This window comes from Ammospiza caudacuta, chromosome 7 (assembly GCF_027887145.1).
Source record: "Ammospiza caudacuta isolate bAmmCau1 chromosome 7, bAmmCau1.pri, whole genome shotgun sequence".
Lineage (NCBI taxonomy): Eukaryota > Metazoa > Chordata > Aves > Passeriformes > Passerellidae > Ammospiza > Ammospiza caudacuta.
The window spans coordinates 29,582,538-29,654,626 of NC_080599.1; the positions used below are offsets into that span (position 1 = coordinate 29,582,538).

Below are 72,089 nucleotides of genomic sequence, written 5' to 3' on the forward strand. Positions count from 1 at the left end.
AGGACATTACGTATTTTGCTACTCGTTAAAGGAATACAATTATCAGGGAATGAAAGGAAAAGAAACATACTGGCACAGTTCAAAATTTGCCTGAACTATCACTTATTAAGAGCCACCAAACTGTTTTACACTTACTCTGTTTTCCTTTCACCCAAGCCCAGAAATAGTTTTGGCACACAGTGTCCATGCCTATTGTGCCCAATGAACAAAACCTCCCTAATGAAGACAAGGCTGTTTAGATGCCTCAGCTGTAACCTTATTTGCATTATAAAATGCTTCTTCTATTCTTCTGTGGAGGGAAGACAAGTATGTAATATAAGCAATGTAGTGCAATAAATGTGAGAATTAAGTATTTGCAGACTACTAGGAAAATACAGCATAGTGATGGCAGTTCTGAAAGAAGAAAGTTTACAGTGATTTTCTACAGCTGAAAAAAATATAAAAACTCCCCTGCTGTGAGAAAAAAGTAATCAACTGCACTAACGTGCATGTCGATACAAGTCACATAGAAGTAGAGGTGTTAGACAAATACGTGAACCAAATCTTACAAGCTCTGGGAACCCAGCACATGGGCTCTAATGCTGAACCTAATTTGCAGCATCCTGTTCAAGGAAGATGAGAAATAACAGGACAAAATCCAGATCATCACATCATCTGAAATCTGGAAAATCTGGCCTCTTCTTGAAAGAGTTTGGTTTCTTTGCTCTGTGGGAGAATAAAAACTTGTGGAGTCAAAGGGTGATAGGTGATTATGAGACTGCAGTGAAGAAGATAGAAGTAAACTCTGCTCCATGTTCATTGTGGGAAGGACAAGTAACAACCTTAAACTGCAATAGGAGAGTCAGGTTATAGAAAATATTCTCAACTAAGTAGATCAGTTTCTTTAACTCCCAATCCTTATCCATCCTCACGTGATTTGAATAAACTAAATATGCGTTCAACTCTTACATGTTTTGAAGTGAATGAGTTAATTAAAAAAAATATTAGGCATGAAAAAGGTACATAGTTCACTAAAGACAGCAGCAAAAAATTGCAGAACATATATATTTCTTTTTTTTTTTTTTGGCAATAGTACATCAAAGTGATTCTGTTGTGCTTGGAACAAACATTCTTTTTTTTTCTAAAATTAGAACCACATGTGTGTTCTGAAACATATAAAAGGCAATTACTATACTGTTTAATAGGTTTCTCATGGGTTATGCTACCTTTTCATACACCTCCTTTTCCTCATACTAAAAAAATTTAAAATAGCAGAGACATGAGACAGCAAGTGTTAAGCTGAAAATTTATGGTTTTGAAGGCTGATAACCCTGTGCTAGTGGAATGGTTTTTCCTTTTATGGTTCATCTTACATAAAATCCAATTTTATTCAGTTTTCTTAAGTGCCCAAAAAGCAATATCCTGGTAAAAACATTGTTGAAAGCAGTAATTGAGTGAAACAGCTATGAATCCTAGCCCTGCATTCATCTAGAAAATACAGGGCATTACAGAATAATTGTCTTCACTTTGCAGTTACTCCAAAAGCAATATTTCACAGATAAATGCAAAAAACGGGGGAAAAAACACCTTTATTTTTCACCATTACTTGGACAAGAGCTCAAACAATGCTCTGTAAGCTTATAACAATTTTGCCCCCAGTTTTATACATTTGCTATCAGACAGCTTCAAATCAAATCAGGCTGAAGGTTTGTACCTGGGCTATCAGCTCTAAAGTGATGGGATTTTTGTTACAAAAAGTTTTCAATTACTTATCTTTCTGAATTTATAAGGAGAAAAGCTCCTCCATCTTGGGAGCAGATTTAAATGTGCAGTACCAACAGTACTTTGATTTAATTTTTTTTTTATAGATACGTATTTTATTTTGAATATATAAGAATTTTTGGATAATAAATTGACTAACACTAAGATGGGAGGTTCCAAAAAGCCAGTAAAAAATGACAGCTAAATATCAACATTAACAATTTATCAAAGAATATGCCACAGCTAAATATTTGATAAAGCACTCAAAGAGATCAGCAATATGCTGAAACATTGTGACTGTGTAATGTAAACCAATAAGTGAAGCAATGCTTTCCATTTACATCTATTTTATTACAATTGGGTTGAATTGAAATAGATTGAACTGATTGTATTTCTGTGTTTAATCCACTGCTGCTATTCATAAAGCAGACATATGGGTACAATCAAGGCAGAGTTGGATTCTGACCCATCCTTTCTTCCTTCCTAAGCCACAGTGCTGTGGCAGCTGCTGAGGCAGTGGCCAGTTCTGAATGGGGTGAGTGGAGACAACATCCAGGGGTGCCCCTGGGTCTGCATTCAGAGCAAGTGCAGATTCCAGAGTTCAGGCACCCCTGCAAGCCTCTGCAGCACTGGGGTTGCAGTTTTAAGCTTGCCCCTGCACCCCAGTTATGATGTTCTTACACCACCTTCAGGTTGTGCCGCTCTGTACTGGTACTGAACTGGTGAGTGCTGGTTCTGGGTTATGTACAGGGATTACAACGAGCACATTGGAATGCTAAAAAAGCACAAGAGAATGATGCTTGCAGATGTTCTAAAAGCATACCAAACACATCTTAGGTTCACATTTAGGTCTTCTGGATATCTTGACAATTACTGCTGAGAACTAGGCTTAATCAGATTTCAGATTAACATATGCTTCTGTCTGCTTCTGTATGACAAAGCCTCCCAGATAACAAGTGGTTATAATTGAAATTCAGATATTTAAATTCTTGTGGGGATTTTGCTCCCTCTGCCACCACTCTTTGTCTGCAAAAAAGACAATGTTCATTAGCACTTCCATGCTTTTGTAAAGCTTAGACTCTGTCTGTCTGAAATTATCTGAGTTTACAGAGTTTTACTGGACAGGCTTCTTAATTTTGAGAATGTAAACACTGCATCTCCAACATTTCTTCAGGAAACATCACCTCTCATTAATTTCAATATAGTATGCTGTACACTGATTATACTTGTTTATATATTCTGGCAAAGACAGGGCCAAAGTTTTTTATTTAGAAGAGATATCCTTCTGAAAAAAAGGATGTTGGAATTTCTATAGCTATATACTATTTATCCGGTTTATATATATAGTATGCAGACTATTTCTTTACTGAGATGCAACTATATTACTGTGTGTTAGAAATAATTAGTGCTGCAATGATATTACAGCAACACACACATACTTGACACCAATGGATTTGTTTTCACTGTTTTTGGGTATCTCTCTACATGATGACAGCTTTATTGTTCAACTGAATCCAGACTAAGAATCAGTTCTAGTAGCAAGTACACAATTCATTTATTCCTAATGAGGTGTTTAATCAAAATATATTTGATATCTTACCTGTGGAAAATAGTACTGAATATAATGTAAGCATAGAATTGATGAGCCAGGAAATATCCTTGCTCTTCTCCTGAAATGTTTAGGAAGCAATCATTTCAGACCATGAAAAGACTTCTCTAACTTGCAATCCCAACCCTAGAACCTTAAAATAACATTTAAATAAATGACAAATCAAATTATACCACAAATAAACTGAAGTACCAGTCAGGTTGTATTACACACCCAAACGATTCTGAGTCCAAAAATTGGAGGTTGTTGTAAGAACTTCTGAACTGCAGAAGCAACACAAAGTCCAAGACATTAGAGCTGTGTTTGTCATCTTAGAAATATATTTTCTGAGTTAGCATTATACTGACCCAATATTCTGCACACTTATCTCCAGGGTCAAAGAGGCCTCCTTAGCAGAGAAAGGGTATCTGCTGCTCAGGTAGCAATGCCTCCCTCTGCAATGAAGTGGCCCGAGAGGAGAGCACGAAGCTGTACCAGACCTGTGAGCACAGCAGCTGTGGCTGGGCAGGATGAGAAGCCTTAGAGCCATCTGGGCTGCATTTCTATATCCCCTTGCAGGCAGGGTGAGAATTGGCAGATAACCAGTGAGAGGGCACAATGCTGCTGTCTGGCTCCTCTCTGTTGTAATTTTGGACAAGCTGAAAGGAGCAAAGAATGAAGAAAACACAAAACTTCCACTGCAGTCTACAGAGTTTATTTCAGTTCACCCTCACTGCACAAGCATGAAAGGAAAGGAGTAGCTTGCTATGGGATTTTTACAAAGGCAGATCTCCGACAAGAAACTGAGAATAAGAAGGATGAGAAACTCCTAATTCTGCACTTATTCATGTGGACAACACCATATCTACACATTTGCTAAAAGAAGTTTCAGACCCACACAAGGGATAGGGGCTCTTTTTAGGGCCTTTTAGGTTCTTCCCAGCACAGCAGCTAGAGATGTGAGCAGGTGTAAGAGCCAGGTTCTGTGTTCTCCAGACCCTGGCTGCTGCAGCTGCCTTTGACTTCAGCAACATTTGGCTGTTAATAATAATTCCCAATCAAATGTTGCAAAATGGCACTAAAGTATGATTTTAAATGCTCTACAATACACCCCCAGATTTCTTAATTAATGGTCCTTTATAACACAACTTGTACAGCTGGTCAAATAATATTAATGAGTTTACTTATTAAATGGTGAAAATATTATAATATTATTTATAAATTATATTATATTATTATTTATAAAATATTATAAAAGTAGATGGTACATTATACCATGTTATAGCATATGTCAAAGAAAAGTTGATTCGGTTCCTCAGCATAACATACTGTGTATATTGTTTCCATTCTACCATTATTGTTTCCATTATAAAAAGCTGCCTGAGAGAGACTGGCCAGCCCAAGTCCCATTCTAGACAGAGGCAGATGAGAGTATATCTCATCTCTTCAACACTCAACTTCCACCAAGCTCTGCAGCTTTTTCTTTCTCTGGATACCCTGCACAAGTGGAGGGAATGAAGACACCCAAGACTAATTGCCTGTTCAATAGTTAATTTTCCATGGATACTGCAGGCACAGAAATGGATGGAAAGGCAGGGGCAACTCGACATGACTAACAGCAGCCTAATGTTGATAAAAATACTTGTTTACAAGCAAATTAAAGTAGTTGAAAAACACTTTCACACAACATCAGTAAAAACATGTAAATAATGGGTTTCTAATGTGGTGTTGGACGTTCTTCAGAATGATACAAAGATTACAAAATTTTTAAATGTGCTAAAAATATGATGCTGGGGAAAAGATAAACCACTTGCCATTAAAATTCTGTAGGTGTTTTCAGCTACAATGTTTCACAAACAGATTAAAATAGGGATAGCAGATATGATCAGATATGTTGTCCATTGGCTTTTTATCCTTTCACTACTTTTCTTTGCTGAAACACAAAATCCAGCAGTCCATGTATTTTATGGTATCATCTGTTCAAAATTAATGGGGCTATAACCATGACTCAGCCAGCTCTCCTCGGTTACTAAATCTTATCCAAGTATCTCTACTGCTGAAGTCACAGGCACAACTAAAGCCGTGCTTTACCACAAATACATCTAAGGTATAAGATGATTTATAGGTTAGAAAATCCTTAGCAACCCCATCTACTCCAATATGGATGTCCAAAATAAAATAAATTCTGATATGCTGAGTTCATTTAAAGACATTCCAAAAACCCACTGGATATTGAAAACCAAAGTCTTTCCTTGATGTTATAGACACCATCAAAAAGCAAAAATGAACTTCCATTTGCACAGCAAAGGAAAACAATTTTGGGGACAGTCTCATTCCCTGTGATGCTTGCAAGTGTGCACACAATCTGCAGAATGGAGGTCAGAGTTTCATCACCTCTCTGAGGTGTTTGAAGGTACAAGCACAGAACCTGAACTGCAAACACAAAAACTGGGTTGGTCCCATCTGTCTCTTACAGTAAGGGTGACCATGGTAATAAATCAATTTTCCAACTCTTCAACATACCCCATACATGCAGAGACCTTGAAGTATTTGAGTTGGAAAAAAGGAAGTAAAAGAACAATGTTTGAGGGTAACTCTTTTTTTCTTTGACAAGGAATTTTAGATTTTCTGGAATAGATTCATCATTATCAAGCCAAAAGACTCAAATTATTGTATTTTTAAAAAGGTTTTTCCCAGAGTTTGGGAAAAGAGGATTTTTTTGACCTAACAAAAAGCCTTGCAGGGACATACTGAACATACTAATTCTCTGATGTAAATTAGAATAGCTTCAAAGCTATTCTAAATTCCACTTTTTCTGCAAGAGCCAGGGAAATTATGCCTGCCAAAGGCTGCTGCAATCCAGTATACTCCAAGATGGAAGAACAGTGCAGACAGTTAACATACCTTTGTTATGCATAGGGATTTATTTTACCAATAAGTAACCTTACCTGTCCAATTAGATCAGCTGCTAGATTCTCATTTTTAACACACCAAATGGGTATAATTTAGCAGTCCTGCAGATTTGGCTTTGAAAACCAGCATGATAAAGGGCTATATGGTGAGTGCTTTCTTACACTGACCTATAGAACACATTTGTTTAAAAATGGCAGATCACAGTGAAAAGGCACCACTTCAGCCCAGACCCAGCTGCTGCAATTTCGGTATGAAATCTCCGACTGGGATTTGTGATTATGTGCAATGGCCCACAGTTTGTTTCTGATTCTTCAAGAGACACTGCAATAAGCCAGAAGAAATGTTTCAAAAACATTCCCAGGTAGAAAAGCACCTGCACAGAGATTACCACTATTTGGTTATACAGGTTTGGATCACTTCCACCATTTCTGGTATTCTATAGCAACTCCAGAAATTAGGGCTTCTCTTGGTAATCCTTTGTAGAGGATTGGATAATATTTTCTGAAGACAACAGCCTATGCTAGGTTACCTCTGGTCTACCAGTACAGAAGTAGTAACTGAATAATTAATAGAGCACAGCCTCTGCTGGGCTGAATTCCCACAGCAGGGATTTGATTTCAAAACTATGAAGAAGGATCTGGGAGCTTCATCTTTGTCACACAGCCCAGTATAGCCTGAAGGAAGCTCACGGGGGTGAGCGTCCAAGAGAGATGAAATGTGAGCCCTATTAGACCTATTGTTCTTTCTTAACTCAGGTGGGAAATATCCTTTTCCACACCCAGTCCAGTTCCCTTCATCATGCCTACCAGAGAATTGCAGTATTTTTAACCATGGTCAATAGAAAAAAAGCTGGAGTTCATAAAAACATGCCAAGCTTGAGTACTTCTACAGAAAATTAGTTTTCTTTTCAAAATGCAATTTTTGAAGTGTCCAAACAGCACTTTTTGTAAAATATGCCCAAGTGTTGCCTGCCACATCTCAGGTGCCTAATTCTAAATGAAAATAAAAAATACCAAGCACAAAGCAGCAGGCTGAATCCTGAGACTAATCTACCCCAGAAATCAGAAAACTCAACCTAAAGGCTTGTGAATATTCATTCTGGACCAGGTTCTGATGATCTTACACGTGCTGAGCAGTATCTCACTCCTCATATTACTGTACTGAAATTGATGTATTTGTACAGTTTATATCCCCATGTACCTATTACTTCACCGTGGCCATATGCTGCTGCTAAGAAATTATGAAGATAATTTTGGCTGGGCTTTTTGCCATTAAAAAACACAGTTTATCATATTGTTGTGTTCTGACAGCAGACTTTGATAAGAAGCCTAACTGCTGTGGGAAGGCTGTCCAGATGTATTTCCTTTTGGCAAATTAAAGCCTTCAACGTTATTGTTTTTGGCAGTTTGCTGAATCTCTAAGCATTAGATGTCCCAAACCCCGGACGGTGATTTTCAAACTACAGTCAGTGGCAAAACACAGACTGCTGTCCACCTTCAGCCAAGGTTTTCCTTAGGAAGGAAGAGGGAAAGCCCAGTGACTCTTTGCCTTCAGAATGATGGCAGGAGCTCAGCTCAGTGGTCTGCTGCACATATCAAGAAACGTCATCTGCTGTTGCCATCACATCCTCCCTTCCCCCCACTGTGCAGGACTGCATTATCTCTTACATGTTGTGTGACTTTTATTTCTCCTGGTGATTATCCCCTGGTATTTCTAGCTTCTTTTTGCAATAGCAATGAAGAAATAATGTAGTTGCCTTGAGGAAGACAGCATGGCAATCAGAGAGAGCAAGATGCTCAAGCACCCCATAACTTCCTCATTTTTATTTGCATTGTGCTCTTACCTCATGTTATGTACAGCTCCCCATGATGCAAAGCAATGGAGAAAGCACACACATAATTACTTCTAATGGATTATATTTACATTATTTCTGTCTCTAATCAATTAGGAAAGGTTTTGTGAAGGTCACCTTGTTTATGCAGTGACACAGGACAAGCTGTCACCCCCATTAATGCAGAGTGGAACCACAGCTAATGAAATGTGCAGTTCCTGGGTGAAGGGCTCACCCAGCAAGCTCTTATATTTCAATGCACAATGTGTTTCTGCCAACAGCACCAACTGATACCTCATCAAGGATCAACTCAGGCCTCTAGGGAAGAGATTTGGCACAGAGAACAAAAATCACAAGTGTCTCTTCAAAAAGGCTTAATTTTAAAAATTATCTCTAAAAGTTCTGATGGAAATTCCCACATGATGGCATTTCATTTTTCATATGATAACCATTAAGAAGTATCCAGATATAATCTAGAAAATTTGGCCGAAGATGTGGGTAAACAGAATTTAGGAAAGAGGCGTTACTTTAACAAGCTGACCTTCAATCCTTAATGAAAAGCTCAGAAACTAAAAATTGAAAATACATATCTTTACTTTCAAGAACAATCACTTGAAAAAATTTCCTCTAAATTGTTTTTAAAACATATTTCTTAGTAGCTTTACACTGAAAAAATGGTTCATTTTCCCTGAAGTCTTTAAAATAACAGCTTAAGCTGCTCTGCAACAAGTACCAAGTCAGTCAATTCTTCGAATTTAACACTCCTTATAAAAATAAATTAAAAATAAATTTTCCAAAAAGAAGAAATTTAAAACAATGAACAAAAAATTCATATTAAAATGTCAGTGGAATTTTTTGCTTCCAGATAGATCAACTGATAATGCATACAACTGTGTGCTAATAAGAATTATAGCAGAGGACATTATTTTATGTTGAATAATGTCCGTGACAATTCTAACATCTACAGGGACATAATTTAAAGAGATGTTATTCAAAACAGTATATTGATACACTGCTGATACAGAAATTTCAATCCACAGAACTCAGGGAACTTGCAAACCCAAGGCTTGTTCCCATGGTAACTGCAATTACACAGCCTCACTTATGCATTATTGCCTTTTCTTATGAGCTGCCAGAGCAGAGTCTGACTGCTGGAACACTACCAGGACACTTTTACTGCATTTGTAACTCTAATCTACAGGTGCCACTAAACTCCAAACTCTTAGAGTTATTTTTGCACTCTGAGTTACATTTGAACTGGAAAGTCAGGAATATCAGCACAAATCCAGACTGAAACAGCAAAACCACAGCACTTCAAATATCACTGAAATACACAACCCAGAGCAGCACATAAAGCTTGTCATGTATATTTTTTTATGACAGTAAGCTGTTGTTACCCCATGATGTCACCCCAAGCCTCCCTTGATTGTTTTGTTAATTCCTATTATTTCAAGAGTTCCTATTTTGGAAACATTAAATTTCTCAGAATCAATCTACACAAGGAAAACAGTATACTTCTGTTGGTAAAGGAAATTCTTAATAACATGATAAACCAAACACTAAATAAATAAAAATATTTGACTTTAAGTTCTCAAAAACCTCTGCCCTCTGCATTACAGGTAATGACAGAAACCTCAGCAAAATATGTTGGAATTATCTTTTCTTCTTCCTTAAATTTATTCTGAAAGAGTATATTTCCCTTTGAATTAAGAATGAGTGAAATAAGTCTTCACACAATTCAACCATTTTCCTTTCAGTTTGGTTAAACAATGTAAAATTGAGCCAATAGTTCAGTTCAGGACAAAGAGCAGTTGCAGCTGCTGAGATCTTCTTCAACCGGAGCATAAAAACACACAAATATGAGAAAATTAAGAAAATATATTAGGAGCCACCTAACATTCTGATAAATAGCATTTAAGCATAGCTGTTATGCCAGAATTTATTTTGGCTTACTGAGTTAAGAAACAAAGCACACTCCTATAACATGAGCTTTCAAGGCATGTGCAGGTAACACAGCTCCCACTGGAACAGAACACATCACAAATCTGAAAGTCTCTGAAAATCTGGGTTTATTGATATCTATAAGGAAAAATAATTGCAATGAATTATCTACGAGGGTGCTGTGTACCTGAGCTCAGTGTGTGCAGAGCTCTCAGGCAGGCTGCTCAGAGCTCTGGGTAACTCAGGTGCTGCAGCCTGCTCTGTGCCCAGCACTGTTCTCAGTGCCCTGCAGCTCTGAGAGCCTCACCCCTGCACTGGGCACTCAGCACAGTCCCAGGGCATCCCTCACACCTCTCAAAGGCTTTTCCAAACCTCAGCTAACCTCCAGCGAGGTCAAACACTCCCTAAAACAAGCAGGTAGGATATAGTCACAGGTAGGCTTAGTTTTTCAGGGGGGAAAAGGGGAGAGAGGGGTTGGGGGTTTGCTTTTTTGTTGTTGTTACTGGTTTGGTTTAAGGTGAGATTTTGGGGGTTTTGTCTGGTTGGTTGGAGTTTGAGGGCTTTTTGGTCAATTCCTTTTATTTAATAGTGATCTTTTCAATGAAAAGAGTGAAAAAATATCAAGTAAGCTGTATGAAATAGTCTGCTGTCTTGTAGTTTCCCAGCTACTTGCTGATCACAGAACTACCCACTCTCCCTTTCTCAATTCCTTTCGTTGTGCATATGTCAAATGCTGGCATGCAGGCTGCCCAAAGGGAATAGAATATCATCTCCAGAAAGCTGTTAACATAAGGCTGTGCATGTACCATGCCATTATTATGACAGTTTGCTCTAAAGCAGAAGAGACAAGCAGAACAGGGGGAAACTGCACAGCTTCTCTTTCTACCTCACGTCTCCTGTTCATTCATTCCTTAATGTTAACCTTACTGGGGTCTCACATGCAGGCAACTGCAAAGCACAGAGCACTTCACAAACTCAGTTGGCTGTAGCTGGGTTTGCCCATTTTCATTACTGACAATTAAGAGCAATCTTCTTCAAAGGCCCCTGAATTATTAACTTCAATCAAATACACCTCAGAAGCATCTTGTGTGACAAGAATTTCTCAGCTCTTCCCTCCTCTGAGCAGTGGGATCATTTGGGTATGACCTGCAGGGATTTGCCATGCTGCAACAAGCAGCAACCTACTGCAAGAACCCATTCACTTGATATTGCTTCAAGTGGCCAGTCTGGATCAAACTCAATTAGCAAACTTGCTTCAGATACTTTTGCTCCTCAATTCTTCTGCCTCATTATATTCCCATCTCATAGAAGTAGCCTGGAAATACTTAAAAACACATGACTTGCATAAATATCTCAAATAAAATATTAATGAATTACTGTTTCCATTAGCTTCTTTAGTATTTTCCCCAGAGTGAACACTGCAGCCTTGAAATATTCAAGAACTGTTTCTGCTCTCATATTGCCAGTTCCTATCAGAGCTATCCTCTACTCCTTTCCCAACACTACAGCAATCTCATTAGCCTCTGGTATTCCCTGCCCTCTTTCTTTAATAGGCCCCAAAGAGATTGTTTTTAATTTCCATTCTACCTCTTGCATAATTAACCCAGAGAACCCCTGTCTTCCATTCTGTGAGTTAATGAAATCAAAAATGGTAAAGAACAGTATTTCTCACCTACCAATACTCAGAATTGCCTCCTACATTTCTGTACTTGATAGTGTTTTTACAACTCAGTTGACACATAAATTTGACCTGGTTGAGTCACTGAGGCGTTCCTCTCCACCATTTGGCAATTTGCTAAAAAATAGCATTTTGTATCTTATTTATAAATAACATCAAAGCAAGGATTTGCCTGGTTTTGGCCAGAGTGCCTAGTCAGAAGAGCAGGGTTAGTGTCAGGGATAGGGAGCCAGAAACCCCTTGCACCCCCATCAGGATACCTGTGTTAGGGACCAGAGGACGAGTGCTTTCCCCACAGGAATCCAGGCAGCTCACAGGGGGGCTGGCCCTTGGCAGGTCCCCACCCCTCAGGTAGCATTTATTTTGGGATAACCCTTTTTTTCTCTTTTGTGCCCTTGACACAAATGTTTCTGCTGTGTTCAGAAGGAAAGTCAAGGACAATAGCTAGATCTGAATATATTTTGCTTGATTTCCAGCTAGCTCACACATATCAAACCAGTTCCAAAAAAAGATATTTTAAACATAGAAAAGGTGCTGAGTTTAAAACATCATACCATATAATTGGGGTTTGAGTTTTTTGTTAATTTAGTCCTAATGTAGAGATCAAATATCAAAAAGAAAATAAGTACAGACAGGTGCCAAAAGGATCTCTTCAAAGAGAATACACCCAGACTGGTATATTACTCACTTTCTTGATGCATATGTGCCCCCTAAAATGAAGGGAAGAAACCAAATACATTTCAGCAGAGTTTGTTCACTGTTTAACTTGCTCTGAACTAACTTTCATCCAAATGAAATAGTGCATGCAAGTAAAGCCATTTACTTCTTAGCCTCGTTTTAGTCTTTTAATTACCTTGCACTTTTGGAAGATAATTTGGACAGTAACAGGAATGGATTTGAAACACTGATGGATTTCTCTATGCCTTCCTGAGTGCAAAAAGTGTATTATTGTAACCTTGACATTATCTTACTGAAAAAATGGTTTTGCACTCAAAATTAAACACTATGTCTCGTGGAAAACAAAACTAAAAAATTAAAATAATTAGGTATGGATTTGCTCCTTCTCCCTTTGGAGATTGAAAAGAACCTGAGGCAGCTTGTTTTTACAGCATGTTTGCAGTCAGGGGGCAATGAAGTGCAAATGGGAGCCAATCGAACCTGGTGATTTGTTTACTCAGGAAGGCAACAGCCAGAGAAAAATGGAGGATTTTAGTAATCAGTCAGGCACATTAGATAAGGGACAAATTGGTATGTGATCTAGCTTTATTAATAAGGAGACTTCCTTCGTGGGATTAGAGATTGGCTAATTATCTTCCCTGAAGATCAAGGAATTTACTTCACCTTATCTGAGTTTGTTGATCCAAGATATCCTTATCTGTTTTTTCCTAAGCCCTCAGGCAATACAGACATCACAAGTTTTTACTTCAATATTCACAAACCATTCCGGTATACCCAGTAGTCTCTATTGTCTCCAAAAGAAAAGCTTTATAAATAGGAAGTGGTTTAAAGATTTCATGCTCTGTATCTGGTGAAATTTTAATTTGTGTTATCAGGCATGTATCAAGGACTTCTAAATATGTGGTGCAGCTCAAGCATCCCCTACCCACTGGCAAGGGACAGGGAAAATATTCTTCATTAAAATGCCTGCATGCAGAATGCCTAATCCAAAATCTGCTGCAATAATTAGAAACCTTCCTGATACCATCATTGACTTTTCCAATCAGACTCTTTCTTGTGGAAAAACTCGAACTCCTTTCATGAACAGCTGAGTAGATTTTAATGTTCAGTGAGTTCAACCAGAATTGGTTCTACAAGATGTTATTATAGACCTTTGGTTAAAGTGACAAACTTTCTTGATATGCAATCAGAAAACATCAGAACTCACAACACACAGTCCTGAAAAGCAGAGAAATCTGTAGCAATTACAGAGGACACATTCTGAAGAAAATAATTGTTTCTTAGCCCTGTAAAACAATATTCTTTATATTGATTTATCTGAGTAACAGTGACTCTTCATAACTGGACTAATTAGAGGATGAGGGCCAGCTCTAGCTGGAGCCTATCCTCTAAACATCAAATATGAAGCTGCTCAACTTCTTATTTCTGTATGATGAAATATATAAATTTCTTATATAAATTTCTTATTTCTGTATGATTATACAAGAGAAATAAACCTGATACTACGTGAAGCACATTAGGGAAAGCTATTGCTATGAAAATTTGGGTATTCCTAACATTCAGCTGATCCATCTCCCCATCAGCCCAAGTGTTCTGTTTCAAAAATCCCACAAAATTCAACTGAAAATCACAGTGGGGAAGAACAGTAGAAATTTATATTTTCAAGCTTTGAGAAGTTTGGAGGCAGGAAGCAAGTCTGATATTTTTGTTAACTAAAAAATGCTACACCATTCTCTTGTTCTCTAACAGGTGATTACAGGTAATTAATCTGCCTTTACTGCTGTTGGCTCCTCAGGACTGATGCCTTTCTGGCACCTTGGTTTTTCCTGAAGAGGCACCTGACAAATGCTACAGAGGCACAGCCTGAGCACCTTTCTTGCCACTGCTGCAGTTGTCAGCTTGGAGGGGATAATTTAAGCAATTTTGCGTCTATAGAAAAGAAACCACAGAAATAATATAATTCTGCAAGTCAGGGCATGAGCTGCTTACCTCATGCTAATGGAAATCAGATACTATGGGGAAGAAGCTGAAGGGAATAGTTGTTAAGCCACTATCTTTACAATTTGATTTGTACAGTCTGTCATACAGCACACACAGAGCAGGGTTTTATGACATTTATGGTTAAACTAATTACAGCAACAAGTTTTTTAAAACTGCCTCAAGCTTCTATGCTTCATGATACAATAATCTCATTGTCTTCTCCATTTTGTCATTGCAATCTTGTTAAAAATCTCTGACAGAAAGAAGTTCTATCTCTTTCTGCTGATAAGCTGGTATCATACTTAAACCAAACTCATATCTTTTAATCTAAAGCTATTCTGATGCCAGCAGCCTAATTTGAAGTTTACATCAAATAACTTCCCAGGCAGCCTGGGGTTCTCACCAGCTACATTCATGTTCTCTCTGTGAGTAAATGGAAAAGGGGCAGAAGCAACAATGACAATGAATTAAACTATGGCAGCATATTTTTGAAAGTTAATTTTGAACATGCCCTGAAAGAATTTGCACCAGAATCTGGCCTTTTATGAGGTAAACTCCCATTCCACAGATGTTGCTGGTATCAAACATTTTTAGGAAGTCTAAGAACACTGCATCCTTGTCTGCAGGTCAAAAACTTCTTTGAAAACAATTAAAAATATAAATGAATTAATGTCTTTATGGGTAATTTGTAAGCTTACAAGAGGAAAAATAAACAGAATACATTGTTTCCCCCATGAAACACAACTGTCTCTAGTTGTAGTCAAATAATTCATGACCAGCAATAAAAATAAAAAGGAAATTATCATTTTAATATCAATCCAAGTGTAACCTCTTCTTCCTGCAAAAAAAAAGTTAAGACAAAGTATTGCTATTCAACAAAAGAGAAAATATCAAAAGACAGAAAAACAAGTTTAATAAGACACCTAGGTACCAGAATTTCTAGAGTTTACTGTTTAATGTATTCAGCAATTCCTTCTGCAGATGTGTAAATAGCTTTTCTCCTCATTAGGACAAATTAAATTTTGTTTTCATACTTATGAAAACACAGAACCAACTTCAAAGAAAAACAAGGACTATGTAAAGGAACTTATTCTTTTAAGTTTGTGAAATGCATAAGACTTCAGATTTCTAGAAAACTAATTAGAAGAGAATAACTTTTGGCAAATAAATGATAGGATGTGAAATTTATGAAACATGAAGGAAACCCAACTTGCAAATGTTTGTTCTGCTTCAATTGAATTATTCATTGCAAATCACATTCTTGTGACTTTAGTCCCATCTCTTATCACAAATTCTCTAGGAAATGACCATCATTTTATTCAAACACTCATTACCTGCAAGCATTTGCTGAATATTTTATGTCAACAATTTTGAGTCCTTGGGATGTTTGTAAAATCTTTGCCTCAGTGCCATACTACTCTTTTATATGTCTGGAATGTTTGGCCAACTTAATTAAAAAACAATGTTTCTAGTGCTCTTATTGAATGACTAAAATGGTTTAAACAAGAGAAAAACAAACTATGCACGCTGAATAGCAAATAATGAAGCACCATAAAAAAAAAATCAAGCAAATATTGAAGGCATAGGTATAAGAGTGGAACACTGATAGAATTAATCACTGAATCACTGCCTTACTTGAGAGTAATTTGCTTTTTTTATGTCTGTCCACTTTCTCTACAAATTGTCTCAAAGCTGTGTTTTAAAGGCATTCTTAACTGTAAGTCTAATTCTACATGGAAATAGCATTTATGGTGACTGTTTCTCCAATTCCATGACAGCTGTACTAATAGGCATTTTTTCCAAATGAGGAATAGATGCAAAATTAAAGTAAAATCCAGGACAAACATTTCAAGCTTACCCAAGACTTCACACCAACCTGTGCATTAACACATGGTCACATTTCTCTGAAGTTTTGCTGAGCAGCAATTCCCTATGAACTCAACATTTTGCTTGATCTTCTTAAATATAGGGGGTTCTCTCTAATATTACATAAAGCCATTTGGAAGCCTCATTCACAAGCTCCCTAAAACCAGGCACAATGTCAAACTAGCAGAATAAACACTTAAATCAGAAACACATTCCTGGCCTTATACTGTAACATTCCATTATGAATCTCATAAACAACCATTTACATTTTCCAGAACTATTTACATGCTGTAATTTCATTTTGCTTTGAATTAGGGCTGGAAGTTTTTAAAACACACACTTTAATATAAATCAGTTTCGTCTGACATTGAGGCATTACACCTCAATAACACTGAAAAAAACTACTGAATTTCATATATTGGATATATCTACAATATCAAACCTGTGGAAGGTGTAATGAGTAGTATATTAATGAAAGTTCTGGAATAGAAAACAAAGCAAAAAAGGGATCAAGACGGACAAAAAAAAATTAAATATTTCAGTGGCATCAAAATTAAACCACTTTCAGAATATATTTTGACTTTTTTACATAATCCTATATTTAGTTTGAGTTTAGTAAAACTGCATTTTCAGATGATTCTGCTTGAACCAGCACAGAATGCAAAACTTTGAACCAAATATTATTGAAACCTCCCTACTGCCTTCTGTCAGACACCAATTCTGAGGAAATGCTGTCTGTACTGTAGCCCATTGCAGCTGGAGAATATTACTGTTTTTGCAAGGCTGGAAAAGGAACATCTGGAACTGAATTCTGGGAATATTTCCAATCCAAATACATTATTGCATTCAGGCAGTACATTGATGAGGTATTCTACAAAGAGATCGCAGACAGTAATTAGTGTTGCTTGGAAATAACCAGTTGCACCAGTTTAGTGGAACTTCTGCTGACACTCACTTTCCAAATGAAATCCATGTCCCAAATTTAGAGAATCCAAATAATTTTAAACTAATATCTTATTGGAGACCAATAAAAGATCAACACAAGGGCACTTCTGATCATTAAAAAAATTCCTGTGTACCAGAGCTCAAAATTAAAAGGATCTGCTAGGGCAACATGAAACAACCACAATGGAAAGACATCAGTGGGATATAATGGCAAGGAAGAAAAAAATTCTATCTCTTCTGTAATTGATCAAAGCTAAGGTAAGATATTTGCATAATTAAAAATCTGTTGACATATGAGTTAAAGAACAGAAATTTTAAAAACTGTCACACAAGTGAGCAATATAAATATGGAGAAGATGCAGAAGGAAATAAACATGAACATTGTACAGATTGTAGAGAATAACCCAGCCACGGGGAAGAAAAAAAAAGAAGAAACCTCTTTATTGTGATGAAAAACCATAACAAAAACCTACTTTTATACCAGAAAAATCACCACCACACACTGAGAGTTCTAACTGAAATAATCAGCGTACATTCAAATAGGTGTGCAAGAAACTGCAATGAATCAGACGTTCCTTCTGTTTCCAGAACAGGCTGAACATGCCATTTCATTGCTCTTGAATGTTGTATTCTCTACAAACAAAAGGGGCTGCTTTTCCCTCTCTTCACAATGCACCACCCCTGCAGTTCCTGGAGCTACACAATCACACACAGTACAAGTGATGGATGGATGGATACAGATCAATACAGGTTGGCTGCACAACTCATATGCTGCGTTCAGTGTTGTGTTGTTTATCTGAGCAGAGTTTGATCACAGGATCTTTTAAACAAGAAGAAAAAGAAGTTCTAAAGAACAAAAAAATTGACATTTTCAATAGTGTCTGTATTTTTTTCGTCAGACATTTATTACAGGACCCTGTATATTCAGAGAAAAAGTAACCAGTAAAAAAAGCCATACAAAACTGTTGAAGAAATAAGGATATTATTAAAAACAAGACAATGGATTTTCCTTACTATACTTTTTATTTTTTGCAGGATCCTGTAATAAATGGCAATAAAAAGAATGGGACTTTTACATGAACACAGAAGGAAACAGGATTGGGAAGGAGAGTTAAGACCACTATAAATATTATCCACTATAGCATCCTATGAGCCACTTCATCCTGTGTCTGACTGTACATAATCATTTTATTTTCCAAGGTTTGTGCTGCCATTTTAATCTAACAATTATTTCTTATAGGTTACTATCAGACAGATTGCACCTCCAGTGCTTAAGGGCATTTGATGCCAATTGACTCCACTTTTCTGAAAAAGCAAATCATGCTCTCCTACTTCTGCTTTGCGTCAGTGTCTGGCTTCATGTATCACACGTTTCAAATTACTGTTCTTACTGCAATCTACTGGAGTTAATCACAATATGCATCAGGGTTTATTCCTAACCTTTGGGTAAAAGTATCCATTTTCCCCTTCAGCATAACCTACTGTGCTCATCACACTGGTCCAAACCCTCACTGGGCAGTGTAAGGACAAACACTGCCTTCTACTGCTCATTGTTATTCCTTCAGATACACCTCATTTTTGTATAGGCTAGTCACTGAATAATGGAAATATTTATTTGCAAAGAAATTAATGGGTTTACAAAAGAAAATAGTTAATATCAACAGTATTTGTAAAACATTTCCCCTCACTCTACAGTAGTAATTGCCTTAAAACATCAGTTTCAGTCTAAACAGCCTTGCAGACCTTTGTAACTTTACAACTGCATTGACTATAGATAAGTTCTTCATACTTACAAATTAGGATTTCAGCTAAACAAAAAAGCATCAATACTTTTGTAAGGGAATTTTCTTGGGGTGAAGAAAGGAGAATTATCCTTGACCCACTCAGGCTATTCAGCTTTATTATGGCATCAGAAGGAAGGTCCAGACGACTACCCTTGATTAGATGCCTAATTTTGCAAAGTGGGATAAATCCATTCAAAAACTTGCACATATTAGAAGTAACTTCCATTTGTGGCCAACAAAATAATTGCTTTGTTTCAACATGTTATTACAGTTTCTTATTAAATTGCCTAAAAAACTTTTTTTTTTCAGGCATTGTTTTGTCCCAGGTGACCCTCATTAAATTCAGTAACAGATTTACTATTGACTCAAATGGGAGCAAAGTGAGACCTATGCAGCATGGATATTATTTTCTTTGTCTAATACTTCTTTACAGAATACACTAGAGAAAGGAAGGGAGTCTTCCTTTTCAGACAATGAAAATACATGGTTTTAATTCCTACTTGAAGTATAGCCAGCACTATCCCCATGATACTCAGTAAGTTCCATAAACATGACTAAAGAATAAATACGGCCTCATACATCTGCAAAAAGCAATCCATTGAGACAAAAGTCGATACAGTTCACAGTTTCTACATTTTTATTTCTTAATCCATTGACCTCAGTAATAACACTAGCACAAGCAGACGGGACAAAGCTGGCATTAAAGCCTGTTACCCATCAGAACCCCAGACTAACACTGAGTCGTTGGACTTTTTCTTCAGAAACTTCTTCAGCTTAAGCCAATAAACAGAATATCGCATGAAATAAATCTCTTAGCAGCAATTAATTCCTATAAACAAGTCCATTACTGATCACTTGTATTAACATTAGGGGATTATTTTAAAAATATTAGCTAAAAGTAAACAGAAACTGTATTTTTCTAAATGTACATATAATTAATTATTAGAACAAACAAACAGATAAACAATACTCCTACTGCAACTTCACTCTGCCAGCATCCACCAGCAAATACAGGGATGACTCTGAAGTAACTCATTAACCAGTTGGAAAGATTTTGTTCCATTCTAATATTTCTTCCTCAGACTGCTACACAGAGATATAAGAATTTGGCCTGCCTGAGATAACAAACAGACTTGAAAAACAAAAGGTAATAAACACATCTTTTTCAGATGCTATTTAAAGAAAAAGTCTTTAAACAGTCTGAGGATTTTTGAAGGTAAACATGCAATTTTAGAGATTATTTAATTCTATTTCTCTGAAAAATATTTTAATGTGCTTTAATTTTAGACAGAATTAAACAAGAAAAATCTAACATTCACTAATCTACACTCAGTACACTCAGTTTCAGTCATTAAGAGCACCACAACTTCTGTAACAATTATATAGGGGATACTGAAACACAAGACTGATACTAACATTAAGCATTTCACATGCCCCATCTCTCATCATACATCTGGGGAAAGCAATTCCTCAGGTACCTTTTCAAGTTTTTCACATGTAAGAAACTTTATTCATTTGCTCTACAGTTAGTTGTTCTCAAGCCTGGGTTTATTCACAGAAACATTGAGCCCAAAATTTTTCAAAGATGGCACCCAAGGTTCACATGAAAACAAGTTCTGTGTACATATTATAAACTTTCTGCTGTTTATTCTCCTGCTTTTTAAAAGCTTGCTGATGAAAAATGGAATAGAAGCAATAATGCATGAGTTAGGTCACTAGTCACACACCATGAAAATTCAAAATGAGCAGCTCCCAAACAACCTAATCATGCAAATGTATTGGCTGAGCTGTCTGGCAAGTACCTCTAAATTACAAATAGATCCCTAGAAATCAATAGCCATTTCTAGACAGAAATATTTAAACTGAATTCATATCTAACTATTCTGAGAAGATCAACTATTTCTAATAGTAGGAATACAAATCAACAATAAATGCAAATCCTATTAAAAATAATTAAACCAGTAATGCCAACTTAAACCTAGTTTGGTTCTAATGCAAAAAGTGATCTGTCTCCTTAGATGTCATCTATTCTGCTGTAAGTTAACTTAGATCTTTTCATACTGCTGCTTTCAAGTCTTGGGGTTTTTCCTCATTTGTTTCAGAATCTTTTTCTTTAGGTGCAATGAATTATTAGCATGCTTTACTAGCAAAATCCCTAAACTGCATATACAGGACAGAGCACTTTATTTAAAGAGGCCAGCTCCAGGTAGCCCATCTTTTCTGCTCTCGCAGGTGAACAGGCTGCAGAGCCTTACAGAGGCAGCTGAGGACAGAGCAGGGCTGCACGTGGTGCCTAAAGGGTATGGCAGGCAACTGCAGCACCACAAAGCAAGGAGCTGGAAAGGCTGTCTTGCTTATCTTGCTCTAATTTTTAAGACATTTGAGAATTTATTTCCACTCGCTTTTCTTATTCAATATGAGACTTATTTTTTTCCTCATCCTCATTTTTTACTCATCTAGTTTGTTCATTCTCACATAAAAGGGAAGAGGACCTCAGTTTGCCTCTGCACCATCCCAAGGGAGATGACCCAAGCACAGCCATCACATTATCTAACACCACAATGTGTTCATATTATACAACTAAAAGCTAGATGTTCTTTTCTTCACAATTCTCTTTTAAAAACTCCTCACACTTCAGCAGTCCCATGAAAATGTATTTTAACAGATATATCACAATTAGGTATAGCTTCCAGTAGAAGCCAAAATATGAGTGCAGGCCTTCAAAAAACTTTATTCTCAGATTCCATTTTCTGAGAGCCACAGACAGCCTTTAGTGTCCCCACAGAATTCAGTTTTCCTTTTACAAGTGTATTCAGCTATCCATCTTTGTGAGAAATAAATCTTTCACCTGACAAATAGCTTTATAAAAAAAACTGACATCTCATTTTCTTCCACTGTATTTGTAGGTACCTACTGCAGTAAAAGTAAAAAAAAACTCCACACAAATCACACTTCCTAAAAGCAAATATTATGATGCTTGGGAGCTTGATCTGGACATTGTTACAAAGCAGAATTTATCAAAAGAGCTATGCCTGGGAAAAAAGGAAAATTACTCTAGAAACACAACAAACAAAGAGGAGAAATCTTTCACTTGCTGTGAAAGGAAAGCCAGTGGGTGAAGGGGGAGGGAGCAAGAAACAACCAGGACTCGCACTAAGTTGCAGGGGAAAATCTGGGAAGAGATCCAGCGCAGGATCTGGTCCTTTGGTCTACAAATGACTCTGGAAACCTCATGCTCAGACTATAACATCTACTATCTTGCTCTTTCCTGAGGATAAGCATTCATACATGGCAACTTCCCTTTTTTCTGTTTTAGTATTTTTTCTTTCACCTCAGAACTGCTTAATGCTTGTCTTGCCTGCCTCCTTCTTTTCCAAAGTGTTTCTTATACTTTTATTCTGGGTCAGGTTTTTTGAGTTTTTTTTCATCTTTCCAGGTGTTAAACATAATTGTTTGTTACAATTAATCCTCTAGTGACCAACTAAAGCAATGTTTGTGTTACAAATTATTCCTTGCTTTAGGCTTCACCTGTTGAGAGAAAATAGAAGATCTGCTTTCTTTGTAAACTGCTTGGATGATATATTGCAAGTAAGAAGTGGAGACTGTTGCATGCTGTTTCTATGTGTTCTCTGATAATTGCACATAAAAACTCCCCTGGGACTCCAGGACCCTTGGCTAAGTGAAGTATCAGACTAAGAGCTTCTCATTTCTATGCTTTAGTCCCAATTATCTGCAGAACAAAATCACAGCATTTCCCTCCACACTCTTAAATTTGTTACTGGTGGGAAAAGGAGAAACTGCTGTTCCCCAAGAGGAAGTTTGAAGTCAGTGTTAAAGCCAGCTGCCAAATACAGAGATACTGCTTCTTCTCAGCATTTGCCTGCCCTGATAGCCTATGGCTGAGCTGTAGCAGATTCATCCAAAGATGAATTGGTTTTCCCGAGAAGATCACGGTATCACGTAGTAAAGCTCCTCATTCTTTTAAAGTTTCCCACACTGCCAGTGATTGAATATGGGTCTGCATTACATTGGTATAATCTTAAGAGGCTGCCACCAACACCACTGCTACTGCAAACACTATTTTTCAGGCAGAGTAGTAAATTTTTACAGGTACATCATTCTCCTCCTCAAAGTCACTTGCTGGTTAAGTGCCAATCACACATCATCAGCATGAGGAGTGCTCCAACTTAGGCTGATGACCTAGCAGAGCCCAAGAATGAAGTCAGCTATTTCATTCTCTTTACAATTTATTCTTATTCGATTATTTCCAATTTTTTTACTCTTTTTAATCAATTTCTGTGGTAAACCATATACTTTCAGTTATAAATTACTAAAAACCCACAAATATAGACAAGAAAAAGGGAAAGGTGTCATATTGAGTTTTTCCCATCTCAGTCACTAATTAATACTGGCATAGTTTTACATGAAAAAACTTGGGTGCTGAAGTCAGACAACACAGAACTTTCAAAGAAATTACAATCTTAATTAAAATATTGAAGAAAGGATGTGATATCCTTCTTAATACTCCACAAATGAATACAGTAAAGAATTGGAACATAGAAAGGTTTAGGTTGGAAGGAACCCTAAAAGTCTTCTAAGTATATCTAGCTTGGAAGTATTTTCCAAGCACAGACAAGCATAGCAGTTTGCTTTTTGTGTCATCTCTGTGGTTTCATTTCAAGATGCCTGAGATCACTGCCAAATGCTTCTGGATTTTACAGAAGCTTCAGTCAAATCAAATTTACATTACAAAAAAGGCCTTGTGCCACATATTCACACCAAAAAAATGCAATTTAACATTAATAACTCAAGCTGAATAAATAATTTTATTTTATAGCTAAAAATTTGCTGTTCTTCTCCAGTTCTCATACAATCAGGGATTGATTTTCACAACCCTAAGATTAAACTAAATTCATACACACAAAACCAAACAGGTTTTTCTGTGAAAATACTCCAAAATATTAAGAATTTCTCTTATTAGTCATTGCTAGAAACATCATCTATTAGAAAGTCTACTGAATGAGTTATGGGAGACTTTGCTATTCAAATAAAGGGAGAAAAGACCCATGTAAACAATGATACCTGCAATTTACTATTTCTGCAGGCACAAGAATCACTTCAAGATCTTGAGTTTAAAATCTGTAGCTACAGTCCACCAGAATATTTAAACAGTTTCATAACACCACATATATGAGTAAGGCTGTCAGCTTCAAAGGGGCTTCTTAGGCTTAATCCAAAGCAGGTCTTGAAGAATATGATGTTATATCATTTTCTTATTAGTACAATTTAGAGATCATAAGAATATAACTTTTTAAGATCACCTAATAGCATTCATAATCCACCTTATTTACTTACCATCTCCTGAGATGACTTATGACATGGTTGATTATTTTTCCACCTCTCAGACTTCATTCTTTGTTATTTTTACTATACTGTCTAAGCAAGGCTATCATCAGGCATGTCATCAGCAATGGGTTGAAATCTCAGCATTGTTAATAGGAATATTACAGACATTCCTTTATACTACTTTAAGCATAACTGATATGCTGAAAGAATTAGCATTGAACTTCTTAGATTAGTATCAAAAAGACACATTTTTCTGCACTTTTTTGTTAACTTATAAACATAAGTTCGCTGCCTGAGCAGTGCAGTGGACATAAAGAAAACTCCAGTGTTGCTCAGTAGAACTTTTAAGGAAATTTGCTTCTCAGCTTGCTGGAGATTGTAACCTTGTTCCCATTGTGTCTTAAAGCAAAATAAACTCAGCATTTATACAAGTGCCCCCACAACTCTCAGAGACAGAGTGAAGATCAGGCCTAGTGGTACTGTGTTTTTTTTCCTCACTCTTTTCTTCCATTTTCCCCCTTATGATTGAGAATAATTCACAGGATTAGTGAAGTCAGGGAAGAATGTACAAAAATGTATTCCTCTCTTGAGGATGAAGTCAGGGATAGCTGTGAAGTCTCTGGGGACCAGAAAAATCAACACAGCAGGAAACACTTAAAGACTCTAATAAAATACCCTGGTTTGGCTCCCCTCATTTCCTGTCAGCTAAATGTCACTGACAATGTTTTAAAAGGTCAATCAACACAGGTAATGTGCATATCCATATGCACTGGTACAATTCCAAACAAATATGATGCAGGATAATTTAGCACATGCTTTTTAAATACAGGGTTTTTTCCTTCCACTATTCTAGCTCATATGTCTCATCCCACAAGATGAAAAACAGATAACCCATGCTTGGGTTAACACCTGAAAAGACACTTGGGGATTTTTACTAGAATGTTTGTAGAGGAGAAAAAAACCCAGCCCACTGAACCAGAAAAGAGGCAGTGGATTAGCCCTACACAAATTTGTCTCCTCTCTTTCAGGAAAAAGGAGGGAAACAGTCGAGCCTTAGAGATGCTTCCCATCTTCTCCCACACACCACCTCAGATGGGAACTTGCCAGACCCTCAGGATTAATACTCAGACTCTCCTGTGGAAAAGCCTAACATGTTCCATTGCCAAAGCCCATCTCAGGTAAGAGCCATTAGGGAAAAACAAAGGTGCTGGACTGTAGGGTGCTAATTGGGTCAATAGGGATTGCAGCACAAGCATGAGGTTGTTGGTTTGTCATGAATGTGGAGGAATACTTGTCTCATTTTTCCCACCTATGTTTAATTAAAAATTTAAGACTCAAGAGGCCTAGAAAGCCACAAGCAATCTCACCAAGGGCATATGTGTTTCCTTGTAGATAAAACTTTCCCCTGTGGTAGCTGACTTCAGGGAACTTTGTTACTACAAGGGAGGGAAAAACGCTGCTGAAAAGCAGCAACAAACAAGATTTTACAGCAGGAACAACTTGGGATGAACACCGTGAATAGCAAAAAACTCCCAAGATATTCCATAATGTATTACAATTCTGTAGAAAAGAAAACAGACAGCAACATCTGTGCTATGGTGATGCTGGCGTTGGAGCCCATGGAGAGGGATTTACAGCCCCTAATGTACTAAGAAGTGATTTTGTGAATCTATTTGTGTACACACACACCATACTGAAGTCCTAGTGTTTTGTGTACTGAACATGCAACAGAGCTAAAAACCTTTATTTCCAGCTAGCACTTGAAAAATTAAGACTGTCATTTGGTTAATACTCATTTGAAGTTACAAAACTACTGCCAGCAAAAGCAATTTATCAGAACACTTGCCAAGCTATGTGGCTGATTGTTTTTGGCACAGGGCTGCTGCAGCCTGAGTCATTCACATCAGTTAAAATGAAGACTCTCATTCACAAAACATTGCTCTATTGAAGCAAAGGAGTGTTCTGCTTTATTTTTCATTTCACTGTATTTCTCTGCTATTTCTGTGACATCTAGAATAACTGGAATTAGAGCCTTAGATCACAAACTTCCAGACTCTATGAATAGAGTGATGCAGCACAAATATTCCCAGAGCATATCTGATACTTATCCTTTCCATTCAATTCTGAAAGATGTGGCCTGCTAATCTCAGCAGCATTAATAATAGACACAGAACATGCATTTACCCAGAATCTCTATCATTCTGTTAGAAAAGAAGCTGTTTTGAATCTGAGACTGAAAATTAGGTGACCTCCACATTCTCAGACAGTTCCATCAGATAAAGGACAGTTTCTGTCAGCTTCAATTTGCATCAAATCCTCACTCAGCAAAACTTTCTGCTTTTGTTATCAGTACAGCGTTCCTTAGGAATTTTAGGATCTCCAGAAAAATCTTACTTGGCCCACAGTGCTGATGAAAGCATCCTTAAGTATACAAATACAGATTTCATCAACAGAACATGCTTATCAGATATGAAGCAAAGTGATAATGCTAGGACATGAACTATGAATCTCTCAGCTGCACTTCACAGCATTTTCCATTACCAATTTCTTGTACACTTGCAGCCATCTGAAATGTTCTTGCAATTTTTGGTGGCTTTCATTTGAACATAGGTGCTTGATTCACTGCAGCTTGGGTCTTATAACCACTGAGATTATGAAAGTAACTTCTTGAATAAATGTTAGACTAAAATCCTGAAGGTTTAAGATTTAAAAAGCGAGTTTCAGCCTCTGCCCATTATGCCAAATTCTCCAAGAATACATAACACCAAGAGGTACTAGTTTAAGTCCATGCTCTCAGGGCTAATAGATTATTCATACTGGACTTCATTGTCAATTCACTGTAAATTTTTGTGCTCTGGCACGTGGAGACCCCCACAGTTTTGCTCCATCTCTAAAGGATTAAGCAATGTCCACTGACTGCAGTCTGATCCCCTTCAAAGTAGAGCAGTTCTTACCAGGTAAATCCAAATTCTTCCACCTCTCTCAACCCACAGCAAAGTCAGTTTGCTGATTTGAAAGGCAGCCAGCATGGGCCAAGAGTCATTTTCATCACACTACAGCTCCACCAACTACACAAAGACTGAGGCAGAATATCTTCTAGCCTAAGACAACAGAAAGGAGTTCAATCCCACACTAGTTGCTGTTTGAAAGCTTAGAACTGAGAGGGATGATGGTTACCCAGTTTTCAGCAAGCACTTCAAGATATAATATTCCCTCCTTTGGCATACACTTATTTCAAGTATATGAAAGTGAAAAGAGTTTATGCACACAGCTTGTGCTATTCTAGCTGATGTCTTTTGAGATGTGTCTTCTTGCAGCGACCCTAACCCAAGGGCTGCTGTACATGGAGGAGGTTTGAGCGCTGTGTCACGTGTACATTCTGGCCAGGGCTGGGCTGGCTGCAGGGGCAGCTCTGCCAGATAATTGTAGTAACAGGAGCCTGGAGGCAGCTCCCATTCAGCATTAGCAATTCCAGCACTGCATGGCCCTGCATTTATCCAGAACTCCATTAACAACTTCATCTGAACATAATTTTTCTTTGACAGTAGAAATAATTGCTTGCATTACAGCCATTTTGAAAATTAGTTATTTCAATCACCTCAAGGAAAGCTAAAAAAACTTAGAAATTTTTGGTTTTACCATATATATGAAGAATCTTGTCAGCTAATAGTATAGAAATTTTCTCTCAAAGTAAAAGCACAACATATTTCATGTGCAGCTCATTGGTTAGATGATCTGTGGAGCCTCAAGAGCACAATCTCCCATTTACTTCCGTTCTGAAAAGTCTTCAGATTTTGTCCTTTCAATAAAAGGAAAAGAACTCTGCTATCCCAGAGCCTGCAGAAAACCCTATAACCCACTCTCAGCACACAATGCAGAGGCACTTTCTGCTCTTCATTCTGTTCAATAATGGCCAACAGAGGAGAACTGGTTTCACAATAAGCTTTCTGCCAAAGAACACAATTTTAAATGCAGAATTTGATGTGAGAGCTGTTTGGAGGAAATATTAGTCATACAATATGACTACAAATTTATTCTATATGTATTTCCACAGAAATGATAAAGCTTTCTTGAAGCTCTGAATTTTATTCCAGTGTAATATTAGACTGTTTAAGATGGCACGACATAATTCAAAAGTAAAAGTGAATGTGCTGTAGAAAAGAAATTGTATAATAGAGGCTTAATAAATGAGAAGTCAGCATTATCTGGATCTTTCTAATCATAATTTCAGTTGTTGAAGCACCAGGGACTCCATCAGTCTAGACACTATATTCTGATTCAATTACATTATGCATTAAAAAGTGGTGGTTTACAGCATCCATTAGACTTGTTATTACCCTTGTGCCATACTCAATTGACCGCAGGAAAAAGGCTTTCTCCTATGGGAAGTGAAACTAAAAAGCATATTCAGTGAAATGCATTAGTAAGTACCCCCCAAAAGAAGTTTCAGTTCATTTCTTTCAGAGATGAGTATTCCTGCAAAATGTAAACATGATGCCTCATTAAACCTTTGCATTGTTCAGACCCCATATATATATAGGTGTAACACTGATTAATGGAAATAAACTACAATATTCTGTGACTCAGAATAAATGACTAAACCTTAGCAGGACTAATAACAACAACAACTTGAATAAAGCGTATTAGCAGGAGACTAATCCAAGCCTCATTCATAATATCTAGCATCTCATTTTTCTCTTTATCTTGAGCCTCAAAAGTCATAAAAATACAGCACTGTCATTCTGAGCCTTCAGCTGATGACAAAAGCCAAAAAAAAATGTTTAACTCTGGTCAGATTGATGAAAAACTCTTTGCTGTTATACTGAATATGAGACACCTGTTTTACAGCTCACAATTTAGCTGTCAATTTAACTCAGATCTACAATAAAATACTCTTCCATTTTCAAAAATTGCCATCCAAGTTTGTTCTCAGGATCTGTATAGAATTTTCAGACATCTGCAATCTTTATCTACCAGCAACTGCTGTGTCAAAGCCCCTCTACTTGTTATTCAGAGAATGATTGTTCTCCAAATTAGAGGTTTAAGCCCTTGTATAATAATTCAGCCACAAGGTTAATTTTTTTAGACAAAGGTAGGTCATGACTTTTCACATAATTATATTTATTGCTAAATTAACACATTTATCAAGTAATTGCATTATTCTAGGTTTCAGATATAACAAAGAATGAGAAACAGTAAATTTCCCCATTCTTCTAAGAATTTGACATGTAAAATAATTCTCATTTGAAGATTAAAAATATTTTTTTATATTAGGAAAAAAGATGTATGTATTTAATTTAAAAGTCTTGTTGATGAGTAGGAAGAAATCATTAAATTATTATCACAGAAGAATGTTTTATTTGAAAACTTACCTAAAGAAATTAAATTGCTGCTAAAAAAACTTATTCTCACTAACATAGCACCTTTTTGTGCAGTTTCCTTTTGGGTAATGAAATCTTTTCAGCCAAATAATTCTCACTATTCTGTGAATGCACAATAAATTTACTCACAATTCATGCCAATAGCATAATGCTTTTTACTCTTTTGCAGCAGCTGTGGATGTCTCAGTTCCTTTACTTTCCTATGCTTTAGAGCACAAATTTCCTACAAAAGCCATTCTTCTTCATGAAATGTGAGCAGTTTAATTCAGGAGCTGCACATGCTGCAGCTCCAATTGGTTGTCACTCCAAGGCAGCCAGGAGTCTCCCAGCTCTGTCCCATCCATCCCACTGGAGCTCCAGCCATCTGCTTCCCTGAGCACTCCGTCCCTCTCACACTTGTCAGGCAGCACACGAGATTTCCTCTCCAGTTTGCTCAGAAAAGAAAGTGTCTGGCTAATAAATGCTGCCTGTTTGACAACACTGAACACTATTTACAAACTGTGGCTCCCTTTAATCAACTCGTTTGTCCCTGATTCCAAGACGTGATCGTGGCTCATTTTAAGTCTGTGACAAAATTCTCGTTGAGACAGATGGAACTGAGGGAAAGTGTGGGCCCCACTGTTACAGCAAGCTCCACCAAAACAGGGTCCTCTGCCCATGAAAGTGCCCACCACCACCACAGTTCTGTGCAAGTTTTTGGTACAATGGCATAATAACTGGCATGATGCTCACATCAGAAACAGGACATCAGTGAATAACTCCTCAGAGCTTATAGATAAGCTGGATCCCAGACAAACACATCTTTCTCTCTGCTGTTTGTACCAAGGCAAATACCTGCCATATCATATGAAGAGGGAGTAAAGCAGCTATCCTCTTCTAGTGCCAGTGATGCTGGTTTGCAGTAACTGTCTGATTGCTTACCTGCTAAATTCATTTCCTCTATGAAATCTGATGAGCCACTCTATCTGGTTATATAAATATTAAAATATATAACTTTCAAACGTGGAGTTTGTGGGACTTTTTCTGGTTTTGGTGAGATTGCTGGGGTTAATGTTTGGTTTTGAAACATGGGGACAGGGGAGAGTTGAATGAGGTACAACCTTGAAAAAGTATTTTTCCCATAACATCCTTTAAGTATTCCACATTGGCACTAGTCAGCAAAGGGTTGAGTTTTGTAACAAATCACTGTTTGCCACCAACGTTTTCCTTTCCCAAATTTGTGTGAATTCCAACAGCCAATGCCAACACACTATGCTTTTCTGTCATTAGTTAATTGCCAGAATAAAAAAAGCCCAGAATCAAATTACAAGCAAAACAAGACTTGAAACAGGAAAGCTGAAAATGACAAACTAACTCAGCATTTATTTATTTCATCCCACAGACACTAAAAATATAAAATATTATTACCCTTCACCTGAAGATGGCACAGAGCCATTGGCTCAATAAAGGAATAATGAAGCATCAGGAACAATGCTAAAGGAATTCAGTAAGGGCCACGAACTCACTGCCAGTGACCTAATGCATCAAGTGACCAAGACAAGCCCCAGGTTTGACAGATCTTGGGTGTTTTTTGTCATTATGTGATTTATCAGTTTTTAAACACCATAGCCTCTGCCATGCAATGTGGAATAGACAATCACAGGCTTTCCTACTGGCTTTTAAAACTATTATTCACACAGTGTTGTGGTATCCTGCAGCAAGAAATCAAAAACCACAAGCCCTTATTGCTCATTATCCTGATGGTATGTGCCAAATCTGCAGCTGGAATCGTGGCTCTGCAGAACTGGAACAGGACTATGACACTCCAAGTGCTGCTGGTCAGGTCACCCTAGACAGCAAATACTCATAAGCAGAGCACATAAATGTAAACCAAAGTCAATAGCAAAATTAAAGTTCTCTTCTGAGAAAAACACAAATAAAAGGAGATAAAGTTTACATTGACTGCAATACCAGATACATCTTCAGGTATTTGGGCTGTCCCATGCAAAGTGACTGAAATAAGATGAGATCACTAGAAAAGAGCATGTATTAAATTTCACTTGCCTCTAGCATTTACATTTTTTATGTTTCCCTATTGGAATGCTCTAAGTTCTAGTAACTTTCCTATTATCTCATGGCTCTAACATTCCATTTATTAGTCAGAACGTCAACATTACACCTTACTCATGGATGGAAGCTGTTCTCCAGCAATATCCCTTTTTGTGCCAATGTCCAGCTGTGTGGGTGGAGGAATGACTCCCTGACGTGATGGATCAAGTTTTTTAATTCTTTCAAACTCACCTGGGATTCATGTAAATATGCAAACACATGGGGTAAGATCCCAGTCCTAAATCTCTTGGCCTGAAAACAATCTTAGGCCAAACTGCCCAGCACCTGAACAGGATGCATGTGGTCTGAATGAATAGTGAAAACATGATTGATAAGACAAAAAAAGAAAAACCACACCTGTGAAACAAGAGAAAAGTAGACAAATTTTGTGGTTTTAAGACTTCTTAGAACTTATGATTTCTTTTTCATTCTCTTTGTAGAATTGTGTTTATGTTAAACTTTTTTTGGTAGTGGTATCAATACTGTCTTCCAAAAACAGTTCCTCATTTAAAATGCACTGACTGGCACTGTTTTCAGTTCCCGCAGTATATTGATTTAAAATCTAGGCTTCAAAACCTAGTGATAAGGAACTCTTATCTAATTGGAATTATACCACTTCATTATTCCACAATATGGAAACTGTGCTCAGCTTTCCATGCTCAGATTTAACTGTTCTAATGCAGAGAGCATTTATTTGTGAAATGGAGCTGTTCAGAAGAGGCCCAAGAGCCTATAAAGTTTTGTGACCACTTCAAAAAGGTATGTGTTTATGACCTTCAAAGTCCACCTTCCTGATTTATTCAAATGCTTATTCAATTATTCTCTAAAGCTACTGGATACCTTTGCATCCCCTTCAACAGGAATTCAATTGAGTCCATATACTCAAGGCCAGGAATTCCACAGTAAAACATTTGCCTAGAAAACATTGTTTAATGGAAAGTAAAGGATTTTTTTATAATAACATATTAATGTTGGTGAAAAATCCACAGAAAAGCATTCTCCTGTCAAGAGATGGGTGCAGTAATTGCCAAGAACTGTAGGAGATGAAAAACCTTATTATTTTCAAACTGTCAATTTTACTGTCTTAAAATCTCAGGTCATGCCAAAGCACCGATGATGTTAGAGTTCCTTCTGCAAGTCTTGTTTCTGACCAGTCACAATAAAAAAATACAGAACACTGGAAATGAAGTCCAGAAGGACAGTTAAAATTTATTGCTAAAATCAATTTGGTTCTTATAGCTTACTTTTAATAAGTCATAATAAAGATGGCTGACATAGCAAAATCATCCACATGCCCTTCAATAAACTCCACAGATGTACATCCTCAGTCATGACTTTTCATCTTTTATATCCTACTTCCCAAGCATACATCACACTAATATATTCAAATAATAATTCTTCCTGCCTAGCCACTACAATTTTGTATGATCATTTATTGCTGCAGTTTCTATAACATAGCAATGATATTGGCATAACTAGAAGATCATTTGTAGCGAGGAGCAACCACAGCAGTTTGTGTCTCTATTTATGTGTCTTCTAGTGGATCTCTTATTTTTAGAGTGAACTCTCAGTGACCCAAGAAGAGAAACACAAGATTTGCTTGTGCTCTCAGAACATCAGTTAACCTCAGCCTGAGTGACGTCTAAGAAAAACAGATGTGGTACCAGCCCAAAAATAGAGGGGGAAAATTACAACAGAGGCTTTGAAACAGCAACCACAGAACGACAACAGAGACCACAGAACTACAAAAACAAATCACAGAAGATTGATTTACAGTCACTATATGCATGCAAGTTTAGAAGCTGGGTAAAACCTGCTTTGGATGACCAAAGAACAAACAGCCATCATGTACACAAATAACAGATCTTCAATACAACATCACTTACATTCACTGCAGGAAAAGCAAGTGAGCAGACTGCTTCAGCAATCACACAAAAAGGAGCTGAAGAAGGTGCAAAATCATGGGGAAGAAACCATCACCGTTGCCTCAGCAAAGAGCTCATTGTGTTTACAATTCATTGTAAAACCCCCTTCTCTTCCTTTCTAGGAAAATTAACTCATGCAACCTAGGGGCTAAAGTAGCATAGGAACAAAGGGCAATGCCAAAAATGGAGATGATAAATTTTGCACATATCTATTTATATTATCATCACAAGTAAGCTGTAATAACAAGCTAATATGGACATTGCTAGCACTGTGACTGGACTTGTAGTAATCCTTTGACCAGGTGATCAGCACCATACTTGAGAATAAATTCTTGCATCAAGTACTCTTCTTCACTCTGCACAGAGAGGGCATTTCACCTGGCATCCTGCCTTTGAAGGCTGGCTGTTAAATCAGGAGGTGACTTTACTGTCACACTACTACAACTTAACTTTGTTAGTATTGATTTTGCTCATAATGAAGTGAAACAACTGAAGCATTCCACCTCAGTAAAAGTTGCATGCTTATTTTACTTTTCTGCAGAAAAGAAAATTTCTTCTTTTCTGAAAGACAAATCTTCTCCTCGCTCCACCTCTCGTTATTGTACACACACACAAAATGCAACTCATTTGTATCAAGTTTCTCACAACAAATTTTTCCCTTAACATCTTCTGACAAGATGAAGCATCTCCTTGTGATCGACAATCAAATTAACACATTTTCAAGTTTAAAACATTTAGAGGACAGGAAAGCTATTTTCCCACCTTGTGCTATGAAAACAATCAAGAAATGCCATATTGCTCCAATGCAATACTGCAGTTAAATTGCTCTGCTGCCTTGGAGAAGAAACAAATTCAGCATAAGCATTTCAGCTAAATCACACTATTTTTGGTGCTAGACAACGGTCAATTTTCATTTGTTCTGGAGCATCTCAGCTGGAGCTGTAGCAACAGATCTTTAAAGAACACAAAGAATGACTTAAAGAAAATGCCTCTACTACTTTCATTTCTTACCACTGTAATTCAACCTAAGAATGATATAGCATATCCACTTTAACAGAGTATTTTGCACAGAACTGCACCCCAGGTGGCCCAAACTGAAATTAAACCACAAGGAAGGACTGATACAGAGCAGGGGAGGAAAGGAGAATTGGGAGGGTGAATAAAGTAAAAATCATTCTTTTCCTCCTCCAGTTTCTGTTATCTGTTATCCTGTTATTTGTAGTTGCACTGTCCACAAAGAAATCCTACCTCCTTTCCACATCGTCTTTTTAAAATACTTAATATTTTATAGAAAAAACAGGTCTTGTACAAACAGCCATAAGCATCCTATGTCACTTCCTATGCTACTTGTGCTGCACAATACTCTGAATGCATGCACCAGGAGTTCAGGAACACAAACTCTTTTGTGGCTTATCACTTAATTGGCAATTATAATCCTATAGTTAACTACAGAAAAAAGCCTCTGGCAAAAAGCAGCTGAGTAATTCAAACATGAGTTATTTTATAACTCCTAAAACTAGTCAGCAGCAGCTTCTCTGCAAATGCAGAAATAAACCCCACTAGAGAGTTAGCACTACCAATTCTCCTGTGCCCAGTCTATCCCCCAGCCACCCAGGGCCACATCAGTTTAGAAGTGACAGGAAATGGTTTCAATGCAGCCATCAATCTAATACTGCCTGGGACTGGGACTGACACTCTTCCTCATAAAAAGGGAGAAGGCTAAAAAAATCCTGACTCACCTTGCTGCTGTAAACAGCCTGATATATTCTCCTAGTTGACAATCACTTATAGGAGTAGTGGTGCAATAAATGAGCTAATGAAAGTGTCACTTACAATAAGATGTCAGCAAGCCAAAAAAGCCAAGCCTGACTGGCACCCGTCCTGCTGCACTTGACTGAATTCTTCAGATCACACTGCACTGTTAATTACAGCAACACAAGCATCTGCAGCAGCCAACCTATTCTTTTTATGAGAGCAGCAGATGGGCCACAACTGTGAGCAACAGAAAATAAAATCCAGTTGGATTCACCCCACCTTCCTTCTTGATACTCAATGCTTCTTCTCCCTATCTGCTCATCATCTAAACCCATCACTAAAATACCAGGGATTTCACCATGTACTACAGGTGCCTTCACATAGCCTGAGCCCAACCAGCCCATCAGACCATTCAGAAAGCATTGGACATGAGATTACTCAATCAATTTCTCTTCGATGTTCATTTCACAATACTTGTAATTCCAAGGATTAAACAGCAAGTCCAGCAGGCCCTCAAGGAGACTCCAGCTACTGCAGCTAACTCTAGAAATACATTAATAATTCTATACTAATTCCCACCTCCTTCAAAGAAATTAAGCAAACCATACAGCTACTTCTCTGAACAAAGGAGACCCAAATTTATGAGCCCTCTGCCCCATAGAAAGATGAAAGGTGTCCATTTATTGTCTACTGTGAGTCAAGCATCTAGCTAAAATTCAACAGAAGCAAGACAGAATTAGTAATACATCAAAGTATCTCTTAAAATTTTTTTTCTTAATTTAATTCTAGAAGAAAATTAAAACTGACCTTTTCAACCGTGTTAGGCAGCACTTAGAAACTGCTTTTATAAAATCTGCCGCATAAAAAACATGTTCTTAAACTTACAAAGAAATAATTGTCTAATATTTCTGAAAATTCAAGCTTTGAATCCATCTGAAAGACATGTAAAACATTTTTAATTACAAATTTTTAAAATGTGTTGTTTTCTTTTAAGATATACAGCATGTCAAAAATACTATCTACTTCCTGCACAGGTCTATTATTTTCCCTGTATTTAGGATTCATCACCTCACAGTCTCCTCACATGCCACTTCGCTGATCAGCTAGGTTAGAGTGCACTCTTTCACTTTTTCAAAAGTCCAAAACACCACCTGTATAATCTCACCAGCTCCCAAAAGACAGTTGTGTGAAACTGACAGTAAATTCATGGAAAAGATTCCAGCTTACTGCAGTGGGAACACATGCATGGGAGCTCACACCTAACAAAATGTCAGGGTGTGTGTTTCAAAGCGGATTTTTTAAACCATAGCAACTTGGTGATAAAGCCTGCCCTCTCCACAACATCCAAAAGTTTGAATCCAATAAAAATTTTAAACACAGATCAACTAGGTGTATTTGAAGGTCCCATAAATCAGTTCATCCCAGTGTAACTCAGTCCAGATTCTGTTTTGCACTGAGTTAGCACACATACAGTGATACATTCATTTCACTCAGGTATAGCACAGGAGCTGGGCTCTTCATTGTCCTTCTTACAGCATTCCATTTTATGAAAAGAACATTCAGCTCTGTTCACCATGACGACCTTAGTGGCATAAGTCATCTTTTATAATTCACTTTTCCCTTTTCATTCAGACTGGCTGCTGTATTCAAAGACTGGAGCTGCTTCATTTGTTTTGACATGTGGAGCTGCAAAGTGCACCTTTCAATCCATCACTCAGGAAGGATGCACTGGCAATGGCAGGAGAGGTCACTGAGCAGCCACCTCTCCAGAAACTGAAAAAGCAGCATCTGGAGTTAGAGCTGGGGAACTTTTATTTCTCATACCATGATATGAAACTGAATTCATCTCAAATGCCTGGATTCTCATGGCTCACTCCAGGGGGAATGAAGGGCTCTCACTGCTCTCAGTGTATAACTAGAATTTTAAGAGGAGTTCAAAAGGGAGGTTTTTACTTTTCTCCAGGGCACTGGCACTCAGTTATGGCAGGAAAGGTGTGTATACCTATAGAAAAACTGAGAACTTCTGGCACTACTGGACTACTTCTTAGTCTTAAGAGTAGGACTTCTGGTATATAGGTCCTCCCACATCTGTCCAGCTCTGGTTACACACTTAGGACCAACTGCTGGATTTACATTTGGAAGCAGCAGGGTTGCCCTTCCCTGACATTCATAACCAGCTCCTTAGGATGCCAATAAATACATTGCCCATATTGACACACTACACAGGAGTGATGCCTTTCTCAATAACAAACCAACCTGATTATAACAAATGCACTGCTACACAGCAAGCTAAGCTCTTTGATTAGGCATTTCTTTTATTTTATATTTATTTCTTTCCATGACAATAACTAAGTAACTGAACCAAAGCATGCTATCTCAAATCAAACTTAAACCTCTCTACATTTCTTTTTGCTCAATCTGAAAGATTTTATTCAAACAAATCCAGAAGGTTTTTGTTTTATTTTGAGTGATTTACCCTTTGCATCTTTTGTCATTTTTACATATATAAATGAGAAAATTAGTAAAACTGGAATATTGAAAATGCTCTGAGCATGCCAAAGTGAAAGGGCTTACTTTAGGTCCCCTCTTTTTCCAGCCACAGGATTTTTTTCTACTTCTATTTAATCCAGAAAAATCACATCTAAAAGTTTCCTTTTCTACATGAAGGACTACACATGTAGCTACAAAAATCTCCTCTAATCCCCAGAGAGATAAGTTAAGAAGCCCTTCACTTCAGGGTGTTTTACACTGTGCCAATATAGTTCAGTCACACCTCACCATCCCACGAAAAGGGCTCCAGCCATGGTTGCCACCTTCTGTTGATGTGGTTTCCTGGACATCACTTCACTCCCAACAGCACCACTGCGCAGCAGTGTTCCCTTCACCACCCAACATACAGCAGAAGCCAAGCACCTCTCATTCACCACTTCCCCCCAGAGTTTGACTGAAGGGAAGGAAGAATGTTCCTTCACCTTTTAGACCTCACCTTTATCCCCTGAAGCCAAGCCATGCTCCTTCCAGGACAAGTGTAGCTGAAGCACACTGCAACTCCAGCCAAGAAAAGGTGTAGGCTCCTTTTATAGCAGGGGCTAATGAGCACGTCCACACTGACTTTCAGGAAGTCCTTTTTCTGGAGGACAAGTTAATCCAACTGCAATGAGGCAAGGGGGCCACAGCTCTCTACATCTGCAAGATGTAAGACAGTTTGTCTCACCTTGCAGTCTCTTGCAATGTATGACACATGGAGTTTGTGTGGATCCTTAAAAATCAGTGACCTTTCAGGACACCTCAAACACAAAAATATCCCTCAGTGGAAGACAAGATACCCTAGCTGGAGAAGAGCAGAAGCAGAAAATGAACCTCCACACTCACAAATGTAATTATTGTCAGTAGCACCCAAGACCTAAATCTTTATATTTAGAGTGGTAAGGAAATAAATTAATAACAAAATCTGTCACTAAATCTGGCTTTCAGTTCTGTTTTGCTCATTACAGAAAGTATTTATTTCCTCCCTACAGAGCAAGGTAAACTATACCAGGGAACAATAGGATGCTTTTAGGTCTTGATTGAACCACTAATGTCATCTAATTAAACAAAGGCTCAATGTATACCTCAGCACAAAAGGGCTTAACCAGAACATAACTTTTTTCTCCTAGTGCTTTCCTCACAGCTATAGAAAATGAAGCTCTGCTCCCCTCCTGCCCAGTAACCTTTTCCTTTCTGTGTTTGCCCCACCTGAGTAGTTGACAAAATGAAGTGTAATAACAACCACCCTGGCAGCAACCTGCAAGAGGCACCAAAACAAATCAAGTGCAGCAGTGCTCACTGGCTGACAGCTGTAAAAAATTAAATTGCCTATCCCAATCCAATTCATTATGCCTTCCATGAAGAAAGGCCTAGATGTAAAATGAGCTATTCAAAACACACTCTGCATTTCTATTAATCTAACAGAGTGAATTGTTTTCTATGCAGTAAAGCCAACAATGCTTGCCTCCACAGCACTGCATCACTGCATAAAGCTGTAGCACCCTCCCAGGGAGAAAATAGAGGCAATGCAGGGAGCAGGAAAATGTCACCTTCGAGGACTGCCTTAGAAGGTACCAGTCTGTGAAAAATGTGTTTCATTTGTTTAGATGCTTGCAGGTACCTGCCACATCTGTGTCATTTAGGTCCTAAATGAACCCAGTATCTTTTAATTTTCAGTGGTGGAAATTATTCTTCCTTTTTGCAGCATTCAAATTTCAGACTGTTGCTCACTGCCACCTGCTGGGGTTCAGGGAATTTTATAGCTGGGAGAAAAGCTGTGGGCACAGCAGTGGGGTTTTATGCACGCTTTTATCTACCAGATCCACCAATATTGTCTTGCTACTGTTTCAAAAGTAGGGCTATTTTCAGACTTTTTTTACCATTCAGTTTTATGTAAAAGCTTTGAACTCTCTTGCCCCTGCAGAAGCTGGGTGAACATAATAGAAGGCAGAATGTGGTAACCTTACCCCTACTATAGCTGTGACCAGGTGTTCATAAATATAAAGGGAGAAGCAAATATCAAAAGTTAATTTCACGCAATTTCTATGTTCTGAGATAAGCAGAAAAATCTAACACTACTTTTAATACAGCTGTCTATTTAGTCAGTCTAAGGATAGCTGCCCTTCAATACTGTGTCTGTTTCAGCCCAGTTAACAGAGAGCAGTATGTTTCAAGCTCAGTCCCTGTGTCTAAGCTCATTTACAGAAGTTAAATGTAAACATTAATGCAGAAACTGCAGCGAGAAAAATATCCAGAAATGTAATGATCAGCACATGAAATGAGCTATTACTTGCCTGGTATCATCACAACACAAGTAAGATAGTAAATTGGACCCAAAAAAAGCAGACCTCATGTTAGAAGCAGTATAGCTACCTGAGTGTGGACTTTAAGTTCTTTAACCCTCTTGCCAACTCTGGTGCCCCAAAAAACACTGATAGGAGACCCCAAGGGTCATGAAATTCCAAATATTTAAAAGTGTATCACTGCTTTCTTGGGAGACTTGAGGAACTGTTTCAGCTTCTCTTTTCCTTTGCTGAATAAAGTGTTATTTGGAGGTATTTGTTAAGGTTTCCCCAGCACTTTGAGCATAGTTTCAAGTTATTATGGAAACATCCTTATTATGCATAACAGGGGATTGTGTCAGACTCAAGTTACAAATGGATGCTGAGTACTGCAGAATTGCAGTACAAACATCTTACATTACCTGCTTAGACACGTGTGGTTCAGTACAGTGGATGCTGAATGTTCTGGATGCTCACAATGGCCTAAATGAAACATACAAGGTCTGAGAGCCAAAAATTCATCCAGACAGTCCTACCTGCTTATGGGGAAGGCCTAGCCCTGAATCCATGGGAGATTTGGACTGTGAATGGATGAATCTTTATTGACTTCTCAGCCAGATCCCACTGCCAGGAGGCAGCTGAGCCAGTGAAAGGGCCTTTACTGCCTGCCAGCACAACAAAGCCTCAACCACAGCCTGGCATGTCAGGTCAGCTTGGTGCACAGCTGTTTTGGCACATAGCCCAAGAACACACTAAGCGTTTGGAGTCTGACCTCTTGCTTCCAGAGCAGTCTGTACATTTATGCATATTCAACTGTTGGAGGTCATGCCTTATATGCTTCCTTTTCTTAGATTTTCAGCCTTCTCTCCCTATCCTACTGCACAGCATAACAGACTCTGATCTTCTCTACAAGCTGCCAAAACTTACAGGGGCATGGGCACAAAACTTAGCTTTCCCCACAGGAGTTTTTTACATTCTTTTTACATTCCCTCCAACACCCTACCAGCATTCACCAGTGCCAGAAATCACCAGAACATGAGGGAATTCAGGAGTTTCTGTGAATCATTTACTCAAGCCCACTCTTCCTGCTGTCTGTGAGGAAAGGAGCATCTGTCCTTAGAAAGGCCAAGGTGAAGCATTTTGCTTCTGTGATAGGGCAGCAGCATGACAGCAGCTTCCTCAATCCCAATCCCTCCACTGCAGCACACTGTTCCCAGCACAGACAATACTCCCTAGAGCAGTTCAGATTGTGCAGCAATGCTCAGGAGCCATGGCCAAGCACCCACTGCTCCAGACACTGCTGCACAGGTCAGGAGCCTCACCCACATCTGCTTCCAGGAGATGCCCACAACATCCATCCCTTTCTTAGAACCAATGGCCATTCCACTGCTACTTAAATGACATGTTACACAGTCTGCTTTAATTCTAGCCCACAGTAAAAAAAATACTGTGGTTTCATGGATTTCCAAAACTGCAACCTCAAGACCTCAAGAAGGCATTCTAGAACCTAGGGCTCACCAGAGTGGAAACAGAAACCTGAACTTCCCCACTGCCCATCTCTCTCTAAATTGTTAGCACTCAAGTATTAGCCAAGTAAGTACCACAACTGTAATGGGAGATGATAAATAATGAATTAAACACTTAAAATATGCTTAAGGTAACTGCATATTGCTGTGACAGTGCCCAAAACTGTACAAATAAAAAATAAAGTGACAGCTACAGGTCTGACAAGCTCATGGGCTAAATAAAAAACTTACAAGGTTAAGGAGATTCTTTCCATCGACTTCAGTAGATTTTAAGAGGGTTCGAGGGCATCTCTGATGAGACAGCCACAACAATCTCCCTGAGAACACACTCCAGGAGTTTCCTGTGCTTCCGCACTTCAGGATGGGAGCGGAACAGAGCTAAGTAGGCATCTAAAACCTGATTTGTAAAGGCATTCAAAAACAAAGAAACATAAAAGTACCTGGATCACAGCTTTTAAAAGGTATTTGGGTGCAGAAGTGCCACTGATAGAAATCAGTCCTACAGAAGCTCCTATATTCAAATTCAAAAACATCAGTTCAAAATAATGAAAACAAAAACTTAAAATAGGCCAATCAAAACATAACTACAAACCCTACACAGCACACTAATGATGAAGTTGACAGCACTGCAAAGTAAAGCCTCATTCTTGGCTGCTTAAGAATGACAAGGGGTACAGTTCTCATAATAACTCCCATTTTGAAAGCATTCAAAATAACCACCTATCATCACACTACAGCTCTACACACAGAAATGCAGACCATCCTATGCCAAGGTTAGCAACATTTTCCCAATACCTGTTAAAGATCTTTCAAGGAAAGCAGGAATTCTTGGTGCCCTATTAAACCAGTGGGCCACAAACACGTACCGAACAATTTTACTGGTGGGATTTCAAACTATAGAAGGCAAAGTTGGTAAATCAAGTCTTGCTGAATAAAGTTGTTGAATGCTGATTTTTTTTGTTCCCTGGAAGAATTAATATCACTACTTTCAAAAGAGGATTTGAGGGGATGGAGTGTTCCCCCCAAATAAGTACAGTTTATAATTTCTTCCATTTTGGAATACAAATCAGGCCGTCTGCCGGTCACACGAATGTAACCCAGCATTCCCAGGATCTCTTCTCCTGAATAGAAACTTCCAAAGAAACTGTAGCACTGCATTCAATTTGAATAACATCAAGCATAAAGAGGCAATGAGTGACGGTTTCTGTGAGAAAAGAACTCTTCTAGAAGATATTATGTTTATGTATTTCCAGCACATGAGATTCCCAAAGTCACTGTTTGCAGACACCATGTATGTGTAGAAGGTTAACCAGAACTAGGAGCAGATATTTAAATTTATGAAGCTTGACAGCTTCTTCCACATTAGTAAGCTGCCTCTGTCTTCACATCACACTCTTCTCCTCCCACCCTCAGAACTACATCCCACTTCTTTAGGCAGCACTGCTGCTGGGAGAGGGAGCTGGGAAAACTGAAGTAAGACATGTCTCTCAGCTGAGATTCTCAATTTCATTTTCCCAGTTGCTTTCCTTATTTATTTTGCACATCAGAAGCCCAGCTCTCCTAAGACCCTGTTCGCTGCTCTCTCCAACAATACCTCAGAACCAAAACTCCCTTGACTGCAGCTTTTTCTCCTGTCATGTCCCCAGCCAGGCTTTCCAACAGCCCGGTGCCCCAGCAACTCCTCTGCAGTATCCCCAGCAGCAGCACAACATCTAAGTGCAGTACAAGTACTGCCTGGAATACAAATATCATATACCACTGAAAATGCATTATAAAATGCATCCACACAGAATAAAAGTGATGAGGATACATAGAAGAAAATCCCTAAAGCAATAATGTGATTTCTGTCTTAGTTTATGGACAAGGGGCTGGTACAATCCAGGCATGCTCCATAAGTTTTGACTATTAAAAACAAAAACTAAGAACTTCTCAGTAATTACAACATGGTAGCAATCTGCTTCAGCTGTTACTCTCACTAAAAGTAATTTAATTTCATGTCAGATACAAATACATCCAATTGTGTGCAAAACTGCAAACACATTTAAAGCCCTGGCACTGAATTGAGTGGGAACTTAGTTTTCCGAGTGCCAACATAAATATACAGAGGTAAGCAAAGAGAGAATACAAAAGCCTCTCCCACACAGGCTAAAAGTGTGTGTAAATGTGGGCTTAAAAAGGTTTACCAGCTCTGTATTTCCTCTTACAGCTTGCTTTTTACAGATTTTTCATCTGTTAGTAGGAAAATCCAAAGCTAAAAGGTCCTATTAGTACTGAAAGGCATTATCAGCAAATTGTGCACCTGTTTCAGAAAGCATATGTTTATGTGCTATTAAAGGTGTGTCACAAATACTGACTAGATGGAATAGACAACTTTCTAGCTATAAGGGACAATAAATGTTGTGGCTACTCTAATAACTGAGTAAAAATGTAAGGCATGGCCACAGCTTACAGGGAAACTGAATTCTTTCAGCAAGGGATGGAAAAGAGGTCTAATGGCAAGAGAAAGGAGGAAGTGTGACAGGACAGAAAAGGGGATCTTCAGAAAATGAGTCAAAGAATTTCAGCACAAACAGTATGTAATAATAAGTAATTAACCATATATTTTGGCCACAATAACAGAATAACTGAACATGATGTAATATTCTTTAACCCCATTATGTATTGACTAGATTTTGTATATATTAACTCAGAAACACAAACTTTGCATGACACACAATAAGATGTGACCACAGAGTTCAGAAATACAAACCATAAACAGCTGCAGGTAAGAATTGCAAATTATGTCATTATTAGTCAGTCTTATCTAAATTATTGCTAGCATTGAGACACTGATGGTTAATCTTCTAGGTCATTCCATAAAGCTCAGCCTCAAATCACTGAAGAGATCAAACCAAACCTGTGCTTGAATTCTGCTTTGAATTGCTAATAAGGTTTTTGCAGCATAAGTAACCAGTAAATTAGGATTCTTCAGAACAACCCCTTATATTCTTCCAAATCTTCCCAAACAGCAATTCACCAGAATGGCATCTAAACCTGAACAATCCAGAGTCAGCTCTGATCCTGCCAGTGCTGACCCTTCTCTTCTCATTGTGCTGGTGTCACACATCTGCTGCCTGTTTGAACACAGATTATAAAGTCTCTGGGACAGGGATCCTGCCTTTGTTCTGTGTTTTTACAACATCTGCCACCTAGCAGCTGACTACAAACTGATTACTCCTCACTGAAGAGAAAAAAATAGACATTATTGTCCAAAGAGAAGCGAGGCTTATTCCCTACTTTCCCTTTCATGGTCAGACATATTCTATAAAATGTTTTTCAAGTTGATACATTATTCATTTCATTTTCCCAGCCACCATGAGGCAATTCAGAAAGCCATTGTTTCACATACTAAGACTCCTCAAATTACTATAATTATTTTGCACTGCAACTTTTAGGATTCAAAGAGCTTATAATGAAAAATAGCATGAACTGGAGTACCATTTTAACATGAAAATGGTTCTTGCAGCAAAATGAGATGAATATTGCCTGGGGTTTCAAAATCCATCATACATTGCAAATTACAAAAATAAAAATATTTATCTCTGCACTTGGCACCCCAGAAAATAAAATCAATTTCATATGTGTGATAATCGACAGTCAAAAGTCAAATTATCCATGCTTTTGAATCTCAGTCTTTGACACTAACATCTTAGAAAATTACCTACACTTACAGGGAAAATAATACTGAATTATTTTATTGTCAGTGTGTTATTCTCCATCCATTCTGTTCAAGAACACACCATCCAGAACAGCAAGGCAAATCTGATATTTGGCTTGGAGCACAGAAATCTCAGGCAAATTATGCCTGCCTCTGCAACAGTCCTTCATATTCACAGATTTCTGTTCCACTTTGTATTTTTACTTTGGTATTAGATGTTCCAGGCAGTCCCCAGTAGAATGATGTGAGTACTGCTTATGAGTACATTACATCCCATACACCCTAAAGGTCTTTGCCTTTGGCATGTGCAGGAAACACTTTGATACTCTGGTAACAAATTTGTTGGAACCTACTTCAGACTGGAAAAGATAGATGGACTTCCTTGTACAGAACACATTGCCAGACACTTCCTTGCTTTCATATTTCAGGGAACCCAGGCTCTGGAGATCTCAGCTGAGGTAGAATGAGGTCAGAGGAAAGAGGTGTTTTCTTCAGTGGGCTTCTTTTGGGCTTAAGGCACACTGGTATGGGAAAAATGCTTTTTCTAACCTTGTTTAGATCTTCTAACAGGCACTACTGAATCAGATTTACCAAGTCCATTCTTTGTCTTAAAGCTGTATAAGGATGCCTTTGAAGATATTTATTCCTTAAAGCACAAAATGGGCCTGGCTCCCATGAGAAGCAATAATACCCTTCCATCAAAGACAGGAATACAGCCATCCCATATTCCCCAAACTACAGCTCACCTGCCTCACATTAAGGTATATCTATATTTGGAGAAAAGTCTCTCACCAGCTAGATAAATGTCTTTATAGCAAAGAGTAAAGCTGAAGTGATTTCATATTTGATAGACTGAATGACACAGTACCATGGGGAATGCATTTTTTTGTGGGGGGGTTTCTTAGGAACGCATATCTCCACATCCATAAGTCTGGTACGTAATGCCTTGGCTGTGATGGATCCCAGCACTTTACATCCCACAGGTTTGCAGTGATCCTATAAAATTACTTTCCATCTTGCTGAAGTTCCAGTGGCAAGAAATACTTCTGACAAATAACCAGGACCTGGCAGCAGGTCGAATAATGTAGTGCCAGGTTTCAAATGCTGCAGTTATCAGTCAGTCACACCACAGAGCAGGTCATGCATAGCAAATTCCTTTATTAGCTTGAAGGAATATGCAGCATGTAGAAAATGATAGAATGCAACTACTGAGCAGAAGCCAGAACTGAAGCAAAATCCCCATCATGGGCCAGATAATGTGTGCCAGTCACAATCTTACTGGAGATCCATCCTAACCAGCACATGTTAGTTAACAGCACAAGCTTGAGACAACAATTCGGAAGCAATCCAGGCTCAAACCTGAATTTTGTCTTCTTTCTTGAGGTGAAAAGAGTAAACAGACAAGGAGGAAATTGATACACTTACCTGAAAATGCAAGTCATTAAAAAAAAATAACATAAATAAAGAACTTCTGAGGCAATTTTTCACACTAAGACAGTGACCCTTGTCCTTTTCCAAAACAGACCAAAGCACTTCTCCAGACAATCACAGCCAAGTGCAGCCCTTTTATTATTCAAGAGGCATAAAATGGTTATAAAGAGAGGAATGCAATCTTCAGGGATATAAAAAGGAATGACTAGAGGTCAGGGGCCTCCTTTACTAACAAGCAGTGAACAACTGCAAGTCACTATTGTTGGGCTACTTTGTGCAAACCAGACATCTTAATAAAACACATTGTATATGGTGCTAAGCATTTATGAGGTGAGCTGCCTCTACGGACAGTCCTGGGCCTTACTATGTCTTCCTAGCACTTTGCTGTAAGATTCAATAGGTCTTTTAAAAGAATTGTTGAGCTGATTGCAAATGCGAGATATTAGGAGGGTTTTGTTACAATCTCTCATTTGTTGCAGGAAAAACAAAGAAAAATATTCAAATAGCTGCACAAGAAAAAACAAACTTGTTCTGTCTCACTTGATACAGCAATGGATACAGGAATATCATATTTGTGATCCCTTACGTGTGGTACAAATGTTGGACAACATCTATAAGTGTCAAGGTACTGATAGATATCAAAGAAATTGCAGCTACTACCCCAACTCCTTGTTTCCCTCATCAGTCACCCCAGCACCCTGAAACCTGCCTTGCCCAATCTTTCCCACATCCTCTTGCTGTTCTCCCAGAGGTGCCAGCCTCATGTTACTGATACCCTGCTCTAGTTCAGTGTCACCAACTGATGAGTGCCACACAAGGGACACCCCCAGAGCACTCGAGAGAGCTCTCCCTGCTGAGGGCTTGCTCAACAGCTGCCTGTGATTGGTGAGTGCTGGCTGAGGAACATCCCCACCCTCAATGGAAACAATGCCAGAGAAACAGCACAGAGCTATGAAAGGGTACTGACACTGAGACCCCTCCTGCAGAAAGGCAATTCAGATCTTTTGTGGGCCATATTCTGCAAATAGATTAAAAACAGTATTTAATAGGCAAGATCAGTATTTTCAAGTGGAGGCTATAAAGCCAGTCATCTCCATTTGCACTGAGGACTTGAAGGAAACAGCCTAAACTTCTGAAGTGCTGAGAACCATCTGCTCTTATTTGCCTCAGTAGTTATGAAAAATAAACTGTTTAATTACATACTTTGGCATGGACCTGATTGGCTAACTTCTGACTGCATAAGTTAAAAAAAAAGAAGTGTCTGAAGTAGAATGATCTCACGTTCAAAGAAAATATTGCTTCCACTCACATTTGGCCTTCTCCACGTCCTTCATTCAGTTCCAGAGTAACTATTTTAAAAAAGTCTTTTCCCCTCCCATCTAATGCTATAATATCAGTAAAAGCTCATATATTAAAATGACAAAAAAGTTTTTTTCCCCTCCAAGAGAAGCAACACCAAAACACAAAATTTTACAGTGCTCATTGCTAGAACTATCTGTATCATGGACTGAAATATATGCAATCAAAAAAATACCTCAGACTATCATATTTTTCCAGGCACGCCTCTATCACAAAATGAAGGGCAATGTGAAGATATGTAAACTAGCAGAAGCACTAGTAGGACATAGATATGGTGCAGTGAAGCATCATAAAGCCTTATATCACACTACTGCACCCAGGCTGAGCTCTGCCATCAATTCAGGCTTCCTGGCTCTGATATTGTCTTGTTCTGCTGTGGCCACACCAATTACATTCCGCTTTATTGCTGTGAAGAGATGCCTTTGATTCTTTAGGGGAGAACTAGCTCAGACTTGCAAAGGAATCAGTAAAATAAAACTCTAAATGTAAGAAAGAAGACAGTTTTCAGCATGCAGCATTGTTCTTATTACTTTGTGTAGAACTATACTTTTTAAGTGCACACAAGCACACACAGGTAAGAAAAATGGTGGGTTTGGAGGGGTGAGTTTTTTAATGCTGCTACAATTCTGAAGGATCTTGAGCTTAGATTTGAAGCTGCTGCCTGGAAAGGTCAGTCTGAACTACAGACTATATACACCATCTTTGAAGTTGTATTTCTTAATCATATTGAAGCACTAATCCCCACCAACACATCTACAAGCTGCTTCAGCACTAACAGCTTATAGGGTGACACAGATGTTTGAGATTCTACAAGGGTAATAAAATGCATTTACATGGTCTCAAGTGATAAGCTGTCTCTATGTCAGAAACCAGTAAAGTTTGAGGTACATCTGTCATTTCCCATCAACTTTTGGCTCAAATGCTTAGGTTCTTTTCCAAAGGAGAGGAGTCTTGGCTAGGAAATGTGACATGGTCTGACAGGATTCAGAAGGGGATATCAGAAACAAGACAGAGCAGGGCATAGGAGAGTACATCTGCCTCCAAAAAGTCAGCCATTCCAATGCTTGGCTATGAATAAGTCAAAATCTCCCCCAGCTGGCAGATTTCAGTCAAGAAATGAGAATAGTACCTATGCCAATCAAGATAAAGAATATTTTAAGGAAGTTTTTATAATGTCAAAAGATAATGATTTTTACTCAAAATAATGTCATTTTTTCATGGATTCTTAGAAAGAAAGCATATGACATAGCTTTGTGCTTGAATAAATTGTTAATTTAATGAGTCATACCAGCATACCTACCTTCTAAACAGCATCGTTTTCCAGTGAATCACAAAGTGATTAACAAGTCTTTATTGTTTGTTTTGCCCTTGAGAATACAGGTTCTCAAAGAGGCATAATGCATTATTACTTTTGGGTACATTTTAGGCACATGACAGCTCAGAATGAGACACGTTTTCCATAGATTTTTCATGTCCATATCCAGAGCTCTTAAAACAGACCTGTCCTTCAGATAAATAGCAGCACTAACAGGAATATTTGCTTCTATAGTCTATATTAAAAAGCTGCTAAAGCAGAAGTAGAAACACTCAGTTACACTGAAGTACAGTATTCTGAGTTCAGATAGAAAATAACTTCCTTTTTGCCAAGGAAATGTGCATCAGAATTAACAAATAATTGCTATTTCAACCCAACATGCATTTCTTGAACAAAATATGCAATCATACTCCACTGCAAACACTGAATACATTTTCTTCCTCAAAAAAATTCTATCTTTTTGAGGTGATGCATCCCTTCCCCCTTCCATGCTGCTCTGTGATCTGAGAAACTCTTGCTGGGCTTGGCCTTGATGAGCAGCACCTTGATGAGCCAGTTCTGCCTTACTTAGAGAGATAAAACTGTTTGTGAGAATGTATTGCAACCCACATGAGGAGATGGTTCTCTTGGTAAGAGAACACTTCTTTTTTCTCATCCTTTCATTGCCTAACTCAGCTCACTAGATATTTCCTTGAATAATTGCCATTACACAACTGCTGAGAGGGGGGGAAATGAGAGCAGAGGACTGCACTGGTTTTGTCAGGGGTACACTTGATTTTCCACAGAGTAGCTGGTGTAGTGCTGTGTTTTGGATTTGTCATCAAAACACTGTTGTACAGATTGAAAACTAAGGAATCTCGTATTTGTTTCTACAAAATTTCAGAATAATTGATACTGAAATAATTCCTTTCTAAAGCTGTTTCTCAGTGAATTGACACAACAGCAAAAAGGAATATATCTATATTATTACAGCTTCAGCATGAATTCATTGGCAGGCAGGTTCTGTATCCTTGCCTCTCCAAAGTTTGTCTTCCCAGGTTTTATGGAGTGATCCAAAGCAAGAATCCAGGTTAAGATCATGCAATGTCCTATCCATAGAAAACTCATGTGCCTAAATAGCTTTAAATTCTTTAGTACCAGCCATTCTCTACCTGAATTTCTGTCACCCTTTTTACCCTTAGTCTGTTGCTCTAAACAATGCTTTGCTGTGCTTCTCTTCAGTAGGGACTACCAGTGAACCCACAGCTTGGTCGTGTTCCCATGCCCTTCCAAGCATGGCATGTCTGTAGTATTTTCCATAGGAAAAAGTGTAAAGCAATTGTAATGCAGAGTTCGTTCCATTTGCTTTTTTGAAAGCCTTTTTTTTCTTTTTTAACCTTTCTGGTCACACAAAATACACATTTCTTCCAAAGTCTTGTGTTTAGTGAAGTATAAGATTACAGACAAACAGTTTTCAAATCTCTACTCCCTAAACCTGCAGCCAGAAGTACAGTCTGGATGGAAAACACCTCACAGATATTGTTGCCATGGCAAAGCTTAATACTTTAGAGACTGGGCATGCAGCCAAAAAGAAAATGAGGAGAGCTGACACATGACATTTCCCCCTTTGTTTTTTTCACATAATTTGCTTTCTGCAGCTCATCTCAAGAGCACAAGAAATGTTTCAGCTTCAATTATCTCCACAGGAGCTTCATTTTTTCCCCCCTTTCCTTTTTTCCTCTAAGAAAACAATAAGAGCTATTGTGACTTTTTGGGAGTTTTTTCCTTTCAATTCCCAAACAACTACATATGCTCATTGCAAATAATTCCTAAAAATATCATTAGCATATGTTCCATTGATTTCCTCTTTATTAAAATAAACTAGATTTGAAGATGGGAACACAAACCTAATGGCTTCTCTTCAACTACAGTTTAATTTGATAGCCAATAAGGGTAACATTTTCGGGGGGGAGGGGGGGGGGGGGGGGGGGAAGTACCAGTATATTGTTAAACACATTTTAATCTTTTTCATATCATTCCAAACTGAGCTTACAAACCCTGACACTTATTCTATCACTGTTTAAGTCCCATCATTTTCAGCCAGTGTTGGGCAAGGCTGATATAACCTGATCCAACAATTGCATCCAGCTAACTTTAATATAAACTGTAGTAAAATTCAAGTATCTTTAAATATAGAGATCCTATATAAGGTATGGAGCCTCCAAGCCCTCTGACCCATTATTTTGTGAACTTGGCCAAAGCCATCACTCTGCAGGGGTTCTGGTGGCACAAGGAGTTGGTGGCCACTGCCAGCCCAGTCCTGGAGCAGCCCTGGCCCAGGTGGGGCTGCCTCCCCCCAGTGCTGCTGAATGCCTGACACAGCCCTGCTGTGCTCCCCAGCTGCCTCTTCCCCTTCTAGCCCCAAGACACCTCAGCAGAGCTTTCAGCAGTCACAGGAGCACGGCCTACAGAATTCTGCACCTTCTGCATGTCTGAGCCCTGTTGGCATTCTGCCACAATTCCAGAAAGCTTCTCTCCTTTGGATAGCAATGATGCTCAAGGTTGAGCACATCTGAAATCAAAGCCCTGGTCTGCTACAACAGAAAGCAAATTGAACTTAGCATCTGGTACCTATAACCTCGTCATACATCTTTATTATTCCAAACAAACAATTCCATAAAACTTCTCCTTTCAAATATCCTGAGGTTTTCATTTTATTCAAACTCCAAAATGAAATTTAGAGTATCTTTTACATGAATGAAACTTTGTCTCCCAATTGATTTTAAGAAATCCATTACAAAACAAATAACTTCATGGCAAAAAGGAAAGGTTTGAGCTGTTTCACTGTATTCTGTACATCACAGCCATTAGTTGGAGGCCTAGATTTCTGAACTCTTTCATAAGATGTAGGCTATCAGACATGCCTCTTAGCAGGATTTGTAGCAAACCCTTGGTGAAGCATTCTAAAACTCAAAAATACTTTAAACTCACACCCTCAATGAAATAAAATTGTGAGGCAGGAAAGTAATCAGTAGGCTAGTACATAGAATAAACTTGTACAGCAGGTGTAAGGTGGACAATCCTTTGAAATGCTGAAGCTTTCAGTAGCAATATTACATTAGAAGGAAATAAAATAGAAACATGAGCCACTGATTCATGATCTTGAGTTTATAGAGAAGGGCTGGTAGTCACTACCCTTAACTACAAGGACAGCCATTCTCCCGTCACATGGAAGCAATCACTTATTGGCAAAAGCACCTGTAGGGATGCTACAAAGAATAAATGCCACAGGCAGGCATTTCCAGCAAGATCAGGAATTGTTTCACATCAATGGTGACATTGTTCATCTGAAATGACTCAATGTGGATTAGGTTGAAAAAAAGCACCCTATAACCTGATGGCTTTATGAACATAATGAGAACACTGCATGGCAGTACAGGAGCGTTCACAACTGCTGCAATCTATTTAGCCATCTGTCCAGCAAAAAGTCAGTGTAATTAACAGTTTAAAGACACATACTGACATGGAAAAGTAGAGGCCAGACTTCACATAAAAAGAGAATCTAAATCAAGAAAATAAATGCTTTGGTTCCAGAGATAACACCATTAATTTCTTCCAGAACACAGATCCATTCCCATATAAAGTGCTGTAGAAGCTTAACTCAGTCCTTCTTCACAAAAAGGCTTTAGCAACCCCATGAGGCAAGTAGAAATATGTTAAATTCTTATTGAGTGAGAAATACATGGGTATTTTCATGGGTATATCCATAACTTACAGCTGTTAATGAGAATGTAATATCTGCCAGCTGCCATAATCAAGACACAGCAACTCAACTAGTTTAAATACCACAGTTAAAGAATGACCACCTGCCAAAGCACATTTAACTTCAGGTACCATCTCTGCAATTGACAAAATAGACATCCATTCCAAAGATAATCCTACAATTATCATTTTCGCACTTAGTGGATTTATGTGATTTAACATGCAGTCATTTTCTCATTAAGACCTAAATATAAAGTACTTGAACAAGTGATTGCTGTATTCAAACCATTTCAGAGCACTTCTTTAATGGTGTTCCTGCCTGTGGTACCCAGAACATGCAATGATTTGCTTTTACAAGCCAACATGCTTTAGGAGTCAGGGATCCTCAAGCTGCTTCCCACATCCAGCTGCTGTAGGAAGCAGCTGCCCACTGGGGCCTGGACAGGTCCAACATTAAAGCCAGTCAGCTTTTCTGCAGCCTCCCCTGCAAGCAAGGTCACCACTGCAGAGACCCCATCTAAGCCTTTGAAAACCTTGACCTTCAATCCTTTGGACCTGCTCTTGTCCTCTCAGAGTTCTGGTTTATCAGATGACCCTGGAGCAATGACAATTACACATCCTGAGCTAAGGACACAGTCACTGCCAGTGGCCTTGCACCTTCCCCAGGGCAGCTGGAAACAGCTGTATGGACAATGTACACACACTTCCACAGCTGAAGGAAGGGAGCAGTGATTGACAAAGCCTGCTGATTAGCTAACACCAGACAGGTAATGAGTGATATCATTTACTGGGGGGGAAAAAAACCCCCACCAATTCAATTTTAAGAGCAAAGTACTTTTCCTTATAGAAATGGTGACACATTAAAAAACCGGATTTACAGAGGTAGCAGATTTTCTCATGTAAATGCATCCTAAGTGCATCTGAGATATTTAAAAAAGAAATCAGAGACAGTCAAGTTTTTTAAATTTACTGTTCATAGGCTCCACATTATTTATTTGCTCAGGTATCAAACTGCTACAGGAATAACCATGTTTAAATACCACCTTCCCAACCTCAAAACAGCCCTTCTCAAAAGTCACAAAACAGTGCAGCTTTCAATGAAAACTAGCAGAAAGCTAATAGCCAGATCTCTTAAAATATAAGTGTATTCTTAATTTCCATTTGCTACAGTAAAGTGTGACAGACACAGGCTGTATCATGAGGCCTGTGAAAATCAGAACACCCCTTGAATTCTTAAAGAGCTTTCAGGTGTGCCCAAATATTTCTGGCACACAGTGAACAAAGTCTGAGATATGACATGAAATGAAGATGTTTTTAGGAATACCATTTCTTCCTCACATTCCATGAAGGAAATGATGCCACATATATCCAGCCATAGCTTCTAATGATGGCACTGCAACATGAATTTTGAGAGGGGTTCCTAAACAATATATCTTTAATATAGTTCATCAAAATGACGATACTCACCTATCAGAGCAACCTAGGTGACACAGGGGTTTGGGGTGGAAGAGGATAGGACAACACTGCATGAAGCCAAACCTTCAAGTACCAAGGCACTGAAAACTAACAACTGCATTTAGAAGTCCAATCCTACCCTAGTTATCTGACCATTCATAATGAAAACAAACTTAGCCAGGCACTCTGAGTTATTTCACACAACTATCTCTAATTACCTGTTAAAAAACTTATTCATTGGTGACCACTGTGTTACAAGAGGGTTTCAGAATCTGGGACTGGCTGGAAAGCAGTACATTAACTAAAAATGCCTTCCTAATCAGAATTCATAAAATAACTTGTACAGCTCTGTTCTCTAATAAATAACAAACCTTGTGTTGGAAGGCTTTCTTCCTCTCATTCACAACAACATGAGATATGGTATTTCAGTCCTGTTCTCAATAGGCAGCCATAATAAATATGTGCTGAATAAATGACATACTCTTCCACATATAGAGAAAGGCCATTAGTGAACCAAACACTGAGACACCTCTGGACACCAGTAACTAAGAACACAGCCATTCTCTTCAGCTTTCCATTTCTTTTTGACCTGTTTAGTATTTGGGAAAACACCCTAAAACTTTATAATAATAGTTTTGAAATTGTCCAGTGATTTAGGATTACACAGAGTAGAATGCTATATTATTCAGATATTTGTATCCCTTTAATTAAAACTTATGACTTCATAGCACAAGAAAAGTTTGTCCTTGAGGTGAGATCACAGAAACAATCTACCCAACAAAGGTGTTTGCAGGTTACATGAAATGCCAGGAACATTTTGAAGAGCATGTAATGGATATTAGAAATAAAGTTGCTTGGAGCTTTCCTCTTCCCCCACAAAATTATTTCAATGACAAAAAACTCCTGCTGTTGAGAATGAAAAACTAAGTCAATAGTCACATAGCCAAAGCAACAAAAATCCTCAGGTTTAGAAAATTAGTATGGCCTTGGAAAGAGCCAACGCACCAGTGAGAGCAGCCACCCCCTCACTCAGCTGTGAGCAAATCCTTAAATTGCTCTTATTGGTTTTCCCTGAACTTACTGAAGGCACTGCTGGTTTTGTGTCTTGGCTTTAGACAACAAGAACTCCCTATATGGGGGACTTTGTTTCTTCACAGAAATCAGTCTCTATATAGAAGTTCCACAGATTTTTTTTTTTAATCACTTCACAAATAATATTTCCATACAAAATGCTTACTTTACCTTATGTGAACAACCCAAAGAAGCACAATATCCTCTGTGAGAAAGGCAGGAGAAATCTGCATGCTTTTCCTCCTCTGCAAATTATGCAAGCACCAAAACAATCCCCCAGGACTACTCCAATAGCATCAGGTTACATTGAAGCAGCATCAAAAGCCAGAATACATCTCTTTAAATCATGCAGCACACTCTGTACACTGTGCCCAATTGCAGAAATACAGAAAAACAAAGGGGCACTTTCTAATGTCACAGCTGACTTAAGTATGATTCAAAGAACTCAGGGGAAAGGGGTCAAAGGGGGGAAAGGGCTGGCATAAATCTCAATGTAATTCCACTGAGTTGTGTGTGAACACAGCTCTTGAGGCAGATTACCTGCCACAACATGGCCTCTCAAGCTCCTCTTGGAGTGCACTAAATTCCCTGCTTATAAAATTACCATGACCTATCAGCTGTGGTGGTTTAGACCCACATCTGCTCCCACCATGTAGTACTCCACATCCCACTGCAAGTGACTCTGAGTGCAGGTACCTCTAGGCTGGCTGCTGCTCCACAGCCACAGCGACCCAGGCAGGGAAAATCCATTTGCAATTGCTTGTAGCCACAGTCCCAGCACTCCCAGGTTCAGCTGGAGTCAGCCTGAAATAGTCTTCTTTATCCTGTGGGGTTGAAAAAAAGCATCCTTTCAGAAAAATAACACAACAGGAGCCCGTAGCAAGCTGCTGCTAAGTGGGTGGCTGAAAGGGTCACAAAAAGGTCCTCCAGATCAAAGAGCAGAATGGTACCTCTAAGACAGCCAAGAACAAATCAAAGCAACATAGGTAGACTTCTGGCAACAATGAAGCTGCTGGTCAATAATAGAGGGCACAGAGAGAGCCCTCTCTCAGGCGAGAGCCACAAAACACAGGTCAACGAGGATAGGAACTCAAACTGATGGGGTGGGGAGGAAAACTTCCAACTGCTACTCTGGTTCTCAGATGAACACAAGAGCCAGAGGCAGCCTAAAACCTAGGAATTTTGCGCATCCTGGGATGGGTTCCACTGCACACTGGGGCTGGGGAGGAGCATTTCACAGCACTGCACCTTTCAACAATATGAAAGGCATATCACAGCACCTAAATAAGAGTGTTGCACAGCATTCTAACAGGGTATTTCATGTTGTACAATGCATTAATAGACAGAAGAGACTATTTTGGGAGAGCATGATATAACAGTGATTTGCATTCACATGAGAATTCATGAGAAAAAAAAAAGAGGTATTTGTGTGGTAGGAACAAGAGGCTGACACTTAGTCTCTTCTGTTCAAACCATTTTTTGTAGAACTGTATTCTACCATAGTTCCTCAAGACATAAAATGGAATTTTAAGAAGTAGTGTTATATAATGGTGATGGCATTGCAAAGCAAAGCTGCCCTGTCACTTGCTCTAGACTAGACCACTGTGCTTTTTCTGTACCTCAGGGGAACTAGTCTGGTAAAGTATTTTGTTCTGTATCTTTTTGTGCTCTTTTTTACTTCTAAACAGCCAACCCTCTGATTTCCTTAGTATACAGAGAAAAAAAATAATGAGTTCTTCAAAATAGATTCCTACACTGTTGCCAAACTCATTAATGCAAACTGAGCCCTTCCTACACCTTCCTCTCACACTCAGCAAGCTCCCCCCAGCCCCGACGCCCTTCCCAGAGCCAAGCTCTCCTGAACAGGCACACACAGGCATATTAAATGCACACCATATAAAGACACAGGGGGTAAATTTTCTTTCAAATACAGGCTGTAAGAGAAGAGGTATTAAAAAGCAGAATCTTTAGTTTCAATACTGGAAAAAGTCCAAAGGGGTGGTAACTCAAAAGATTTTTTTCTTAATCTGTGCTGGAAGTTGGAAAGAATAACAACCATCTGCTACTTTCAGTTCTCTTGTGGACACTGTATTGAATGATGCAGTGTTTTGCTTTTCAGTGCTTCAAAAACTGTGCAAGGATCTGCAGGGGAAGCTGAGAGAAAAGGAATAACGAGACTGAAGATGGCCCCGATGTCTGAGGTCCAGACAGCTCAGCAAGGGAGCTCTGAGCTGCCAGGAATGCAGTGAAGGGACACAGCAGGACCCAGCAGAGTCACAGAGCCAGCAGCCTGAGTGCTCAACAGCTCACTGCAGAGTGCCTGCCTCTGAGCCAGGGCTCGGTGGAAAATAACAGCAAGGAGGAGCTCAGAGCAAAAAGAGCACTTGGCTTGAGACCATGCTGCAGGCAGGGACTATGCTTCTCCAGGAGCAGCTTGCTGCAGCCCCTCAGTGCTGGGAGCAGCTGGCCCCAGCCAGTTCCCGCCCCCACCAGCCCCTGGCACTGCCCAGAGCCCTCCAGTGCCTCCAGCCATGCTCTGGTGCCCTGCCACAGCTGTCCCACATCCCTGCAGCAGGCCAAGCTGAAAGCAGCTTGCAGAGCAGAAACCTTTTTCTGCACCTTATTTTTTCCAAGCACTGGCATATTCCTGTACTGACTACCTAATTGTGAACTCCCCCACCACTTATTTCCAACTTCCAGCATTTTAACTTGAACTTGACTCAAACGTTTGGGTGTGTGCCCCAAAACAACCACAAAAATTGTAGTAATTCCATTCAATAAAACTAAAGAACAAATGCTAAAAACTTTAGTGTACTTGCATAGATTCAAGTATTCAACAGATTCAACAGCCAGCCCTACCAAAACCAGCTGAAGTTATCAAACACAAAAAAAAAAAATCCATGTAAGCATACTAAATAATATTTAGAAATTTCAAAGCATTATTCTTGACACTTCATAAACTAGTTCCAATATTCTGTAGAAGCACTTAAGAAAAATACTCAAATAAACATTAAAATTCGCTTTACTAAACAAATAAGTTTGTTTTACTTAAAATTTCATTAGTTTCAAGAAAAATGTCCATTAAGAACTCACCATACTGCAGTCCCATTATCTTTTCAACTTTAGTAATTTTTATTACAATATAAATGGAGCATAAAAAGTTGAAGGCAAAATTCTAATAAGCACACATACAAGCTTTTCATAAAGAAGACATCATACAAAGTATCTCACATACCAAACACAAAAATACAATCTTAATTTGTAATGAAACCAATTGTGGTTTCATAAAAATACTCAAGAAATAATACTCCATAAATGCTTTCATGAAACATTACTGTTACATCAGACAACTTCATAAAGCACTAAAAATCAGATACCATAGCCACAACTCCAGAAGTCACTAAAACCAGCTCCATACTCACAGCAAGTGTCCTCAAAGCTCTCTCAACATCTTACAAACTCCCCACCTCTCCAGCAATTAACACCTCTCAAGCCCAAACCATCCTGCAGCTGTTATATACCCACCCAATTTGTTTCTGTGATTGAAGTCAGCTGCAAGCAATTGAGACTAATGATGATCAGATGATCAGAGTCTCCCAGAATAACAAGGGCCATGACTGACACTCTCACCCATGGCAATTGGGGAAAACAAATTAAAAAAACCAAGACCATGCTGGACCCCAGCATCATGAGCCTTTCTTCATGAAGGACCCAGCTTCTGATCATTTAGGACTTTATTTTTATTGCTCAAAAGTTGGAACTTCACTGACTTTCACAGGGCAACATAGCCTAGCTCACTAAGCCCCAAGGAGCTGCCAACATTCCCAGCCAGAAGCTGCAGCAGGGCTCCCACAGGACCCTGACCCCAGCTGTGGGCTGGGCAGGTCCCTGTGCTCCAGGGAGTCCTGTCACACACCCTGGATCACTGTGGGGATGGCACTGTGAGTGGAGCCTGGGGCTGATTCCATCTGGCTCCACAGCAGCCCCACAGCTGGGCACTGCAGAGCTCCAGAGAAAGTGTAAAACCTTGCCAGGCAGCAAGAAAATAGGTGTAAGAAAAAGCCCTGCAACCACCAAGGTCAGAGAAGGAGGGAAAGACCAGAAGGTCCTCCAGGCATCTGAAGGGCACAGAGCTCAGAGAGTAGCCCACACTGGAGCAGGTGGAGGTGCCCTGAAGGAAAGCACTCGTTGTACAAGTAAATTATAATGGAGTGATCATTGAAAACCCTACACAGGGAAATCATCCTGACACAAAGATGTTTTACTACGTTAGTTCAACTATGCCTTGAACCCAAATTATACCTAGCCTTGTTTCTGTGGTATTTATTGATATTCTGCACACTGACCCTTTCCTAAACTTTAACCTTTCCTTGAAAGTACCAGTAGCTTTTATTCAACCCAGTTATGTCCATCTCAGCCATGGGCAAAGGCAGTTTGCTTCACTTGATGTCATTCTCATTTATCTTTGCATTCCCATCAGCCTTCAGAAAGGCTCATGGGGCAACCCCTGGCAAATTGCTCAATCCTTCCTCTTCCTTGTGCCAATATTTTAAAGGTTCCTTTTTATTTTAGCTGCAAATCTAGGATGAATAAACCTCACCAGACCAGCAGAGGCTACAAAAACAAATCACAAGTTTTATCATTGCTCCATTGTCCTCAAGGACCCTTGGCATTTTGTGGAGTCTATCTTCTCACAAGCACTCTTTCAGCTCCAGTTAGTTTATATTTCCAGCCCTGTTCAGTATAACCCTGAATTCTGGCAGAAAGTCATATAAAAGTAAGTACACTTGTTAAAAAGAAATATATATTTATGCACACACAACTTGCTTTCATTCTTTAGTTATAAATAACATGTCATGTCTTCCCTGACTAAAGTAATGCAACTTTCAATATCTTTATAACAAGCCAAATTACATCCCTGACCCAAATACCCTCTTTTTTTATAGCCAAATTGTATTTCTGTTGTGAATGCTTTGCTTAGGTGAAATTACCTTCAATGTAGCTTGCACTATACTTACAAAGTCATGCAGTGATATTTTTGCCTTATGCTTCTCCAGATATTGAAGCAAGGAGATTAGATGGATAAAGGCATATTTCAGCCTCTAGTGATCTGATTTATACTTGGATACATTATTATTTTTAGCTATACAGGCTCATAAGTATTCTGAAAAATCGAATTAGAAACTGATACTAGGGTTAGGAGAAACTAGAAGAAACTTAGTGCACCAATATGAGAAATAAAATACCCTAAATCCAACAGAGCTACCGAAGGAGCATAGGCATTAAAGCTATTGGATATGTAGAACTCCTTACTGCTAACATTTTACAGTTTCAAAATGTAAAAAAAATTCTTTTATCTTTGTCATCAATATTCTGCAACTGTCTTCTGCAATTTATATATGCTAAATGCTTGTGTTCCTAAATTTAAAAGAGCTTAAGAACAATTTTTTCTGAGATCTTGATTTCCAATAAATGTGGAGTTATATATAACAAAGCAGAAGAAGATCTGAGGTCTGAAGATAGAGGTGTGAGCCCAGACAAGGTGCAGAAGAGAGGTGGGGGGGCAGCAGGGCCCATCCCACAGCCCCTGACCCAGAGCAGGGCAGCCCTGGAGCTGGCAGCCACTTTCACCAGGATCTCCATCCATCAGCTGAGCTCAAGGTGATGGGGCAAGCCTGAGGCCAGGCTCGCTGGTCAATGGGTCAGACACAGCCTGGAGATTTCCAGACAGAGCCACAGGGACAGGACAGCTCCACCACCAAGGCAGGAACCCCGTGTGTGGGCCAGAGTCCATGGGCAAGGACATTTGTGCCTAAGGTGGAGCAGCTGGAAGCACTGCTCAAACAGACACTGGCAGCTCAGGGCTGAGCTTCAATCCTGCTCCTGGGGTGGGAGGCCCCATAAGGCTGGTCAGGGCTCTTGTCAGTGACCCAGGGCACTCAACAGAAGCTTCCTTGAGATCAGTGGGATGCTGCCCTATTGGAGCTCACTGTTGGCAGAAACGTGTCACTCACCCCAAGAACTACAGCTGGTGACGAACAAATGTCAAGGTGTTTTCAGGGCTCTATCCATCATAGTATCATTACAGGGAAAGCAGAAAATTAATCTTTAGTGAACAATGAGCAAATTAGGTTGCTATATCTCTCTGTCTAAATCCTTTTCCCATGACAATGAAGTAGCTCTATTAGTATTTAGGATTCCCACCCACTCCCTCACCTACCACTGCCACCCCTCCTGGTGCTTGTGTGGAAAGAATTTTGCTCAAAGGATAGCACAGTTCTCAGTAAAAAGTGAAAATGTAAGGACCTGGCTCTTTCTAACAGGACAAGTTTCCATTAAGCTCATTCTACACCACTACTCTACGTGTATTACAAATCCAACAGGTGATTTTCCTATCTACAAGACTTCTAGAATGCAGCTTAGAGTGTGCTCATGTACAAATGGAAAAAAGAAGAAAACTCACTAGTCATATCAACCCAAGGAGAATCAATCTCTTCCAGAATCAATGAGGTCTCTATAAAGGCACTTGTTTTACAGCAACCAGAGAACCAATAAAATTCAGAGAAAGTTCCTTCTGGCAGATGTGTCTAATAAACACATATGTTCCGATGGTGAGGTTGTTTATATGACCTTCCATGTGACCAATTTCTCCATAACTGTTTTATCTTTTAGTTTTTGTGTTTGGCTGTCAGCAGGGTTCATTTTCAACTGGTTTAAATTTTAAAAAATTTTAAAATTCCAAAACAAAAAGACAAATGTAACACAGTCACTATTCAATCCATAGTGATTCCAGCAGAGTTTCTAGCAAAGCATGCATTTGTAAGAGATCTGAGCTAACTCACTGGGCCCAGAGGAGAAAGGTAACCTTCTTATTGAGAGAGTTGCATATTTTCTGTACCCTGCTGTTGGAGCCCTTTGGAAAAACTGCAGATGGTGAGCTACCACAGCAAAGAAAATAGGAAAAAGAGGAATAATTCCAAAACCTATTCCAAAACTCTTTCAGTACAAAAAGCCTATTCCTTAATCTCTCACATAATTTGGTTTAATTTCATCATAACATGGTCTGACCTTTCAAATATCTTTCTAAATTAATTTTCTTCCCATTTTCAACACTTTAATTTCCACAATGCACAAACTTAGAGGGGGCAGTCCAACCTACAACAGAATTAGCATCACTCAGCCTTTTTAATCTGTGAAATCTGGAACAATCTATTCAGCATAACAGTTTGTTTTGCAGTGGTTTGGAAATGACACAGTGTGCAGAAAGTTTCACAGCTCATCAGTTTTAGAACATTTTCTAAACAAATGCTTGTAATTCAAGATCAATTTTCATCTAACTCATGCGTTTTCTAATGAAGTCAAATAGTGACATAATAAATTAAAAGATATTATTAATTCCCAGTTAGAAAACCAGTAGCAAATCTAAAAACTCTAACATATTTCCAACAGTTCCTTCTTTAGTGCATTTGGCTTAACACCAAAGGCAGATATTTATTTCTCTTCAAACACTGTTGTCTTTGAAAGTGATGTGCCACAAATGGAAGAACTATAATTTTAGTTGGATGTGTAAATCAGTTTGTTTTCTGCAGATTTATAGCTTTTGTAGAATTTATTTGGAAGTTACACATAGCACTTTTTAATAGACTGTATTTATTAGCAGCACACTTCTGATTGAAACTGGCATTTATTCCTGTTTCAATTTCACACTTCTTTTTTGCCAGTGGTATTTTAGCCTGTCCATACTCATATCTTGAGTTAGCACAATACAACCAAATTGTCTGCATGCAAATTTCAGTGCAATGTTGTCCTAGTTTTAACACAGCTGGTGGACAGATATAACAAATGACTCAGGGATATTCTGAGTAGTGGTAAACAGAAGATAACTGCTAGTGCATGAACAAAGCCATTGTTCCCCAATAACTTAAAAATTTAAATTGGATAATTACTATATGAGTCTTTTGTCAATGTCATGAGACATGGTGTTAAAACAATAGCAGGCATTTCTCAAAAACTATGCTGAGACTATATTTTTCTTGTCAGTTTATGTTCAAAACAACTATATGCTTGAGTTCTCAGTTGGGGAGTTTGTGCTTGTTTCCATGGGTAAGGGGCCACAAAGCCCATACCTCTGTCTTTTGGAGCATTCCCTGCAAAGTACTTCTCCCCTTTAACACCTGTGTGTGAAGTGATGTTGAGGCTCTGTTATAAATGGGTTCGTGAACAATGCAGACCTGTGATATACCTTAAACAGCCACATCTTTTGAAGGGATTAAAATCACCCTGCAGCAGCAGTCGCACAATATTCAGCTGTGAATCTTATCTTGAGTAAAATCAAGATAAAGCCTCTGAGATGCTGAAAAATGAAGTAGTGGTCCTTGTGAGACAGTGGGGTTTGAGTTGCTGTGAGTGTTTCCCAGCCCTAAATTAGGAGCTGAAACAACTTTCAAAAAGGAGTTATGACCATATTCTCCTTCTATTCCCCAAGGCAAGGCTCTGTTAGAACATTTAACTTGTGTATTGGAACAGAGGAGCAAAGATTGTCAGAGCTCTGTGTCTGACCTTCTAGTGTGTCAAGTTGAAGAATAGATGCAAGAAAATGGGAAAATGCTAAAAAACAACTGTTAAATGATGTAAGTTTAAAAAAAATCTTATTGACCTGGATAAAAATGGCAGTCTTTGCCCATTAGGCTGGTGCCTTCAGACTAACCTAGCAGAGCTGGGGAAGCAAAGCTACAAGAGATGTGCTAATAGGCATGGCCCTACAAGAGTTATGATCTATTAAATCCAGCACATGATTTACCAGGTTTGAAGTTACCATACAAACCCCAAGTGTGAAGAATTTCCCTGAGATATTATCTTAGGCTCAAAAAATTTTCAAGAGGCTGGAGGATCTGTTGCCATGGATTGTTATTACTTCAGCCCTCTAGAATTAACTAGGTGTGTGTAATTCTTCCTTTCAAACTGGCATTACCTTTGCTATTTGGCTCTGCTGCTGCCAGAGCCCTAAAAGGCAGGAGTTGGCAACATGGAAGAGAAGAGCAGCATTGGTACCTTTGTTTTCATCACTTTCTTCTCATTTTTTTCTCTTGGTTGCTATGTTCGTGTGTAAGCACAACAGATAAGATTTTGATATGCAATCTCATGGAAAGAAAACTTAAAATTCAATTGTAGTTAAAGTCTAGCTTGCATTCAGAACCCCTGAAATTTACATCACTCTTAATCAATACTTGGAAAAGCACCTGAGGAATAAACTGTGACATGTGTCCATTTTCATCAAAACTTAGAGATGAGAAGAAAGACTTAGCTACAAAACTCCACAGAGTAAAAGAGCATCTAAAATTTTATACAAGTCTTTTGTTCTTTGTGTAGCTAATTGTAACCCAAAATTACCCTGGGTCCTAGGAATGACCCAGATTGGCAGTGTGATGCAGTCAGAAAGAGACCATCCATCAAGGAAAAGAGGAAGCAGAGGTTTGCACAACTACTGAAACTTTCACTTTGTGGTAAATACTTCCTAAGTCTAAAGAATCAGTGCTCTTTTTATCTTCATCACAGCACACACTACAGGCCTTTACATTGGACAGAAGGTGCTCACTCATTCTTGCTGTTGCTGCAATTCTGTTCCAAAAGGCTCATGCGAGCAGGAATACAGGGAGCTCATCTCAGGCTTACAGTGCAGCCAAGGCTTGCTTTACTCTGTGTCACATCACAGCAGGCTCTGAGGGACCACTCCACCACTGACAGGCTGAAGGAGTGGGATGCAGACTTCTCCATGCCCTTCCTCCTTTCTGTTCATGAGCTGAGCTGCAAACTCCAAAGGTATTCCCAGAACATGGCAGTGACTTCAACAAACTGGCTCAAATCCTATGATGTGCAGATCTGATTGGGTCATTATTAATTTATTAAGTTATAGAGAATATGTCAAAAGCATTGGTGGGTGCTGAAGCAGGGCTCTGTGTCCTGCTGTTACTGTTGACATCCCCCCGGCAGTGAAACTTTGACAGGAATTAGCAGCATTTGCCCTGTCCCCACTGGCCTGCTGAGTATTTGTGCCATGCACTAGGCATTAGCAGGGAATATTTTTTAAAGGAGAGTTAGGTTACTTACATATTAAAAAACAACTCACATTTTCTCTAGCTGCTAGCAATTTTGATTAGGAAAAATAGCTGACCCTGTTACTCCTTGCATAATTAAAGAATCATGCTGTTCTTCCTGTGGTTTTTCTTGCTTATGATCTTCCATGGCAATACATTAAGTGGTACAGTATTAACAGGGAACTAAAACACCAAATTTAATCAACACTACTTCTCACATATTAACACTCATGCTCAGCAAACTGTACATTAAATGGTGGCTTTACTGAATAATCTGACCTTTCCCTCTCAAGTCTGCACCTCCTAAGGGCATCTTTCCTTCTTTTGGTATAAAATATTGGCTAGATCAAACCCTGCCATATCACCTGCAAATCTCCTCAAATGGCTCACAGAACTGGCCCATCTACTTGTAAAACCATGACTGCAAATGTGTTTGGGTTATCTATATATTTGGTATTCATGAAGTTTACAGTTCTAGCTTGCAGCCAAGAAAATTGCTTTGTTTTTTGTGAGTCTCAGAGCAGAAAGCAAATAAAAAATATACTATGTTTACTACCACACACAGTTTGTTAAACTCCTGCTACAGTTCCCCTGACAATTCCTTTTCCATCAATCTTCCTGCTCTTGGATATCTCCTTGACATTTCCTGCCATGGCAGCAAAGGACATCTTCTGGTTGACATAATTTAAAATTCCACTAAAGAACATTTGTTTCCTCTCTTACACTTAAGAGCAACTGGACTTGGTTCTTGAGTCTGAAACCAAGAACATTAATAAATCATCTTCATATTCAACACACAATTATTTTGTGGCACAATGGGTAGGTGTGTCTAACTGGAATTCCTCCCCATCCCATTCTGCAGCAATTAGAGAATATATATAAGGTCTGTAACATTGCTGGTTTGCTCCTGGAATTTGAGCATAACTGAAGTCTTTGGAAACAATACCAGCCCTGCCAAGGGATCTGACCAGTCTACAAGAGTGTAAACAACCACTGGCATCCTCAGCATGTATAAACGCTCTTTGTCTCCTTCTCTGAAAATTGTCTGAGAGGCAGAGACAAAAAGCAAACTGCAATCTCACTGCCTGGTGCTGCACTCACTGCACTTGAGATCTGTGTCACAGCCTGTCCTCATCTGCCCTCTGCATTCCAGCCCATGGGAACACCTCTCTCCAGGAAAATAGCAAAATCTCCCTGGAGGTTTTGAAATTTTTCCTTCTTACACTACATTACGTGTCTCTCATCTCATTTCCAGGTAGATAGGTTTTGGTTGGACAATGGTTTTTCAAACATAAAGTCTACCACAGAAGCCTGTAACACTCTTTTTCTTCCTAAAAAACCCTGCACAGACTGTTTCATCTAGGGAAGATTAATTTACTTTGATTAAGAATATTGAAATCCCCCCTTTTTTTTTCTCTCATTCATTTTCTGGCTTCATACCATATTTTAAATACCTGACCTGAATTTCAGTAGGATGTGGTGTGACTCTGGGGCTCCCTGAGGAACAAGGAGGTATTTCAGCCTGGCCCATCACAGCTTCTGGAATACTAATATATTTTGCTGCATGTATTCCAGTCCATTTGATAATTATATCCACATTATGAGGTGAAAAATGCAGGACATAATGCAGAGTACAGCTGGTACATCTGCACTTAAGAAAATATCATTTATGCTAGAGACAAACTCACTCCCTGCTGGAATTTTAGCAGCTTTTCCTTCATGAAAAGATTTTTAATAGTATTTTTCTATTGGTTCATTTTGTCTCACAGGTACATGTGAGTAAAGAAATCACATTTTAATAAATGAGAGTGCTGGTTTAAAAGACAGTAGGGGAAAGCTGTTGTCTTGATTTAGTTTACAATTTGGAAAGTCTTCAACAAGTACAGTACAGCAAATGCAGAAGCAAAATAGATTAAAGAGGGGGCCTTTTCTTGACAGAGAACAATGACATTTACAGATGTATGCTCACAGCACACAGCACCAACAACTGGGTAAGGGTCTGTTCAGCACCATCTCTGGTACAATTTGCTCTCTCTAAATTCTGTATTTTAAAATACAGAGTACAGGTGATACAGAAGAAAGATTGTCTCCTGTGGACAAGTATCAGTATTTTGGTCGAGTCAGGCAGTAAAGGAAGCTGCTCTGAAGCTGTAACAGCAGATGGGAGAGAAGTGTGTTTGTGCAGGATGCAGAGTGAGAAGTGCAGGTGGATGTAGCCGAGTTTACTGCTCTCACTGCCACTGCAGAGAGCAAGCTGAGAGCTGCCTGTGGTCTCTCCTCTAAACAGATTCAAGGAATCTGCAGCAGAAAGAGTCCACAAGGGTCTGCTACTCTGGCAGCTCCACCAAGCAGCCTCAGAGGACATGGCTGGAGGGCAGCAAGCCCACACTATCAGCACTGCCCCTGCCAGGTGCAAAGGACAGCCAGGAATTCCCCACAAACCAGCACAGCTTTGGCATTCTGAGCAGAAACAGCCAGAGAAGCTTCTGAGAAGGTACAAGCTGTGTTTTGAAAGTTAAGGAAGAAAGAAAAAGTGAGGATCAAGGGTAGGAGAAGGCATTGGAAGGACAACACAACCTGGAACTAGACCACTAAATAAATAATTGATTGCTAGAAGAAGAGAGACTGCAAAAACCTGCCCAGTGAAGATTCAGGAAGAGCAGAGGAATGGGCTGTAAAAAGCATTCCCAGAAATGTGGAAGCAAAAGCATGGGAAGAGCTGAGAAAAACTTGAAAATTTGTTCCTAGTCTGAAGTAATTTCTTTTAATGTGATATGTGGCACCACTGAATGCTGGCAGGACAGAGACAATCTAACAGCTTTTTTAAATAATATCTCCCTTCTGTACTAAAGCTTCCTTGCAGTGGGAAGCATTTGGCCAAGACAAACCAACATGCCAAGTCCCTTCTCAGCAGAGCAGCTGAGCTCTCAGAGCCCTGTGCTCTGCAGGCTGCTGTGTGCACCCCAGCTCCCAGCCCAGGGGCACTCAGGCAGCTCCCTGCTGCCCTGCTTTGGCTGCTGCAGCACAGCACAACCCAGCTCTGAGGGATATGAGCCTTCAGAGGTGCCTTCACACCTTCAGATCCAGAAGGCTTGCCATCTTCCCACTGATCTGCTGCACAGGCTACTCACTGTACTTCAAAGATCCAATCTGGGGGAGCTGAAAAAACCATTTGTTGTCATAGAAACAGCAGGACTTTGTACTACTCTGCAGGCTGATATATGAAAATATTGTTGTTTGGCCTTTTTCCAGGTAACCAGATTGAGAATTGCTAAAAAGCTTTTTAAAAGTTCCTGAAATTTTGCCAAATAATCAGACCTACAGTTCTCACAAACACATTCAAATATTTACTAATTGTGAAAAAAACCTGAAAAATCCTGGGTATGGTAAACACTGATGAAAAAAATATGTTCTTGACCCCAGAAAACAAACAAGCACTGGTCATCTTGTAAGCCTGAAGGTACATGTCCAAAAATCTGAAACCAGTTATGAAGAAGCAATTAAAACTGCAGCCATTGTCTCCATTCCCCCCCACTTGGAGAGGCTGATATTTTGAACACCTATAGTTAGAGTGGTAATTTAGGTCAATCCTGCAAAATTGCAGCTATCCCAAGGGCGGAGCAGCTGCCAGAGAGCACCACTCACTGACCCCACTGACAGGGCAGGTAAGGGGTTTGGGACTTTTCCTTTATTTTCTGCTCTTTGCTGCTGGAGAGAGTAGCAGTGCTAAAATCACTGAAGTAAATGCTGGGAGTGACCAAACCTCCTGGCCCTGCAGGCAAACAGCTGCGTTCCCCTGGTGGCTCCAGAGAAGACAGGTCTACAGCCAAATTACAGCCACAGGAGCAGTTAGGTTGGAAAAAACCTCTAAGGCCATCAAATCCAACCCTTGACCAGTGACCATCTTGTCAGCTAAGCCATAGCCCAAGTGCCACATCCAGTGGTTTCTTGAATTCTTCTGGAGACAGTGACTTCCCCACCTCCCTGGGCTCCCTGTTCCAATAATTAAATCATCCTTCCCAAAAGTTCTTCCTAATTCACTGGCCACAGAAATACAAGGCATGTGTCTTAGATATCATTTACTTTAGACAAAGTCCTTTAACCAGAATATCTTGTTTTGTTGTTGTTTTCTTGCATTTTTTCTTAAAACATCTTTATCCTCCACTTGCAGAACAGTATTTCTTGGTTATGACAGAATGGAAAGATAAATATCAGGGTGCTGCTAGTTCATAGAAAAGGTGGAATTTTTAGCTATTTGGCTTGGCAAATGAGTGCATATGACTAGGATATGTAATGCAAATATTTACCTGTATGCTGGGCACAGGTGGGAGAGAGAAAAAGCAGTTTACATTATAAAGGTCTAATCCATCTGCATAGAAACCTCCCATTCTTATCTCAACAGTCCAATGTTCTCTCCATCTGTTCCAAATAGTTCAAAACTATAGTTCATTTAGCACAGAAATCACCACCCCCTTGCTGTAAGCCATAAAAAATGATCCAAATGGCCTTACATGTCCTGTGCGGAGGAAAAAAATAGCCCTGTGACTTGCAAACAGCCTGTCTCTGTCATGCAGGCATGACATCATCTGACATCTCTGAGCTAACATCCAGCTGGTCTATTGCCCCATAAAAATATTCTCCATTTTTCTCACTGAAGTAATCTGCTGCTATTACAGAATACATCTTACTCTTCTCCCATTGCCACAGAAACAGCCAGAATGCCTTAGGAATTACAAATATGCAATTACTACACTTTCATCTCTCTCAGACTGTGAAAATGGATGGATGTGACACTAAATCGAGCCATGAAAAAAATAAAGGGAAATGGCTGGAGAAGCAATTTGTGTGGGAGTGCTTGCCTTAGATTTAATTTCTAATTTTTTGTTGGACAACAGCCTAGGGCTGCAGTCAGCCAAACAGCCTCCTCCTATGCCAGATCCACCATCCATCCTCTATTCCAGTTTCCTTTTACAGGTTTAGTCCCTTTATATTCAACTCAGTTGCCAGCTACAGGAGCAATCTAATATGATGCAGAAGGGCATAAGCCTTTGGGAACAGACAAGCACGTGAAAGACAAAATTGGCAGTAAAGGGCTACTAATTTACACTGTAAACACAAACAGAACAGCAAGGTAAATGAAAAAAAAAAAAAAGCTGCAATTTTCTAGATTCTCCTTACTTCATTGGCTACTCAGACTGTTGCCACTTGTTAGAGCTCAACAAAAGAGAGGACTGAGAAGCATGTGGTGATGCTATTTCTGACCTAACCATGGATGAGAGAGGCTTTTAGCCTGGACTCCTCTTCAACAGCAACCTGTGTGACCATCAGCTGAGGAAAATCCAGCCCAAGTGCTTTTCCTTTCCCTCCACATGCTGAATAAGTACTTGTTAAAGGCAAAGTGAGTGTGACCAGATATGTGATTTTTTTCCAAGAGAGGAGAGGTCGTGACTCTGAAAGCCCACGAGTCTGGGTCATATACTTGATCATCCAAATAATCCCCTTGTTGCCAAAGCCTGGGATTACACAGGCAGGAGGGTGCTGGCTGTTCTGGGGCATCTGTATTTACTCACACAGACTGCAGCCCTTCACTGGGTGGCACCACAGCACACGTGTCTGTCTCTGGGATTTGGAGACATTCTGGTGCTATAAATAGTAACACCAGCATGCAAACAAACACAGCAAAGTCCACTTGGTTTTGGGATTATCCCTCATTTAGCAATATTTATAACAACAGCTATTAACTGACATGATACACTTTTGCTTGCTGTGATGAAATATAAGTACCTGGAGTGCCTGGACATCACCTGGAGACATGGAATGCAATGAAAATACAACCATATTGCATATAAGCATTTAAAGAGCTTGCAAGTCAAGTATCTGCTTCTTGTGATACACTTAACTTAGTTAGCTAAAACCAATCAGAAAATTCAAGCCTATTTCAAATACAGAAAATAATCACCTGGGCAATCTGATTCTGACTTAGGTCCCAGAAACTACAGGACATGTTCCCTGCAGGACATATGAAGCAAACTAGAATGACATAGTAAAAATTATAGTGCTCTCATTGTATGCATTTGTGCCTCACATGAATATGAGAAAATAGCAAATTTGTACATATGAACACTACTTCGGAATATTTTCTCAAAGCTAAAA

At 39.0% G+C, this 72,089-nt stretch overlaps 1 long non-coding RNA gene across 1 annotated transcript; it reads right to left on the reverse strand.

The window, feature by feature from the left end:
- Nucleotides 1–2,603: 2,603 nt before the first annotated feature.
- On the reverse strand, nt 2,604–56,666 carry LOC131560364 (uncharacterized). Its single transcript, XR_009274961.1, has 3 exons — nt 56,539–56,666; nt 3,341–3,410; nt 2,604–2,766 (listed from the first exon to the last, which is right to left on the reverse strand). It is a non-coding gene; the product is annotated as an uncharacterized LOC131560364 (long non-coding RNA).
- Between the last annotated feature and the right edge of the window lie 15,423 nt (nt 56,667–72,089).